This window comes from Trachypithecus francoisi, unplaced genomic scaffold (genome assembly GCF_009764315.1).
Source record: "Trachypithecus francoisi isolate TF-2019V2 unplaced genomic scaffold, Tfra_2.0 Lachesis_group6, whole genome shotgun sequence".
In the NCBI taxonomy this organism is placed as follows: domain Eukaryota; kingdom Metazoa; phylum Chordata; class Mammalia; order Primates; family Cercopithecidae; genus Trachypithecus; species Trachypithecus francoisi.
Genome location: NW_022681471.1, coordinates 120,062,499 through 120,134,587, shown reverse-complemented (window position 1 = coordinate 120,134,587; position 72,089 = coordinate 120,062,499). Strand labels below are relative to the sequence as shown.

The 72,089-nt window shown below is 41.6% G+C and overlaps 1 protein-coding gene across 1 annotated transcript; it reads right to left on the bottom strand.

Moving 5' to 3' along the window:
* Positions 1-42,949: 42,949 nt before the first annotated feature.
* ASB9 (ankyrin repeat and SOCS box containing 9) lies at positions 42,950-71,877 on the bottom strand. The gene is given in 8 exon segments (XM_033201513.1): positions 42,950-43,595; positions 47,704-47,895; positions 49,863-49,997; positions 51,997-52,107; positions 52,110-52,146; positions 54,437-54,544; positions 58,683-58,762; positions 71,489-71,877. Coding segments are annotated over 8 exon segments (882 nt in total). The 5' UTR covers positions 71,583-71,877; the 3' UTR covers positions 42,950-43,470.
* Between the last annotated feature and the right edge of the window lie 212 nt (positions 71,878-72,089).

The following is a 72,089-nucleotide window of genomic DNA, read 5'->3' as shown; positions in this document are numbered from 1 at the left end:
TGTAGAATTAATTAAAACTAGTATTTTCTAAATAGAAAAAAAGTTTTAACTGATTTGCATTTTAACTTATTTAATCCACACAACAACCCTGTAAGGTAGATACTGTTATTATTCTTCCAATTTTATAAATGGGGACACTGAAGCAGAGAAATTAAATAGTGTGCTGAAGCTTACACAGCTAATAAGTGATGGATCTGGGATCCTACCATAAGCAGTCTGTTTCAAGAGCTCATGCCCTTAACCACTATGCATCCCTTCTAGATATAGGAAGATTATTTGCAGATAGATGTTTCATTTTTGTTTAAACAATGGATTATTTATATTCTCCATTTTCATCTTTAGCTCTCTTTGGTAATTTGTTAACATTTAGATTTATCTCATTAATTTCCTTGGAATAATCTTCCCATCAGTATTTCAGGCTAGGCAAACTCTACGAAGACATGCTATGAGTCATCCCTCACTATTTCAAATTACTTGACACTTGGTGACTTCAGCTATTTCTCCAGGAAGCCAAGTTTCTCATTTCATATCCCAGTAATTCTCTGAATGAAAGTAATTTCTAAATCCACCCTCTCAATTTCCTTTACCACTTGTTTGTGGTCATCAGTTTTATTTGGCCCTTTCTGCATGTTCTTAAACATAATCACACATGACCTCATCCAGCAGTCTTTCATCCTGGTAAGCTACAGCATTTCTCATTCCCTGCTCTGATATCTAAAGGTAAATAGAGAAGACAAACTCAACTTTAATGAGGATATTTTTTCAATGGATATTTAGTTTTTTATACTCTGTCACATGCATAAAATGTATATAATACATCAAATTTAGAGTTTTTCTCACGCTTTTCTAAAAATAGATCTTGAGTCTCTCTCTCTCTCTCTCTCTCTCTCACACACACACACACACACACACACGCACACACAACACATACACCTTTTAAATTCTTTCACCCTCATCAAGGACCAGTAAAATATTTTCTAAAACTCAACAAATACTTTTGACATTTCACCCGTATGTTCACTCATAGCTTCAGCAATGATGAAAACCATAGGATAACATATTCAGAAGTCTTCCTCTTGTGTGGAGCTCTGTACCTATGTATAAACAGCCTATCTTCTACTTGGGCATAGTCAAGAAAAGTGATAACTGATTAAAACCTGCCCAACAGTCGTTTCACAAACGGTTTCTATAGTATTTAGTCCAATAGTTCACAATGGGGGGTAATTTGGCACCCCAGGGGGCATTCACATTATCTGGAGACATTTTTGACTGTTACTGTTGTTTATATGTGGAGGGTGTTATTGGCATGTAGTGGGTATAGGCCCAAGTTGCTGCTAAACATCTAACAATGCACAAGACAAGCCCTCACAGAACAAAGAATTATCCAGCCCAAAATGTCAACAGGTCTCTACTTGAGGAGCTCTTAAAACCTCTGTCAACCTTTAACACAGTTTACACTTTTGCACAGCTCAATGTCCTAAAATGTGCTCTCCTAACAATTATGTAACATTTTAGTCTGCAGACAACTTTAGTGCAACTAAAGTTCCCATCGTAAGTTATTCATTCTGGAAATGAAGACACGGATACTATCAGGTTATAAAGGCAAATCAGGCCCCAAACCTAAAGTAACCAACAAAATCAGCAATCCACACCCCTTTTCTGACTGTTTCTAAAGTTCTTTATTTTAAAAAACAAACAAGTCAACCTAAATAAACAAGCCAGTTTTCTTCTTGTAATTTAATTTCCTGTTCTCAGAATTTCAAGTTTCCAAGACTTAGTGTCATCTAATCTCACTTTCTGCTTGATTTTGTTTTCCTATGAAAGGACATGCCATATCAGCCCTCTTGAGTTTCTAAATGAGAGAATCTAATATTCTGACATATGACATAGCAAAAACTATGCCTCGAGATGAGATCTAAATCTGAATAATCAGAAAGAGGCTACACTGGAAAGGGTTATGTCTTTTCAGTTCTCATACAGAAAGATATTCTTTATTCTTATCCACCTCATTTCCAGAGTGAGTTGCACTTGGAAGAAAATGGCATCCTCTTAGTTGCCGACGACAGCCATAGCTTTCTAAACCCAGTCTAATGGCCCTTCTTTGCTTGGCCTGGTGTCACCAAGGACTGTTGGCTCACTCCAAAATCAATCCTCTTGGCTACTCTCTTATTTTCATTTAGTAAATTTAGAATATTATGAAGAACCCTTCAATCCCTCTCTGAGATGATATCCAGGAGCCACTTTGCCTAAACAAAGTCATTGATTTTAATGGAACAAATGAGACAGCCAATTTGTATTGTATGGCACCCTGACAAAGATGGAAAAATGCTAGGACTCATTTGTCCCAAATTCTATCCCTAATTATAATAACAACTCTGCAACCAAAGAGATCTTTCAAAAAAGTAAATTAGATCATGCCACTCCCAAGCTAAACTCTCTTCTATAGCTTTCCATTACTATTAGGATACATTTTCAAATCTGCTATACAGTCTATAAGACTGTCTTCTAATCCCTGCCTTTCTCACCAATCTTAATGCACTCCCTCTCCATTGAATCCTGTTCTATCCTCTCTCAGATTTCATTAAGTCCTCTTGCCTCTTCCTAGAAAGCTCATCCTCCTCACACATGACATCTTCCTTTGCTTAGCTAACTTCTTCTCATCTTTCAGATCTTGACTTTAATTCATTCCTCAAAAGAGTCTTTTCTGCTTTGCATCACATCTGCTAAAATTTTACTGATACATGGCCAAGCCTAAAATCAAAAGGTGAGAATATGTACTATGATAAGGTCAGTGCAAGAATATGGATATAGGGAGGGAGGAGGAATTGGGACCACATTTCTCCTCCATGTGTGTACAGGTGATAGGCACCTAACAGTGCTCATCTGGACATTGTCAACTTATGTATAGAGTTGGATGGTTGTCACTTTCAGGTTCCCCCTGTAAGCATGTCTTTTTTTTTTTTTTTTTTTTTTTTTAAACGGAGTCTTGCTCTGTCGCCAGGCTGAAGTGCACGGCGCCACCTTGGCTCACTGCAACCTCCACCTCACCTCCTGGGTTCAAGCAATTCTCCTGCCTCAGCCTCCCAAGTAGCTGGGACTATAGGCACACACCACCACGCCCAGCTAATTTTTTTTTTTTTTTTTTTGCATTTTTAGTAGAGACGGGGTTTCACCACGTTGGCCAGGGTGGTCTCAATCTCTTCACCTGGTGATCCACCCACCTCGGCCTCCCAAAGTGCTGGATTTACAGGTGTCAGCCACCGCGCCTGGCCTTGTAAGCATGTATTTTACTGGAAGCCCATCGCACTCCCACAACACCTTAGAAATATCTGGTGAGATTTTTCTTTCCTCCGAAAACCTCAACAGCTTAGTCTTTCTCCGAAATTCCAATGAAAGTCAATCTAATAGAGTAATTAAATACAGGAGGCTGGAGACAGGTCCAAAAGGCCTTCTGAACAAGAAAGTAGCTGTGTGCCTGAGAAAGTTAAAAACAGTCCTATTGAAGTCAATCTTGATATTCTAAACTGACCATAAGCAAAGCTTACAAAAAAGAACTATGTTTACATAAGGCCACCTATGACCATGTCTTGGAGAAGACTAATTCCATAACCACAAAAAGGATTAAAAACCCCTCTCTTCTCATCACCATAAGTGATTGCCACTTCTTTGCCAATGACCATTCAAGCCTTGCTTTAATCTTCCTGCCTTCTAGATTAATGTTACCAAGATATTCAGTCACCAAATTGTCTTGTTCTATCTTCTTGTTAACAGAGAATCTAGAAGAAGCCTTGATTCCTTAAGTTGTTCTTGGAGGATTTAGCACAAGTCTAAACCCTCTAAGGAGGGCCTTCCAGATCTGGGGTTCTTCTGGGGAATAGTATCCCTTAAGGCACCAAGCTCAATAAACCTAATTTTGCTTGAGTAAAGATGTCTTCTTGGGGGTGTTTGGTCAGCGGGCTTCAACTTATTCCTTTTAGTACTCATTCCTATTCAGAGTTAACTGCTCTGACAGACCTGGTTTAAGACACACTGAATTTCAAGCACAGCTCAATAGCATAAAGGAGCCTTAAATGATATCACCAAGTGAATGTAGGATTTAGCCAGACTAGGCAATGTGCTAGCTACTAGACAGGTGCAGGAAGCAGTCACTGATAAAGCACCATGTTTCTCTTCTATAAATTCTGAATTGAATAGTCAGTAATGTATTCAGAGTGACTGAATTTATTCTCCCATTAGTGCCTAGACTTCCAACAAGATAAAGTAAGGTTCTGTAGAATAAAATGTTTTCCCCCTGTATTAGCTTCTTATCAGACTCAAACTTGCACAGAGTAAGCAAAATCAGTTCTCACAGGGACTTAGAGACCCATTCTTCAGAGTTAGTGTGGCCTGAATTCCTGGTTGATTTACCTTCACATTTTTTTTTCAATGAGTATTTTATTCTCTTTTTATGTAACATTGCTTTCATTTGCATTCATTGAAGAGTGGAAATGAATAGTGAATTCTCTCTTCCACCAATTTTTTCCAGATGCCACCAAAACCATACACTATCATATTACTAGAGGACAAATCAAATGCACACAGTTGCAGAAACATCATTAATCATAGTAGTATCAGTAATTTCATATGTTTTCTTGAAATAAATTATTATTTGAAAACAATAGATGTGTATTCAGTATCAACCTGAATACAAGATTAAAAATGTTAAATCCTATTGAAATATTTCCCCAGGTATTCAACCATATTAGCTGTAGAAACAGTAATCTACTTTTTCAGCATATTCTGAGTTCTCCAGTTCTATAAATGAAGATAATTTTTTATTCAAATGAGGAAGAAAATGGGTGAGTAATTTGTGAATATTGATTACACTTTTATGAATGTTACCATAGAGGTCTGAGCTCCTGTCTGCTCACTTGGTTTTTCTTTCTTCTTTACTTAATTAAAAACAAAATTATACAAAGGTAAACATTAGGGCTGTTTATAAATTCTCCTCCTTCTGGGCATTGAGTCTGTTTGTATTTCTCCACCCTCTTGAACTCAAGGTGGCCATGTCTCTCGCAAATGCAAAAAGGGACGTGTATTAATTACTTCCAAAAGAAAGATTTAAATTGCCACTGAGACCTCCTATCATTTCATTCCTCTCACCACGATGACTAGTGAGACTCCTGATAGTATAGGCTTTGTCAACCTGGGTCCTAGGATGATGAGACATAGAGCAGAACCTCCCCCACGCCCTAACCAACTTGTGATGAATATGTGTAATGTGAGAAGGAAATAAACCTTCGTTAAGTCACAGATATTTTTCACGGAAGTTGGTTATCACAACATAACCTAAGCCATAACAAAGGTGGGCATTTTTATTATTAAAAATGTTTTACAAGCAGAAGCATATAGAACTGCACTGGCCAACAGAGTAGCCACTAGTTTTCTGTAGCTATTTAAATTTTTTTTAGAAAGCAAAATTAAAGATTCATCCTCTTAGTCACACTAGCCACGTTTCAGGTGCTCAACATCCACATGTCACTAGTGGCTACTGAACTGAACAGCACGGATATAGAACACTTCCTTCCTGGTTCATCACAGAAAGTTCTATTGGACAGCCCTGACGAGTTAAACATTAAAGTACCCAAATCACTATCCATTCCTCTCCACGAACCCCTCCCTGAAGGTCATCACTCCTTACAAATGGTTATGTACCATTCCAGTCCGTCATTTATCCTATATTACTTTTTCTGTGGTTTTGTGTTACAAATATAATTATAATCATGCATCACTTAGCAACAGGGATAATTCTGAGAAATGTGTCGTTAGGTGATTTTGTCCTTGTGTGAACATCACAGAGTTTACTTACACAAATGTAGATGGTACAGCCTACTATACAACTAGCGTATATGATAAAGCCTATTGCTTTTAGACTACAAGCCTGCACAGTATGTTCCTTTACTGAATCCTGTAGACAATTGTAACATAATATAAGTATTGATCTAATTCTTTGACCATGTTTCACTTTTTCTCTACTTTGACATGATCCATAATATGTATTGTGTTGTAATTTCTCTTTTCTATTTAAATAACAATAAAGTTTGGAGATTATTTTATGTCATTTATGATCTCCTAAATTCACTTTAGTGCTTACATAATTTCGATTTTACATATAGCTCTTAAACCAATTGAAATGTATTGTTTAGTAAATAAATAAATACATTTTTGCTTATTTGTTTATTTGTTTGAGACAAGGTCTCACTTTGTCACCCAGGCTGGAGTGCAGTGCCATGATCTCAGCTCACTGCAGCCTCCTTCTTCTGGGTTCAAGCAATCTTCCCACCTCAGTCCCCCAAGTAGCTGGCACCACAGGCACACACCACCACGCCTGGCTGATTTTTGTATTTTTAGTAGAGACAGGGTTTCGCCATGTTGGCCAAGCTGGTCTCAAACTCTTGAGCTCAAGCAATCCGCTTGCCTCGGCCTCCCAAAGTGCTAGGATTACAGGCAGGAGCCACTGTGCCTGGCCCATAAATAATTTAAATAAATATATAAAAATAACATTATGTGAGCTAGGAATTTAACATATTGATTTCTCCATGTAGATGGCAAATTTTGTTAATTTTGTTTTCTGACTAGTTCATCTTCACCGAGTAAATTTAGTTATCTACCAGTTATAAATAAACACGCCTCAGTTCCTGAATTCCCTTTTCTGTTCTATTAATCCATCTCTGTTTAAGTACTATCGATTTTGTTTGAAGTCTTGTAGCTTTACATAGTATAAAATATTTTGTTTTTAATATGGCAAGTTATCTTCAATATTTCTTTTAAAAACTCTCTTGGCTCTTTTTTTATACATTTTCTATTCTATATGAATTATGGGGTTCGATTGTCAACTTCCTTTTAAAAGTTCCTGTTGGAATTTTGAGTTGGAAATTGCTGAACTTATAAATGAATTTGGCAAAGCTTACATCTTTACAACATTGAGTTTTATCGTCCAGAAACATGATATAACTTCATTCAGATATTATTTAATATCCTTCAAGAAAGATTTCTCTTTAAATTTTCTTCATCTAAGACTTATAAATTGTATTAGGGTTAGTCCTGGTTTTATTTTTTTAAGTGTTTTTTTTTGTTTGTTTTTTTTTCTGAGCCAGAGTCTTCCTCTGTACCCCAGGCTGGAGTGCAATGGCGCCTTCTCAACTCACTGCAACCTCTGCCTCCCAGGTTCAAGCGATTCTCCTGCCTCAGCCTCCTGAGTAGCTGGGATTACAGGCAGACGCCACCATGCTTGGCTAATTTTTGTATTTTTAGCAGAGACGGGGTTTCACCATGTTGGTCAGGCTGGTCTCGAACTCCTGATCTCGTGATCCGCCCACCTTGGCCTCCCAAAGTGCTGGGATTACAGGCGTGAGCCATCGCCCCGGCCTTAAGTGTATTCTTTATTGTTGCTTGTATTATGAGCACAATCTTTTAAAAATTTCCTTTTCAAGTTGTTGATAGTACAAGAAGACTGTTAATGTTTGTGTTTTCATAGCTTCTAATTATATGAGTATTCTTTATAATCTTAATCATTTCCAGAGAAATCTATTGGATTTTCAAAGCAGCTAATCAGTATTATCTTCAGGCAAAGATATTTTTCTCCCTTCTTTCTGTATTTACCCCTCTTGTGTCTTTTCCCTATCTTCCTGCTTTGGCAATTTTGACATTTTGTATCCTCCCTGGATTTGATAAAAATGCTTCTTACATTTCTCTAAAAAGTACAGGATAAATCAGTTTTACGTTTAATTATCAAGTGATTTTGTTTAGTATGCATGAGATGATTAAGTTTGACTCCTTTAATGTGTTGCTATCATAAGTAACATTTATCAGGCCGGGCGCGGTGGTTCACGCCTGTAATCCCAGCACTTTGGGAGGCCGAGGTGGGCGGATCACAAGGTCAGGAGATCGAGACCATCCTGACTAACACGGTGAAACCCCATCTCTACTAAAACTACAAAAAACTAGCCGGGTGAGGTGGCGGGCACCTGTAGTCCCAGCTACTCGGGAGACTGAGACGGGAGAACGGCGTGAACCCGGGAGGCGGAGCTTGCAGTGAGCAGAGATCTTGCCACAGGACTCCAGCCTGGGCGAAAGAGTGAGACTCCGTCTAAAACAAAGCAAAACAAGACAAAAGAAAACATTTATCCATGTCCGAATTCTAAACACCCTTGCATTACTTGGATAAGCCCTACTTAATAATTTTGCAGTGCTGATGTAATACACTTCTGGATTTCAAATGTCAAATTTACTTAGGACTTCTGCATACAAGCTTATATGTTAGGTTGGCCAAGTGTGTGTGTGTGTGTGTGCGCGCGCGCGCGCGCTCGTGCGAGGGGTGATAGTTTTCTGATTTTTCTATCAGTATAATATTAGCCTCAAAAAGTGAGTCTGGTAGCTTTTCATACTTTTATATGCTCTGCAATAGTTCACAAAGCATGGTAGCTAACTGAACCTAAAGTTTTGGAAAAAATGCTCAAACATGGCACCTGAGTGTGGACTATTTCTGGGTATAGACCTTTGAATATCATTTTAATTTATTCTGTTGATTATTATTGCATTTATTTTATTTATTTATTTACTTTTTTTTTTTTTTTTTTTTTGAGATGGAGTCTTGCTCTCTAACCAGGCTGGAGTGCAGTGGTGCGATCTCGGCTCACTGCAAGCTCCGCCTCCCAGGTTCAAGCGATTCTCCTGCCTCCACCTCCTGAGTCGCTGGACTACAGGCACGTGCCACCATGCCCAGCTAATTTTAGTATTTTTTTTTTAGTAGAGATGGGGTTTCACCATGTTGGCCAGAATGGTCTCGATCTCTTGACTTCGTGATCCGCCACCTCAGCCTCCCAAAGCGCTGGAATTACAGACATGAGCCACCGCGCCCAACCTATTTTATTTCATTTTGACACATCTTCTTGAGTCAATTTTGGGAATTCATATATTCTAAAAACTCTTTAATTTCATCTAAATTTTAAAATGTGTGAATACAAAGTTGCATATTGAATCTTCTCTTGATGGAAATTTCCTTTGTGTCTCATATTATATCCTGTTTTTAAATCTTTAAGATTATCTATTTATGTCTTCTTAATTTTTCTTAACATCAGACTTGTCAAAGGATAGACAATTGGGGGGTATTTTAAAATACTGAGGATTATGCTCTATTGATCAACTCTATATTTTATAGAACAATACCATTAATATCTACTTTATCTTTGTAATTTATTATTTCTACTTCATTTAGGTTTTTCCCATTGTTCTTTTATTGAGCTTTGGATTTCAATGCTAATTTCATCCTCGCTGCTTCTCTAAGAAGTGTATTTATAACTGTATATTTTTCTTCAAGCCTTTCTATGGCCACATCCTGCATGCTTTGTGTTTTTTGTAGGGCCTTCACTGACCTTGAGTGACCCTATAATTTGCTTTGTTTTCTTCTTCATCACAAGAATAATTTTGGTTACTTTAGCTTTTATTTTATCGTTAATTTCTAATTTTGTTGCATTGTGATCAGATAATATGGCCTGTTATTTCTGTTTTGGAGAATTTGTTGTCATGCATGTTTGGAAAGAATATTATCTTCGGTTTGTTGATTATGAAAATATATACAGTTAAGCTTCATAAATGTGTAATTAGAAACTCTACATACCAATGCTTTTGTATTTTTGATATCAGTTTCTGGGAAATTATATTAAATTTTCTCAATATGTTTTGGGATTTGTCTATTACTCTGTATTTCCATTAGTTTTGCCTTTGTACATTTCAAAGATCTGTTGTTCACAGCTGTCATATCATCTTAAAGAAGTGTATCTACTGTCTATATGAACTATTTTTCTCTTTCACAACTATTGACCTTCACTTTTATTTTAATAATATTAATATTCCTTCCCTTTCTTTCTTTTGTCCTTTTTCTTTCATTTTAGCATTTTATTAGACATCTTTTCAATCCTTTCCTTTTTCACTATTCCGTTATTTTATTTTACGGTTATTTCTTGTAAACAGCAAACAGCTGGAGTTTTAATTTTTTAACCATCTGAGATTTTTCTTTTTTTAAAGGTGTACTTAAAGCACTGACATTTAATATGATTATTAATATTCTTAAATTTATTCATACCTTCTTAGTTCATTCTTTCTATTTACAAGGACTTCTTTTGGTTTTCTCTTTTTACTTCCTTGACTACTGTTCTGTTGATTGACTATTTTTTGTTCAATTTAACTTTCCTATAGTAATCTAAAGCTAATCATCATTTTCTATTGTACTAGTTGATACGATTATATTTTTAACAAAATTATATTTTAAGTTATAATATTTTACTTGCATTCAAAGTTAATCAGTATCTAAATCCTCTTACTGAACAAGACAGAGCTCTCACTTCTCTCCTTTTCTCTTTTTTATCTTCCATGTAACACTTAGGATTTTAGAACCAAAACTGTACTGTTATTATTATTTCTCTTTTGCTTCTATAATCATGTACAACAATGAATAACTTAATAACTTTTTCTGGAGTTTTGTTTACTACTGCTATTCTTAATCCACCTCCCTCTCTCTCTCTCTCTTTACATTTTTATTCTCTTGGCACTCTTCTTTAGATAGTCATTTCAAAGAGACTCTAGGAGTCTCTGCATATCCAAGAATACCTTTATTTTTCTTCGCACTTCAGTGATAGTTTGCTAGATTTGCTAGCTTATAGAAACCAAAATTCAAAGTCACTTCCCTCCCGTTTTTGAAAATATGTGGCAAGAGAGCAAGTAAGAAAAAAAATTAATGTTTATCCAGTGCAGGCTATGCTGCCAGCAGCTTTCCATATGCTCGTTCCTTTACCATCATAACCCTGAAGTGTAGGTATTGGTTTGCCCATTTTACATAAATGGAAACAAGCTCAGAAAGTGTTTTTCTGCCAGAATTATACAGTAAGTGAATGGCATAGATACTTTCAAGCCAATATTGTTGTACCTCAAAGCTCATGCTCAGATTCTAGAGCAAGAGCACTGTCTTCCAACAGAAATAGAATGTGAGCCACATAGGTAATTTCAAATTTTCTAGTAGTCACATTTCAAAAAGCAAAAGTAAACAGGTAAAATTAATTTTCATGACACATTTTATTTAGCCATATATATTCAAAATATTATCATGTTGCTATGTAATCAGTATTGAAAAATTACCAAAAAGATATTTGGCTTTTTCTTCCTAGTAAGTCTTTGAAATCAGTATGTCTTTTTATTCTTACAGCACATCTCAATTTGAACTGGCCACATTTCAAGTGCCCCATAGCCATGTGGGGCTAGTAGCCACTGTACTGGGTGGCCCAGCTCTATGCCATACTACTTTTGAAAGCAAACACTTTCCAACAATGTTAGGAAAGGTCTATGTGGCTGATTTTTTCAATTCCTGTTTGACACGAGGAAGTCTGGCTCTTCCTGGAAATACTTTCATGGCTGTTTTGTACTAATTGCAGATACACAATTAATTCCCCCTTGGTCCTAATCCTCATTATGTAGCACAGCCTCTCCTCCTGGTCTATGCAGCCAAAAGTCAGAAGCACCTTCTTGAAGCCAACTGTTAATCTGTTCAAAAGGCAGATTAAACATTTCCCCCATTTGATGCCAATTGCATATGTATTTCTATACACGCCTGAGTTTCTTTTTCAGGAAAATACCTGGCCTCAGTTCAGATAGGGCTTTTTATCGCTCCTGGGACAGCACTGGGGCTGGGGCCAGCATCTGATAGTTTTTCTTTATTCAACCCCCAGGAGTGTTATGAGAAGGAAATACATACAAACAGCAATTTATTTTAGCTCTCTGAAGCATCCACCACTTCACTTTCTCTTTTGCCAGCATTTCCACCAAATTAATCTCCCAGGCCCTTCACAGAAGCTCCCTAGAGCCTTACAACTCCAGAAGTATCAACAACTTTCTGACTAGAGTTTTAAATAATAAAGGATGCCCTCCCTCAAATGGCGCATCTAACAGGTTGACAGGTGGGGACAGTGAAGACTGAAGGAAGCTCCAATTTGCAGCTTGACTTACAAGACAAACAGCAGAGAATAGCTGTTAAAAGGCCAGCCGGAAACTCGTGAGATCAACATATCACGGCTCTGTCTTACTTAAGAGTCGTATGATCTTGGGCAACGCATCTAATCTCTCTGCCCCTATTTCCTCCATCAAAAAAAGGTGGGGGATAATAATACTACCCCCGGGTCTGTTGGAAAGATTAAAGGATGTTATCTGTATAAAGGTTCATTATAGCCCCTCCAAAAAAAGTTAGCTGAAAAAAAATATTTTTAAAAAATTGTTGATACTGAAGCTCTTCAGGCTTAGGTTCAGACACCAGCTCTGCTGTTTACTAGGTTTGAGACCTTGGAAATGTTTCTTGCTTCTTTAAGATTCAGTTTCCTTGACTCTAACCTGGTTGAGTCAAGGTCTTGGTCTCACAAAGTTGTTGTTAGAATTGAATAAGGCAACATATGTAAAGTACTTTGTATGGCATGAACTACACATTGAGTGTTCCACAAATCATAGTCTTTGTTATAATGACTTGATATGATATCACAATGACAATATTTCTATTATAATGTTTTAAAAAATGAAGATTTATTGTAGCTGACATTCCTGGAGAACTACTCACCCAAAACACTGGCACAACGCAGACTCTTAAAGATACAATGTCAATAACTAACAGTCCAATAAACTTTATTGGACATTTGGACATATGGGCATTTTATTTTGAAGGGAACTTATTAGAACATTGACAGAGGACATGTAAAATCTTTAAGACAAACTGATCAAGAAGGTGCAGATAGTGCAACACCAGCAGGCAGTCAAGTAGCAGCAGTCAAGTAGCCTGCTAGAGTTGTTAGTCCACCTGATATGTTATCTTCATGTTCTCCATCCTCATGCCCCGATATTTATCTCTTTATCACTTCTAGTCTCTAAGTGGCATCTACTCTTTTTTTTTTCTTTTTTTTTGAGACGGAGTCTCGCTCTGTTGCCCAGGCTGGAGTGCAGTGGCCGGATCTCAGCTCACTGCAAGCTCCGCCTCCCGGGTTTACACCATTCTCCTGCCTCAGCCTCCCAAGTAGCTGGGACTACAGGCGCCCGCCACCTCGCCCGGCTAATTTTTTGTATTTTTTTTTTTTTAGTAGAGACGGGGTTTCACCGTGTTAGCCAGGATGGTCTCGATCTCCTGACCTCGTGATCCACCTGTCTCGGCCTCCCAAAGTGCTGGGATTACAGGCTTGAGCCACCGCGCCCGGCCAACTCTTATTACTCAAGGTGCTTTTCATCCTGACCCCTTAGCTATCAGTGTTAACTCCTTCTCTGCTCTTTGCCTGACCTTGGTTGGTCATTGGCACCATCAGGGCCCTGGGTGGATTACAAAATGATACTCATTGTAGCAAAGCAAAGGGGGTGGCCTTATTACCTGGGCATAAGGAAAGCAAGATAAAGAGGTTGTAGGACCAGATAAATCTCATCTCTTTGGCTTAAATTAAATTTTGTGCAGCAAATGAGAAAAAGCTGAAATGTGGCAACTAATTTAAAATTTGTCTACATGGTGTTCTCTGTTTTCTGTTGCCCCGAGAATCTCAAATAAAGTCAATGCCATTAGCCACGAAAATGCCTCTAGCAGAGGAGCAGCTTGTAAGCGGCTGGTGACAGCAGGATGTACATAAAATGCCTGATGAAAGGCAAGCTCCTCAAAACAGAGGACTTCCCATGGGAAATTAGGGCTGGCAAGCTCAGGAGCACACTCCATATGCCTCATCTACCATCATCAGCCCCAGCCACCTGTGACAAAATGTCCCCACCTTCTAATGTGTCTCAGAGCCAGGATTTGCTCTGCTATTTGCTTTTTCTCTGATGTCTCCCCATTTGTAATTTCATTTTTGCTTTCTCTTCCCCTGTTCCTTGCTTGCTTATTTATTTATTTATTTATTTTTTGAGACGGAGTCTCGCTCTGTCGCCCAGGCTGGAGTTCAGTGGCTGGATCTCAGCTCACTGCAAGCTCTGCCTCCCGGGTTTACGCCATTCTCCTGCCTCAGCCTCCCAAGTAGCTGGGACTACAGGCACCCGCCACCTCGCCCGGCTAGTTTTTTGTATTTTTTAGTAGAGGCAGGGTTTCACCGGGTTAGCCAGGATGGTCTCAATCTCCTAACCTTGTGATCTGCCCGTCTCGGCCTCCCAAAGTGCTGGGATTACAGGCTTGAGCCACTGCGCCCGGCCCCTTGCTCATTTAATTATTCATTTGATAAACATATCCTAACCATTGTGCAAGATCATGTTCTCTCCATTTCTCAAAATACACTGCCTGGTCCAGTTGAATCAAATCATGTAGGCTAATGTTTAAAATGCATATTCCTGTGTTTCTTCCCAACTCTACTATCTCATGGGCAGATCTCAGGGACTTGAATTTGTGACACATCCTCTGGTAGTATTGTGGTACACTGGGGGGTGTGTAAACCATTCACATGGAACTCCCTAGTCATGGAATTCCCTTTTGCTTTGTCTACCTTTCTCCTATAGCAGAATTCCCTCAAAGCATCAATTCCTACAAAACATCCAGTCCCTCATACCATCTGCTACTTTAACAGATACACCTCCAAATTTTGTGGCCTAACATAGCAATGGTTTATTTCTTACACAAAGTTTCAGTGCAGTGTAATCAGCATGCAACTTTTCTCAAAGTGGTAATTCAGGGCCCAGATTTCTTTAATCTTGTGGCTGCACTGTCTTCAGTGTGTAGTTCCCAAAGTGTCCTCCACAGGGTGTGCTCCTTTCTAAACTTCCAGATGAAAAAGAATATGGAGGAACACAGTGGCGGTTTTCATGAGCCAGGGCTAGATGTGGCCTTTCCTACTTCTGTGTGCATTCCACTGGTCACACACAGTCATGTGACCACAACGAACCTCAAGGAATGCTTGGAAGTAGTGTAGCCATGTTCCCAGAGAGCAGAGGTTTTCAAGGGAAGTTGTTCAGTCTATAACACATACAGCTCGTTCAAAAAATGTCTTTTCATTACCAGCTGATCATGACCATAAGCCTGCAAACTGGAAGGAGCTATCCAAAGACTTAAAAACTTCACTAAAATGGGTTGCAACTGCTGATGTTGGCATGATCCTTGCCACAGAACAGAAATGAATCAATCTATTCTCTCTCTACCACAATCCCCTGCAGGCCACTGGTACCATGTTGAGCCTTAATGATGAGCTATAGGCTCAGGACTAGGAATCTCAGGTGTCCTCCAGGTGACTTAAAAGATTGTGCTAGTTGAAAATCCAACCATAGTTAATCCATATGCTAGGACACAATATTCTCAACAGAGAGGAGCATTCAGGTGAGGTCTTGTCACCAACAGAGTGTACATAGAAGAGTCTGTTACAATGATATGGATCTTGTAGCAAATCTAAAGCCCAGAGCTTTGAAGGCTGTGATAAATGGCCAGGTAGAGTAACCCAGAAGAGTCAAAACTCATTATCTCAATCCCTTCACTCTGGGGCTGTAAAAAGACTAGCAGAGAAGTAAAATCTTGCAACTCAATGGTATAAAAAGGGAAGGAGACTTGCCCTAGGTGACTCTGTTGTGAGATGGGCAGTTGGTAACAAGGAGAAAGGCACCAGGGGGCTGTTGTTTGATGACGTGACAAACTGGAGCCTTCTGGGAGGAGTCTGTTTATATTTTCACTGGACTCAAAAAGATGCTACAGCTCCATTTTGGCAAGGAACAAGGAATAAATGGGTTTTATTTAAACTGCAGCTGCAGACCACATGTGTACAGATTAACAAACCAGGCTCCACAGCTATACTTTTACCAGAAATGCAGAAACAGCAAAATATAATCAAATACCCAGCCACACTCAAATCACCCTTGCCAGCTACTTAATTTTTTAGTCAATCTCTGGTTCAAGACCTAATAGTACTTAGTCTTAGAGATGTATAAGACAAAGGAAGTGTCCCTGCACCCCCCTCTATAATAATACCTTACATTTGAAAAGACTCTACTGCTTATATAGCACTTTCATTTTATTTAACAGGGTAGTTGTAAGAACAAAATAAGAAAAAGTATGAAGTTTTATCTTATTAATCATCTTTATCATTACCAGCATCAGAGTAATCCACAACAATGTCTTCATTTCACACATATATTGATCCTTGATCATCTTTGCTGGAAATGTTCCCTTTATTCTTCACTTGACCCTGGATTTTCAAAATCATACTATATTTCAAGTTTTACAACAGATTTCCTGATCCCTTCAACCAAAATATCTTTCATGGGGCTTTGGATATCATATGGTTACCTACTTATTTCTTCATGAACATCTTTAATTCTTCTTTTGGAATAAAATAGTGATGGTCAAATAGATGGATGGATGTCTGAATGGGTAAGTAGGTGTATGGATGAGTAGATTAATGGATAGTAGATGGATGGATGAATGAATGGATGGGATGTATGGGTAGAAGAGATAGAGCTATAGAAAGGTAGAAAGATCAGTAGTATAAAATTACAGTTAAATATTTGGGCTATGGAGCAACGCTGAGTTCAAATTTCAGTTCTGCCACTTATTTGCTATGTGACCTTGGTCAACTTACTCAACTAGTCCTTAGTTTCTACATCTGTGTAATGGGACAATATCCTCTTTTAGGGTTATGATTTAGATTGGATGAATTAATTCATGTAAAGTACTTAAAACAGTGTTTGGCATGGTAAGCACTCAATAGACATTAGCTTATTTTATTTTATTTTATTTTATTTTATTTTTGAGAAGGAGTCTCGCTCTGTCACCCAGGCTGGAGTGCAGTGTCGTGATCTCAGCTCACTGCAACCTCCACCTCCCAGGTTCAAGCAATTCTCCTGCCTCAGCCACCCAAGTAGCTGGGATTACAGGCCTGTGCCACCATGCCCAGCTAATTTATTATTATTATCATTATTATTATTATTTTGAGATGGAATTTCACTCTTGTTGCCCAGGCTGGAGGGCAATGGCACCTTCTCAACTCACTGCAACCTCTGCCTCCCCAGTTCAAGTGATTCTCCTGCCTCAACTTCCTGAGTAGCTGGGATAACAGGCTCGCGCCACCATGCCCGGCTACTTTTGTATTTTTAGTAGAAACGGGGTTTCACCATGTTGGCCAGGATGGTCTCGAACTCCTGACCTCAGGTGATCCACCCACCCCAGCCTCCCAAAGTGCTGGGATTACAGACGTGAGCCACTGCGCCCAGCTGCTTCTTTTATTTTAATAAATAAATAGTGAGTTTAAAAGAAAACCCACATACTGTTTTTTCCTATCCACCACTTCGTAAGCATTGTGAGGATTCACTCATGCTTTGTGTGAACTTTCAAACACACCCACTAGGCTATGAGTCCCTTGAAACAGGGGCTATATTCTGTTCATCTTTGTATAGCCAACATGTTGTCTTATAAAAAGAAGGAACTTAATCAATGTTTGTTGAAAATTCGACTGAATGAATGAATAAATGACTACTTGTTAGATTTAACTTATAGCTGACAAAGAGTGCTAAAAATAAATTAAAATTTCCACCATTATCACTTTCCTTCCTTAAGAATAATACTAAAAATTAAATACTCTAGGGAATATGAACTATTAGGATTGGTTAATATTAACCAGGAATTAATAATCTTATTCTACTTTGGGGAAGTAGACTTTCTCTGAAAGATTAGATGCAGCACCCTGGGTGGGGCATTTTAGGAGTAGGGACACTTGGAACTGGTGCTGTTTCCCATGAAGTGTCATTACAGGGTCAGGGTTTGCAGAATGAAGAATTCTGAAGCCAAGACCTAGTACCAACTACTCCTGTCTCTTGCCTTCTGGAAAAGCATGAGCTCCTTTACTGGGCAGTGGGCAGATGCTCAAATGTCCTCTGAAGTTACTCACTACACCCTTCCATTTGGACAATGAACCATGTTGCTAAAAGATGAAACCTGGACGTCTGGCCTAATTAGGATGAAGTTCAGGTGAAGCTATCAGGAGTCAGAATGAGATGTCTCAATTGGATTGCCCCAAAGTAAGAGCCTGAGACAGCTTGAGAGGTGATACCAGAAAACAATGAAAGAGTGAGTATAAAAAGTAGGAAAGTAGGAAAGGGAAGGAGGAAAAGCCCATCTCAGGATGCATTATTAAAGTCACTACTGTACGAAATGGGAGCTTCATTCCACCAGAGAAGCAGAAAAAAAAAAAATGACCACCCTCAAGATGGGAGGTTGAAATATTTCCACATTAGCTCCCTTCCCTCATTGGGGGGTAGTTTACTGGGGGTACCTCCTTCATATTTTTGGTCTGTGTTCCTATGAAGGCCTAGTGAGCTTCTAGGGTGTCAGAAGAAACCTTGAAGCAGCATGCAGAAAGGTGTGTGCTTGAGTTGGGGCCTTGTAAGTGCAAGCTGGCTCTAAATTTGCAAGGAACAGTCCACCTCAGCAGCAGCTGAAATCTGAGGTAGGCCAAGCGGGTATTAGGGGTGTGATGCAGGCACTTAGGGGCATCTTCCTTAAGGATCAGGCAAGAACTTCCCTTCCTCTGAACTTCATCACTGGTTTCTTCTTGAGATAATGGCCATCTCCACTTCCTCACCTACCATTTTTTTCTCAATACACCATGATCAAATTTCAAACTCAATGAAGCTGAGTTGCTTTTTGATTATCATATTTATGATAGCCAAATCAGATGATCACTTCTCAGTTCTTACGTTTTAGAGTCGTTGGTATACAGGCGGCATTTACATCACAGGGCTGGATAAGACTACACGGAGGAGAGAGAGACAGAAAGAATGAGAGAGAACTGAGCCCTTCAAAATTATAAAATCAGGGACATGAATAAAATCATCAAAAGATCCTTCAGTTTGTTGTTCCCTTCTCATGCTGCACATACTCTCTGGAATTCTCAAACTCATGACTTTTCCTATCATCTACTGCCAGGCCTTCTTGACGTTCAGTGCCAAATCACCATCTGACTGCTAATATCTCAGAAACTTTCTATTCTACATATCCAAAGGACTACTAATTATCCCTCCCCAACCCACCAATGCAAAAGAAACTCCTTCTCCCATAAGTCCATTCTGATTTATAGAATCAGCATCTAGACAGGAACTTAAGTCAGAAACTTGGGTGTCGTCCTAGTCTACTTCATCTCCTTCTTACTCAATGTCCAGTTTCCACCAGCATGCTTATTCTACCTCTTTAACATTTCCTCCTTCACATCCATCCCCTCTGCTCCACCCCAGTGTTACAGGCTTGTATCAGGACCTCATCATTTTTCAGTAGAATTCATGCCATCATCTCCTAACTAGACTTTCTCCCTCCAGTTTTATTCATTCCTTCTTATCTACCAACTATCCCACTGCTGAAATAATGTTTATGCAACACAATCAGATCATTGTACACTTCTTTCCGTTATTCTCTAGAAGTCAGGTGCAAATTTCTAGGCATGCCTTGGCCACTCAAGTGATCACTATCCTACTGTGTCATTCAACAGCATCATAAAAAACAGCCTGAGTTGGACTTCATTCAACACACAGTAAGTTTCTGAATAAAGAAGATGAGAAGGAAAAGTGAAAGTTAAATTAGGCGTCTGATAGATTATCAAGAGGTTGTTACGAATAGCTTTATCACCTTACTGAGCTACAAAGAATTCATTACTTTCTTACAATGATGCATTTTTTAAAATGCAATGTTTGTGAAGCAGACATAGCACCCACTGTAACAGTCCAGTGTGTGAAAATCAAAGCTAAGGTATTAACCCAGTTTACAGTTTAAGGAGAATATCACTTGTGGGTGCACATACACATTTGTTTATGCATCTTTCTCCCCTACTAGACTGAGAATTGTTTGCTTGGGGAGGGGTCTTATTTATTCCTACATTCCTATTGCCAGCATAGTATCATAGGCATTTTAATAATGCTGCTTGGTGAATAGGAAGTTTTGCCATATTTTTCTTAGGTTGTGGTATCACATAAAAGCCATCCAAGTGAGTCCAAACATGGTAGCTATTCAGTAAAGGTTTTGATGAAGAGATCAGAAAGATCTTGTTTACAATTAGAGTCAACCCAGTTCTGATGACCATTTGACAGCCCAAAATTTCAGAGACAACTGTGCTAAGATGCTTCATAAATGGATCATGTCAGTACTAATATAAACAATTGGTGCTCTTAAATGAGGAGAAATTGTTTGAATTACAGTGATTGCCTCATTCCTGTGAATTCCCTCAGCAGCAACACAATCTGTTCACCCGAAAGAGGCATTTGAAAAGCATCCCACATTGCAAGGCAATGCTTGATATGATGAATATAAATTCATTCTGTACAAAAAACTAGCCGGGCGACGAGGCGGGCGCCTGTAGTCCCAGCTACTTGGGAGGCGGAGGCAGGAGAATGGCGTGAACCTGGGAGGCGGAGCTTGCAGTGAGCTGAGATCCGGCCACCGCACTCCAGCCCAGGTGACAGAGCCAGACTCCGTCTCAAAAAAAAAAAAAATAAATAAATAAATAAATAAATTCATTCTGAAACATCTGTTAAGGTACAGCTTCTACAAGGCAGAAATGATTTCTTTAAGAGTAGTGAATTACATGGAAGTACTTCTCTGTTATCCACATATTGTCTGACATTGAAAACCTCCTGGTCTCCTCAAACAATATGCAGCAACAATAAAGGAAAGGGGAGAGATAGACCAGGGTTAGCATTTACTGAATGCCAGATATTGGTGTGTGAAGCTGTTATTTCACTAGTGCTTAAATGCATTATGCCTTTTAATCCTCGTGATAACTAATTGTAATTTCTTGAATGTGCTCTTCTCTTTCTTGCCTCTGTCATTTGACATACCTTTTGTATTCTCTTCTCCTTCTAGTAAAATGTTGCTGGTTCTTTAAGACACAGATCAGGTGTGCTTATATATACACCTACTATGTACCCACAAATATTAAAAAATAAAATAATATAAATTTTAAAAAGACACAGATTGGGTGTCATCGATTCCAACAAGCCATCTCCACTTCCCTCCAACACCTTGTCTGTGCTCCCTCTGCATCCTGTCTATATCTCTTGTATTGCAATGCACACTGTCTTAAATGTCTGTTTCTCTTTGAAGAATAGGAAATTCTTGAAAATAGGGTCAATATACCTCTGGCAACTAAAACAGGAACTCTTCCTGAGTTAGGGCTTGCTCACTGCAGATCTTGAAACTTTTCAGCCTCTACAATCATATGAGCCAATTTCTTATGAAAAATCTGTCAATTCATCTATCATCAATCTATCTACCTATCAATCTTTTATCTATCAGTCTGTACAGCCATCCTATTAGTTCTGTTTCCCAGGAGAACCCTGATTAATACACTTGCCTGCGGAGTAAGATGGCCGAATAGGAACAGCTCCAGTCTCCAACTCCCAGCGCGAGCGTCACAGAAGACCGGTGATTTCTGCATTTTCAACTGAGGTACTGGGGTCATCTCACTAGGGAGTGCCGGACAATCGGTGCTGGTCAGCTGCTGCAGCCTGACCAGCGTGAGCTGAAGCAGGGCGAGGCATCGCCTCACCTGGAAGCGCAAGGGGGAAGGAAATCCGTTTTCCTAGCCAGGGGAACTGAGACACATAACACCTGGAAAATCGGGTAACTCCCACCCCAGTACTGCGCTTTAAGGAAACAGGCACACCAGGAGAATATATCCCACACCTGGCCGGGAGGGTCCCACGCCCACGGAGCCTCCCTCACTGCTAACACAGCAGTCTGCCGTGATCTATCCGCAAGGCAGCAGCGAGGCTGGAGGAGGGGCGCCCGCCATTGCTGAGGCTTAAGTAGGTAAACAAAGCCGCTGGGAAGCTCGAACTGGGTGGAGCTCACAGCAGCTCAAGGAAGCCTGCCTGTCTCTGTAGACTCCACCTCTGGGGACAGCCCACAACTGAAGTCCAACAGGGGAAGCAGCGGGGGCGGTGCAGACGCGAATGACTCTCTCTGACAGCTTTGGGGAGAGCCGCGGATCTCCCAACGCGGAGGTTGAGATCTGAGAACGGACAGACTGCCAGCTCAGGTGGGTCCCTGACCCCTGAGTAGCCTAGCTGGGAGACATCCCCCACTAGGGGCAGTCTGACACCCCACACCTCACAGGGTGGAGTCACCCCTGAGAGGAAACCTCCAAAGGAAGAATCAGACAGGTACACTCGCTGTTCAGCAATATTCTATCTTCTGCAGCCTCTGCTGCTGATACCCAGGCAAACAGGGTCGGGAGTGGACCTCAAGCAATCTCCAACAGACCACAGACAGTCCTTCTGACTGTCAGAAGGAAAACTATCAAACAGGAAGGACACCTATACCAAAACCCCATCAGTACGTCACCATCATCAAAGACCAGAGACAGATAAAACCACAAAGATGGGGAAGAAGCAGGGCAGAAAAGCTGGAATTCAAAAAATAAGAGCGCATCTCCCCCTGCAAAGGAGCGCAGCCCATCGCCAGCAACGGATCAAAGCTGGTCAGAGAATGACTTTGACGAGATGAGAGAAGAAGGCTTCAGTCCATCAAACTTCTCAGAGCTAAAGGAGGAATTACGTACCCAGCGCAAAGAAACTAAAAATCTTGAAAAAAGAGTGGAAGAATTGACAGCTAGACTAATTAATGCAGAGAATGTCATAAACGAAATGACAGAGATGAAAACCATGACACGAGAAATACGTGACAAATGCACAACCTTCAGTAACCGACTCGATCAACTGGAAGAAAGAGTATCAGTGATTGAGGATCAAATGAATGAAATGAAGCGAGAAGAGAAACCAAAAGAAAAAAGAAGAAAAAGAAATGAACAAAGCCTGCAAAAGTATGGGATTATGTAAAATACCAAATCTACGTCTGATTGGGGTGCCTGAAAGTGAGGGGGAAAATGGAACCAAGTTGGAAAACACTCTTCAGGATATCATCCAGGATAACTTCCCCACCTAGTAGGGCAGGCCAACATTCAAATTCAGGAATACAGAGAACGCCACAAAGATACTCCCCAGAGAGCAACTCCAAGACACATAATTGCCAGATTCACCAAAGTTGAAATGAAGGAAAAATCTTAAGGGCAGCCAGAGAGAGGTCGGGTTACTGACAAAGGGAAGCCCATCAGACTACAGCAGATCTCTCGGCAGAAACTCTACAAGCCAGAAGAGAGTGGGGCCAATATTCAACGTTCTTAAGAAAAGAATTTTAAACCAGAATTTCATATCCAGCCAAACTAAGTTTCATCAGTGAAGGAGAAATAAAATCCTTTACAGATAAGCAAATGCTTAGAGATTTTGTCACCACCAGGCCTGCCTTACAAGAGACCCTGAAGGAAGCCCTAAACATGGAAAGGAACAACCGGTACCAGCCATTGCAAAAACATGCCAAAATGTAAAGACCATCGAGGCTAGGAAGACACTGCATCAACTAACGAGCAAAATAACCAGTTAATATCATAATGGCAGGATCAAGTTCACACATAACAATATTAACCTTAAATGTAATGGACTAAATGCTCCAATTAAAAGACACAGACTGGCAAACTGGATAAAGAGTCAAGACTCATCAGTCTGCTGTATTCAGCAGACCCATCACATGCAGAGACATACATAGGCTCAAAATAAAGGGATGGAGAAGATCTACCAAGCAAATGGAGAACAAAAAAAAGCAGGGGTTGCAACCCTAGTCTCTGATAAAACAGACTTTAAACCATCAAAGATCAAAAGAGACAAAGAAGGCCATTACATATGGTAAAGGATCAATTCAACAGGAAGCTAACTCTCCTAAATATATATACACCCATACAGGAGCACCCAGATTCATAAAGCAAGTCCTTAGAGACCTACAAAGAGACTTAGACTCCCATACAATAATAATGGGAGACTTCAACACTCCACTGTCAACATTAGACAGATCAACGAGACAGAAAGTTAACAAGGATATCCAGGAAGTGAACTCATCTCTGCACCAAGCGGACCTAATACATCTATAGAACTCTCCACCCCAATCAACAGAATATACATTCTTCTCAGCACCACATCACACTTATTCCAAAATTGACCACATAACTGGAAGTAAAGCACTCCTCAGCAAATGCAAAGAGAAAAGAAATTATAACAAACTGTCTCTCAGACCACAGTGCAATCAAACTTGAACTCAGGACTAAGAAACTCAATCAAAACCGCTCAACTACATGGAAACTGAACAACCTGCTCCTGAATGACTACTGGGTACATTACGAAATGAAAGCAGAAATAAAGATGTTCTTTGAAACCAATGAGAACAAAGATACAACATACCAGAATCTCTGGGACACATTTAAAGCAGTGTGTAGAGGGAAATTTATAGCACTAAATGCCCACAAGAGAAAGCTGGAAAGATCTAAAATTGACACTCTAACATCACAATTGAAAGAACTAGAGAGGCAAGAGCAAACACATTCAAAAGCTAGCAGAAGGCAAGAAATAACTAAGATCAGAGCAGAACTGAAGGAGATAGAGTCACAAAACCCTCCAAAAAATCAATGACCAGGAGTTGGTTTTGAAAAGATCAACAAAATTGACAGACCGCTAGCAAGACTAATAAAGAAAAAGAGAGGAATCAAATAGACGCAATAAAAAATGATAAGGGGATATCACCACGGACCCCACAGAAATACAAACAACCATCAGAGAATACTATAAACGCCTCTATGCAAATCAACTAGAAAATCTAGAAGAATGGATAATTTCCTGGACACTTACACTCTCCCAAGACTAAACCAGGAAGAAGTTGAATCCCTGAATAGACCAATAGCAGGCTCTGAAATTGAGGCAACAATTAATAGCCTACCCACCAAAAAAGTCCAGGACCAGATGGATTCACAGCTGAATTCTACCAGAGGTACAAGGAGGAGCTGGAATCATTCCTTCTGAAACTATTCCAATCAATAGAAAAAGGGAATCCTCCCTAACTCATTTTATGAGGCCAACATCATCCTGATACCAAAGCCTGGCAGAGACACAACACAAAAAGAGAATTTTAGACCATATCCCTGATGAACATCGATGCAAATTCTCAATAAAATACTGGCAAACCGGATTCAGCAGCACATCAAAAAGCTTATCCACCATGATCAAGTGGGCTTCATCCCTGGGATGCAAGCTGGTTCAACATACACAAATCAATAAACGTAATCCAGCATATAAACAGAACCAAAGACAAGAACCCATGATTCTCTCAATAGATGCAGAAAAGGCTTTTGACAAAATTCAACAGCCCTTCATGCTAAAAACGCTCAATAAATTCGGTATTGATGGAACGTACCTCAAAATAATAAGCTATTTATGACAAACCACAGCTAACATCATACTGAATGGGCAAAAACTGGAAAAATTCCCTTTGAAAACTGGCACAAGACAGGGATGCCCTCTCTCACCACTCCTATTCAACATAGTGTTGGAAGTTCTGGCTAGGGCAATCAGGCAAGAGAAAGAAATCAAGGGTATCCAGTTAGGAAAAGAAGAAGTCAAATTGTCCCTGTTTGCAGATGACATGATTGTATATTTAGAAAACCCCATCGTCTCAGCCCAAAATCCCTTAAGCTGATAAGCAACTTCAGCAAAGTCTCAGGATACAAAATTAATGTGCAAAAATCACAAGCATTCTTATACACCGTAACAGACAAGCAGAGAGCCAAATCGTGAATGAACTTCCATTCACAATTGCTTCAAAGAGAATAAAATACCTAGGAATCCACTTACAAGGGATGTCAAGGACCTCTTCAAGGAGAACTACAAACCACTGCTCAGTGAAATCAAAGGGACACAACAAATGGAAGAACATACCATGCTCATGGATAGGAAGAATCAATATCGTGAAAATGGCCATACTGCCCAAGGTTATTTATAGATTCAATGCCATCCCCATCAAGCTACCAATGACTTTCTTCACAGAATTGGAAAAGACTGCTTTAAAGTTCATATGGAACAAAAAAGAGCCCGCATTGCCAAGACAATCCTAAGTCAAAAGGACAAGCTGGAGGCATCACACTACCTGACTTCAAACTATACTACAAGGCTACAGTAACCAAAACAGCATGGTACTGGTACCAAAACAGAGATATAGACCAATGGAACAGACAGAGTCCTCAGAAAGAATACCACACATCTACAGCCATCTGATCTTTGACAAACCTGAGAGACACAAGAAATGGGAAAGGATTCCCTATTCATAAATGGTGCTGGGAAAATTGGCTAGCCATCAGTAGAAAGCTGAAACTGGATCCTTTCCTTACCCCTTATACGAAGATTAATTCAAGATGGATTAGAGACTTAAATGTTAGACCTAATACCATAAAAACCCTAGAAGAAAATCTAGGTAGTACCATTCAGGACATAGGCATGGGCAAGGACTTCATGTCTAAAACACCAAAAGCAACGGCAGCAAAAGCCAAAATGGACAAATGGGATCTAATTAAACTAAAGAGCTTTTGCACAGCAAAAGAAACTACCATCAGAGTGAACAGGCAACCTACAGAATGGGAGAAATTTTTGCAACCTACTCATCCGACAAAGGGCTAATATCCAGAATCTACAAAGAACTCAAACAAATATACAAGAAAAAAACAAACAACCCCATCAAAAAGTGGGGAAAGGATATGAACAGACATTTCTCAAAAGAAGACATTCATACAGCCAACAGACACATGAAAAAATGCTCATCATCACTCGCCATCAGAGAAATGCAAATCAAAACCACAATGAGATACCATCTCACACCAGTTAGAATGGCAATCATTAAGAAGTCAGGAAACAACAGGTGTTGGAGAGGATGTGGAGAAATAGGAACACTTTTACACTGTTGGTGGGATTGTAAACTAGTTCAACCATTATGGAAAACAGTATGGCGATTCCTCAAGGATCTAGAACTAGATGTACCATATGACCCCGCCATCCCACTACTGGGTATATACCGAAAGGATTATAATTATTCTACTACAAAGACACATGCACACGTACGTTTACTGCGGCACTATTCACAATAGCAAAGACTTGGAATCAACCCAAATGTCCATCTGTGACAGACTGGATTAAGAAAATGTGGCACATATACACCATGGAATACTATGCAGCCATAAAAAGGATGAGTTTGCATCCTTTGTAGGGACATGGATGCAGCTGGAAACCATCATTCTTAGCAAACTATCACAAGAACAGAAAACCAAACACCGCATGTTCTCACTCATAGGTGGGAACTGAACAATGAGATCACTTGGACTTGGGAAGGGGAACATCACACACTGGGGCCTATCATGGGGAGGGGGGAGGGGGAGGATTGCATTGGGAGTTATACATGATATAAATGATGAATTGATGGTGCTGACGAGTTGATGGTGCAGCACCAACATGGCACAAGTATACATATGTAACAAACCTGCACGTTATGCACATGTACCCTAGAACTTAAAGTATAATAAAATAAAAATAAAAATAAAAATAAATAAAAAAATTTTAAAAATACACTTGCCTTTTATTGAAGTGCAGTATGTAAGTTTGCCCTCTACATTTTACCAAAATAATAGATTTTAAATAAGATCATTAGCTTAAGAATTCTGCCTCAAATCTGGGTGAATAATGCAGTTTAAAAAGCTTATATAGAAATGTCAAACAATTGGCTACCATGGAAACATACTCTATATGACTCAAACATTTGGACTCATATAGCATTTTACTCCAACAAACGGAAAAACAGAAGCTTTCACCCCTTTCTCCAGTTAACCTGAAGAGCTTTAAAACTACTAGATTTTAAGCTGCTACCTTCCCAATCTGTCAAGGAAGCATTATATGATAGATTTATGAACTGCTGTATAACCTAGAATTCTTAATTTGCGTAGTAAATTGTACTTTTCACTTCACAGCACCACACAGTACACAAATTCCTAGTTTCACTGCATCAGTGCCCATGAGAAGTCGGATAACACAGTCACTACGTGCATGTTAATGAGGTTTCCACAGTTGATTCTTCTTTCCTCCTTCTTTCACCTGCAAGGACTTATGGAGGGCTCCAATTCCTTGACTTTTAAACCTTCACTGTTTTATATCCATCAGCTTGATACAGGCTGGCACCTCTTGGGAGACAACAGAATATTCATCATCAAGATCCCCCTTCTCTTGAAATGATTTTCATCTTGACATTCAATGTAATTTGTTTCCTTCATTTTCCTAACATCTCTCAAAATACCTCTGCTTTGTTACCTGAACTGGATCTTGTTATCTTCCCCTCAACTGTTAAGCATCAACATTTGCAAGTCAAATTTAATTCTTAGACTTTTTCTCTCAATAAAATCAGATAACATATGTCTATTAATCAGGATTTGGCCATAAAAACAGAAACCACTCTAGGTATTTTGAGCAGGAAGAAATTTGTCGTAGGGAATTAGAAACTTACACAACTCCTAGGAGGGTTGGAGGAGAGAAAATCAGGGAAATTCATCAAAAAGTACAGGAGTCACAGGAATTGCCACCAATGGCCTCAGAAGCACGCAGTGCTGAAATAGGCAAATTTCAGGGGTCCATCTGCAGCCCCTGTCACCTGCCTCCGACTACCACTGGAAAATAATAGCCTTTTAAATTGTACCCTCATCAACAGAATCAAACTGGAACCCTGATGACAAGGCATTTGGGAGATGTATTATAGTTTCTACTCTTTCAGTACCCGTAGTACAGGGGAGATCTTAAAAGAGCTGGAATATTACTCAGTGTCCACAGAGAGCCTGTGGCACAGTATGTGAACATGCTCAGTAAAACTCTAATATGCCAAAATTGCAGAGCCAGCACTGGTTATGACAAGATCCAAACAAAAGCATTTGGCAGTAGTAATGAGGCATGAAAGAGTGAGTGGAAAGAGTAGGACAGGGAAGGAGGGAAAGCCCATCTCAGGATGCATTGTACTGAATGGGAGCTCTATTCCACCAGAGAAGCAGAAAAAATGGCCACCCTCAAGATGGGAAGTTGAAGTATTTCTACATTGGTTCCTTTCCCCTATTGCAGGGGTATTTCTAGGGGTACTTCCCTCATATTTTTGTTCTGTGCTCATACAAGGGCCTAGCAAGCTTCTGAGATGTCAGAAGAGACCTTGAAGCAGCATGCAGAAAGGTGTGTGCTTGAGGTGGGGCCTTGTAAGTGCAAACTGAGTCTAGATTTGCAAGGAACTGTCCATCTCAGCAGCAGCTGAAATCAGAGGTAGGCCGAGCCGGTGTGATGCAGGTATTATGGGCATCTTCCTTAAGAGTCAGCCAAGAGCTTCCCTTCCCCTGAACTTCACCACTGTTTCTTCTTGAGATAATGGCCATCTTCACTTCCTCACCTACCTTTTTTTCTCAACCAAAAATGATCAAATTTCAAACTCAAACCGAGTTGCTGTTTGATTATGATATTGATGATAGCTAAATCAGATTGTCACTTCTCTGTTCTTATGTTTGAGAGTCATTGATATACAGGTAGCATTTACATCATGGGGCTGGATAAGACTACCTAGGGATTTCTGGATTATAAAATATGTGGTGCAAGAGTGAACCATATTGCATAAGCGAACAGAGGCAGGGAACAGCCTAGGCAGTGATTAAGAGATCCTTTAAATGTCCATCTGAATCCCAATATCTGTTCTTCCAACCTGCAAAAATATGACATTTGGAAGCCATTCCTCTGTGTCTTGAGAATTTTCTATTTTCTAGAACCTGCAATTTGCTAGGAAATATCCTGGGCTTTCATTAACAAATGTCAAAGCAGAAGTAATTAGCAGCCAATAGACCACAAGATAGTTAGACAAATGGGCCATGGATTCTATGTAGGTAAAAGGCACCACCAGAGGTGATAAGGATGGCCACTCATTACAAGTTTGTCCTACTTCTCCATCCACTGTAGGTCCTGTCTGAATACTATTCCCATATCCCACAACTCTGTGAGTCATGCTTCTTTATTTCTCTCGCACTCATTTTCATTGTCCCTCCATGGCTTTTCCTTTCCATAGGGAAAGACAGAGCAACTCTAATCTTGACTAGGTCAGGGTTAGAATGTTGTTTGAAAACTCTTATCACCCAGTCAGTCCACGACATGAGTTAGGACTCATTCAAGTTCCTTATTTGAACAGGAGCTAAAAATAATACTAATTAGGAGGAGGAGGACATATATTAGTGCATACAATATACTACGATTGAAATGTAATACATGAATATTAATTGATAACATATTGACATTTTAGTGTAAGATTATTCGAACACAGACGCTCCAAATGTGGGTGGATGCTTTTCCAGGTGTTGCAGAGCCTTGCTGTAAACCTTCGCTGATCTTGGCTGCTCCTTTTGTATCCACAAGGAAGACGAAATCAGGAAAGAAACGAGTCATTTCCATGAAACAATCTGAAATGCAGAGCAGAGTTGTGTTTGAAAAGGTGTCAGAGGAGACAAAACGGCATGCCTTTTCCTCTGTTCTCTACCTGGCCACTTCGGCTCCTCCGTAAAGACCCTCATCTCTGCGAGCCTGACACTCCTATGCAGTTATGTGCACCATCCTTTACAGTGGAGCTTCTCATTCTTAGCACTACTCTTAGCTTCTCATTTCTGGACCAGATAGATCATTCTTTGTCATGGGCTATCCTGTACATTGTAAGATGTTTAGCAGCATCCCCGGCCTCTATGCAGTAGACGCCAGAAGAACCCACCAGTTGTAACAACTGAAAGTATCCCCAGATATTGTCAAATATCCCCTGGGAAGGGGCCGAGTAGCCCTCAGATAAAGACCACTGCAGACTCAAGGACTGAGTGAGCCCAAGAGAACCCTAGACGATTCCACTGTAGTGTACAGAGTGGAAAAAAGGCTGCTTGGTTAAATGTTGGTTATAAGCATTGAATTTAGACCATTGTCAGATGTGGTTAGAGTCCAAATTAACAACTAAAACAGAACTATGGGTCTCATATTTCTCAGCATAGGGGGCATGATCAAGCAGGCCCTTTTCTTTTATTTGAATAAGGCCTTTGGGCAAATGCATTTCTGAATAGCCAATCACTAAACACATTTCTCTGGGTACCTGAGAGGAGAAAATCAGCATTGGTATGGGTTCTGTGCTGTGTTCCCACATCTCCTCCAGCTTTCATTTTACTCTCAGCAATGACAAGCCAATTCCAGTCCATTTGTGACCTGCTAATGGGGTGCATTTTCCTATTTATCTGCTTTCACGTTGTTCAGGGCCTCTTTGAGAACACTCCGTGATTGCTCTCCAATCATTTCCTACTCCTTTGGAGAACATTGGGTATTAATTCAAGCTTGTCAAATCTTATATGATATATTCCATCCAGGAGCTAATACTTCATCAACCTTACCTGGCACTGGAAAATTCAATTTCTCAAGATACCAGCTGTTATCCTGGAGACCTTGCATATATGTTTGTAACAGCTAATAGAAACTCAGGTGTTTTTTTTTTACTGATCTCCCTGCCTGGAAAAAAAAAAAAAAAGCTTCGTTTAACTTTCTATGTAGCTGTCTTTGTCACCACCTTGAGATTTTGACCTGCTATTTAGAATTGCAATTTAGAATTTAGAATTGCTACTCGGAATTGCAATCTGTGCTGTGAGAGTTAATTGCAACACTTATAGAATTGGCCTAAGTTATTCCGTTGAAGTAAGAAATGCACCTGTATCTATATGGCACTGATCCCTGGCCAAGGCATGAAACCCATTGGTTAATAGTGCTGCTGTGTAATCATGGGTATGAGGAGTTTGGGGAGGTTTGTACCAGCTTGTCAGCATTGTTTATTGATAACGAGATTGGTGATCTGCACCTGGTCAGGGTGAGGCCCCCCTCCCCGGCCCCACCCCACAGAGGTCTCTGCTGCTAAGGCTGGTTACATAGCAGAGTATGTATAGGTAGCCAGCAAAATAAATATATTCTTTAAAAAATTTCCAGTCAGTAATCCCAGCACTTTGGGAGGCCGAGGCAGGCAGATCACAAGGTCAGGAGTTCAAGAGCAGCCTGGCCAACATAGTGAAACCCCGTCTCTACTAAAAATACAAAAATTAGCCAGACATGGTGGCGCATGCCTGTAGTCCCAGCTACTCGGGAGGCTGAGGCAGGAGAATCGCTTGAACCTGAGAGGTGGAGGTTGCAGTGAGCCGAGATTGTGCCACTGCACTCCAGCTTGGGTGACAGAGCGAGACATCGTCTCAAAAAAGAAAAAAATAAATCTTCAGTCAAAACTCCATTTTGGGTTTCCAGGTTCAAGGAGATACTGGCTGCTGATCAGAAAGCAAGAGTGCATCCTACCAGGGCCCTTATGGAGGGAAGACAGTCCTACTCTTGATCTCTCCAATCCCTTGTTACCAGGTAGCCCTTGGCTGTGATGTATAGCCTTATATTAAGGCTCTTTCTCAATTGTATCCCTTTCCTGTAATAAACTCCAGATATTTAAGCATTGTCATTTAGGGTCCTGTGAGTATTTTTTTAGCAATCAAGTGCTGTTTCACTGCCACCATCATTAGTGCACAATCCCTACCCCCAACTCTTCCTCCTCCTTGTCTCTAGGTTACTTGTCTCCGTGGTACCTATAACCATCTGACATATTATATTTTTTACTTACTTATTTTGTTCATCATAGTACATATGTATTTGTTACTTTGCTTATTATTTCTATTATTGCCTCACTGGGAGACTCCATGACAGCAGGGTTTCTGGCTTAATTTTTTTTTTTAACTGCAGTATCTTCATTGTCTGTACCATAGCAAATATTTGATGGATAAATGAATGAATTCAAAAAAAAATGCAGAGTCAAAAAATCGCTTTGAGTTCAAGGCTGTTTTGGCCCAGCTCTGAGACTGAAAATCAATACACAGAAGCTTAGAAAGGTGGACAATGATAGAGCGTTTGTTCACCTGCTGATTATACTCAAGTCAGTTATCATAAGGAACAGAGATGTTAACTGATGGTCAGCTGCAGTAGGAATTGATGCACCTAATCTACATTGACTCAAGACCAAAAACTGATGTCCATGAAGGGTGGCAAGTGGCTAAGAGCTTCTCTTTCTGACAGTTATTTCAGCCTCTGAAGGTAATCAGAGTCACCTAGGTATGGTATCTCTTTCAGGTTCTCTAATACTTTCAGAAGCATTTGTTTTTTCAGGGACTTTGCTTCAGGGCTGGGAGAACAGAATGACTGGCAATTGGCAAGCACCACAGGGATTTTCAGTCAGGGACACTAGCAGTGAGTTTGGGGGATCTCAAATTTTGATGGTAAGCTGCTTCGATGGACCACTGATACAGAGATTTGGCTTCTTATCACTGAAAACACAACTCTGTCGAAGCCTCCATTTGGACTGATAGTCTGGCAAATACAGTTTAACTTTGAGTGCTACCCTGTTGAATAATAGCCAAGTCCTTCTTTGCTCTAGAGTAATGATTTCTTAAGATTTATCTGTATCAGGGAAATCTGAGGAATTTTTTTAAAATATAGAGTCTGCCCTTCCTCTCTACTCCTCACCCTGATTGGGATTCTAAATCATCAAGTCTGTGGCCTGGGGAATCAGTATTTTTCCAATTTCTGTGTGTGATTTTACAGTTTGGGAGCAACTGCTTTGAATTGTATTTAAAAGCTTAGCAAATTCAAAAGTGATTAGTGATTCCAATGATCAAATATATTCATTTTTTGAAATGGGAAAATCCCATTTCCAGTGTCAAAGCAGTGAAATCCTTTCAGAGGCGACTGTTTGCTCCAGGTTTCCTGAGTTTGCTAACATCTTGTTTCTGTCTTCCAATTAGTGTCCTATTGTTTAAACTCCCAGAAGGAGAGTAGAGAAGATGAAAAGCAAAATACACAATGCTCTAGGTCTTGAACTCCTGGACTCAAACAAACCTCTTGCCTCAGCCTCCAAAAGTACTGGGATTACAGGTGTGAGTCATGGCACCTGGCCACACAATGCTACAAGTTTGCTGTTGAGTTCGTTGGGAAGAAGCTGCTGGCCGGTTGTTTTCATAAGCTGTTGGGAAGGAAGGGAAGGGGACAGGTGGTAAATAATTTTCTCAAGAGTAAAATAATCAGTAATTTGAAGAGTTGGGTATAGAAGCAAGATCTTTTCACTAACATGCCACACTCCCACCCGAATACCAGCTTCTTTCTACAATTCTGTACTGTCACAATAAAAAACTGAACCAGTAGTCAGTCACACACAATTTACCTAGAGTGGCCAAATGAAGCCTCATCAAATTAAACAGCTTGGAGTTTGTGACCAGCCTGGCCAACATGGTGAAACACCATCTCTACTAAAAATACAAAAATTAACTGGGTCTGGTGGTGCGTGCCTGTAATCCCAGTTACTCGGGTGGCTGAGGCAGGAGAATAGCTTGAACCTGGGAGGCAAAGGTTGCAGTGAGCCAAGATCACGCCATTGCACTCCAGCCTGGGGACAGCATGAGACTCCGTCTGAATAAATAAATAAATAAATAAGAAACTTTATCCTTAGCTTGTGTTTAAGCCATAAAAGTGAGGCACACTTTTGTGTGAGGGACATGATCAAAACATCTCCCTTAACTCTCCCCACAAGCTGGTATTCTTCTGAAGCAATTAACAAAATCCAGCTTCATTGTACATAGTCTAACTGTCCCCAGAAGGCAGTCATGACTGGAGTCCGTGGTATTGGCTCTTAAAAGCTGGTTGTGCAAATTTGTTCCCAAATTTTGCGTTCGATTATGTCATGTTGGTAGCTTGAAATTGGCCATTGTAGGCATTTCTACACCACAGAAATTGGCAAACACTACAAACCAAGTGCTTGTCATTTTTTACTGGAGATTTGGATGTTAAACATTTTACCAGCACACCACTACTCAACGACTAGTGTCCATGACAAAATGTCATTATGTTGCCTCTGGTGGTCAGGTAAAGTATGTGATGAAGTGCTTTCTATCTTGAAAGCAGCCATATATCATATATTGTTCTGTTATTCTCATTGGGGGAAACAAGCATCCTCACGGATTTCTGAGTCATTCTTCTTGTGACTAACAAACTAATTCAGAGAAGCTCATTATTGCCTGACTCTCCACTTAAAAAGGGACCTTTGCCCTCTATGACAAGCCTAAGAAGATGAAAGTTTACAGAAAAAGCTGTTTGTTTTAATGACTTCTTTCAGCACAGTACAGTTGGAAGTCTCACATCAAGCCCAAGTTTTTCTCTCAAAGTAGCTGTCTCCAGTCCTGACCCAGAGTGGAAATCACATGAGACACAGAAATTCACAGCTCAAGGAAAATTATCTGCCAGCATCACTGAACAACCAATTTAGCATCACTGCCACTGGTGGGGAGCCACAGTAGAGCAGCTGCCTTCAATCCACAGATTATTGAGCTAAAGACAGAGAACTGCTTATTCATTAATCAGAGTGAACAATGGCACCATTGACCAGGCAAGGGAAAGAGTATATTTAAAGCCTTGGAAACGGACAAACCAAGATTCCCACTGGTCAAAGTCTTTCCAAATCCCTGGTGTAGTGTCTTCCCTGTAGCTGGTACTGGCACACGTTTGGTTCTTCCTCTTGTCTGCTGCTAAATCCCCGGAGTACAGAGCACATTTTCACTAAACCCAACTAACAAAGGCAGCGATTGGATCAGAAGAGCTTATTAATGAACCAAAAGGCACAACAGGGACTGCTTACATCACTAACTGTTGGTAGCTAGGGGCTGTGCAGGAAACGTTTTTCTAATTTTTTTAAATCACCAGCAGTTAGGTCCAGAATATAACTGATAACAGCCACATTTGAATTACATTTCTACAAACACCACAGTTAATGTCAGTTCTGGAAAATGCAGGGAGGAAAACCGCCAAGGTGATGCTCTAGCTAATAAAAATATTCAAAGGAAACCATTTTCATCTCAAATGATTACTCTTAGCTTTGTCTGAGAGAATATCTAGACTATCCTTGGGTGGCAAATGACTCCAGCTACCCTTACTATTTGGGTGTTAGTCCTTTCCATTAAAACTAGAAAAGTGTATCTGTTGCAGACGGTATAGCGTCGGCCCTCCATATTCATGGGTTCTGCATCCAGAGATTTCAAAAATATTGAAAAAAAACAGTTAATATGTAACAATTAAAAATACAGTATAACTATTTATGTAGTATTTATATTCTATTAAGTATTTTAAGTAATCTAGAGATGATTTAAAGTACATGGGAGGATGTGCCTAGGTTATATGAAAATCCTGTATCATTTTATGTCAGGGACTTGAGCATCTGTGGATTTTAGTATCCAACAGTGATCCTGGAACCAATTCCCCGAGGATACTGGAAGAGGACTGTACCTGTTGGCTCTGTTTCATTTAGGTTCCTACCAGTAATGATCTTCCAATGAGTAAACGCTGATTTGCATCTATGCTGCTCTCTCCATATTCTTTTCTCCTTATGACAAGTGGCATGAAGGACTGCTGACCTGGGGAACACATCTTACCTGAAATCCTGGAAGATACAGGCCAATAGACCCACTTATGACCAAGAACTGGACACTCACATGCTCTTAGTAATCATTAGATTCTAACGAATAGAATCTACTCAAGTTAGGTTAAGTAAAAGGATAAAGATCTCATGGAAGAGTAAGCTGTACAGGTTCCAGGAAAAGCAGGAATGAAGAAGATAGTTTCAGGAAGCTTAACAATACACATACCTGCATACTTACTCTGGTGTCCTACTACTTATCCGACTCAGCTGTCCATTCTCTGAGTCTTTGTATTGCTTGATTGAAATTTTCCAAAGAAAAAACATCAATGACCACTGATAAGCATACCGATTGACTACCCTGGGAGTGCTGTCTATGCCTGCCTCATTAGACAGTGGGCAAAGCAATGTAGGACGGTTTCATATTCTCAAGACTAACAACGGGTAACAAGGTAAGACTGAATAGGAAATCAGTCATGGAAGACAGATCCACTAGCATCTTTACTCAGTACCATAACAAACCAAAGAATAGTGCCATCGTCTGCAGTTTACTTTTTAAATGAATGGTTCTCTGGATCTGCACATTATGAAATTTACCTCTAAATCAATCATGTAAGTTGGCTTAGGCTCAAAAGAAAATATATATATATATATGTGTGTGTGTGTGTGTGTGTGTGTGTAAAACAAGCAGCCATTCTGTCATTTCAGTCATCCAATGAATAGATTGACTGTGAAAAAAATCAATTGAGCCAAAATGTTTGATCTGATTATCTAGAGCAGACCCAGACTAAAAGGAGCAGAAGCATTTGACATTCATGTGGCAATAAAAATTAATGTTATATTAATTGTGCTTACTTCTCACTGTGAGGGTAATGTTTTGCTCTTCATTGCTAACTATAGATTGGGGTCCAGATAGTAAATAATTTAAGTTATTCAGGCCACCTGCTCTCTGTGACAACCTCTCAACTCTTCTGACATGCTGAAGCAGCCATAGACAATATGTAAATTAGTAGGTGTAGCCAATTGCCAATAAAGTTTTATTTACGAAAACAGGTGTCAAGATGGATTCCGTCTGCTAACCATTGTTTGCCAACCTCTGTTTTAGATCATTTCTTGTTCTTCTCTGTCAAACATCTAGGTTTTAAATACATACCATCTAGGTTTTAAATACATACCATCAGAGGATACAACCCCCCACCCCTTCATCAAGAAATGTCTGGTTATTACCAGGAGGTGGAGGTTACAGTGAGCCAAGATCGCGCCACTGCACTCCAGCCTGGGCGACGGAGTGAGACTCTGTCTCAAAAAAAAAAGAAAACAAATGTCTGGTTATTAGATCCAACCATATTGTTGCAAATGACAGGATCTCGGTTTTTTATGGCTGAATAGTACTCCACTGTGCGTATGTACCACATTTTCTTTATTCATTCATCTGTTGATGGACACTTAAGTTGCTTCCAAATATTGGCTATTATGAATGGTGCTGCAATATATATGGGAGTGCAGATATCTCTTTTATATCCTGATTTCTTTTCTTTTGGTTATATACCTAGGAATGGGATTGTTGGATCATATAGTAGCTCTATTTTTAGTTTTCTGGGAAACCTCCAAACTGTTCTCCATAGTGGTTACACTAATTTACATTCCTACCAGCAGCGTATGAGGGTTCCCTTTTCTCCACATCCTTGCCAGAAATAGTTATTGTCCGTCTTTTGGATCAAAGTCATTTCTATCTTCCTTTTAATCGTTGATGCTTGTCATTGCTCTTGACAACTTTTCCACTCAGAGCGAAGACAATTCACCCTGTATCCTGGCATCTCTGTCCCTTGAAGTCTTCACTTCCAATGATCTTTTCATCCACTTCACTTAATCCACCCACTTTCTCTTAGAGTCTGCTGTCTCCCAATAACCAAACTACCTCTAAAATCTTGATTTCGAGCCTCTCACTAACCATCAAGCCCTCTCTCTAATTCACTCACTCTAGTACCCCAGACATCAATAGTTCTTTGACTCACTGAGACCACTAGAACCTCCAGTCCATTGGCCCTATCACTTTTCCACCATCCACCAGCCCTGCCCTTGCAAGTCCTCCTATCTCTCCTTGCACAGTTTAGACAGCAGTCATACTCTTGGATACTCCCCTTGACTCCACTGTTCCTCTTTCCCAGTTATTTACCCATGCTACAGCTGTACCTGAGCACTAAATATGGCTGGAGGAAAACAAGCATGACCACAGTGCTCAAGTGGGCACTCAACATACCTAACAAGCCTACCATGTTTATCTAGTAAAGTTAACTTTCCCTCTCTTGGAGTCAATTACTTTACATCTTTCTTATCCTCCAACCTCCAAAGTCACCTCCCTATAATCACTTTTTCTGTTTTGTTGGCGAATAGAAATTATTCAAGCTTGTATTTCCCTGAGCTCAGGAACATTTGTGCTGCAGAGTTGAAGGTTATGGTTCCCCAGAGGCAAGTGCCTTCTGTGATGAGTGCCCACTTTCTTGGCTTGCATTTCTGAAACTCACCGAGGGAATCATGCTAGATTTTCCCAGGACTGGAAGATGGAGAGCACTTGAAGACCTAGGGTGGAATTTGCTAACATGGAGAGACTTTAATTCTCCAAGACTAAAGGGATCTGGAGTTTGGGAATGGGTCCCAGAAGCTGGTGCTCATGTCCTCTTCCCACATGACAGCGTGCGTTGGAGAGGTGGCACAGCATTAAGAGGGAATGGCTACAGGGTGTCTGTAGGAAGGCTGGGTCTCAGGCACTAGGGCTCCCAGCCCCAGCCTGAGCATTGCTACGTGGTTGCCTCGGAGCCTCCTGCCTCCAAAGAACCACATGGGTCTAGACTACAAACATCATTAGTGGCCACCTGGACCTAAGATGAGAGGGCCCTTTTTATATGTTCTGGGCAACACAACCCATGATATCTCTGCTTAACCCTTCAGTGGAGTCCATATTGTGATTAACATTGAATTTCCAGCCCAGGTTGATGGTGGTTAAGGATCAATTAAATTCTCTTTAGAGAACTAAAAAGAACATTCTTTAAACCTTATGTTGCAAAGTAAAATACAGACCCGCTACATTTGATTCTGTGCAATGCAACTCAGAGGAATAAATTTCTACCACTGACTTTCTGAAGCATATTCTTAATCAAAATGCACAAAATGTGAATTGAATGAAAATCAGGGTGATACTATACTATCCCCAGTTTTCATGGCCATAGCTCAACATTTACAATATAAATACTTAGGCTGCCAAGTATGATACAACAGAGGTGTCTTCTTGAATGAATGACACATCAACACTTAGAATATCACATTACAATTCCCACACAGACCTGTAGAACCATCTGATTTTTACGGTATTAAAAAAAACCCAAGCTTTTCAAAAGGGCATTGAAAGTTAGAAAATCTCATTTCTTTAGGAATGAGTAAAGAGGCCTTGGGTGGGAAAGGAAGTGAGCAGAAATCAATTTTACTTGCTTCGGTCTCACAATGGATTTTGCAAAGTAAAGGGTAGAAAATCAATCTTGTCAAATCAGTGAGAATTTATACACTTGAAGGAGTCAAAGGTCTTGGAGGGTATATCAGGTAGTAGCACATTCTTCTCCTTTATCACACATAGAGGCGATAGCACGAAGATTGAACCCTTTTCTATACTGAGAGGACCCTGCCAAGGATTTTGGCCATGTTTCTCATCCAGAAGAGCCCAAGGCAGAACCAATCCTGAGACTGACTTCCTTAGTCTCCCAGTCCAAACACCCTGAAGGGCAGGATGGAAGCAAGACATAGGAAGCCCTGGCTGTTCCTGTTCTTTACTCCAAAAAAAAAAAAAAAAAAAAAAAAAAACCTTCAGGCTACATCTAACAGAAAAAAAGGGTCACATGACAAAAAACTGTGGGTGGTCTCTAGATGATGAGAGCAATCTCGGCTGACGACTAGCAGGAAAAGAGAGACCTCAGTCCTACAACTGCAAGGAACTGAATTCTGCCAACAACCAGTGAGCTCAGAAGACCTCTGAGCCCCAACACCTTGATTGCAGCCATGTGAGACCCCCGCAAAGCCGGGAATGCGGCCACCCCATCCCTGAAATTCTGACCTACAGAAATTATGAGATAATCAATTGGCATTATTTCACCACCTACTGACTATGTTAAGTTCCTTAACCCCTCTGTACCCCCATCTATAAAATCAGGATGAGAACTGTAAGGGTTTGAGGGAAGGTTTATAAATCATGAATGCATCATGCCTGGCTTTCAGCAAGCCCTCTAGAATGGGAGCTATTATTAGTTGGTTTTGATGCTGGCCTGGTCTGAGGCTGAAGCCCTAATGCTGGGCTTTTATCATATTATGAAGGCGGAAACCTCATGCTCCAGAGTAGACAGCTGAGCACATCTTAGACCTCATTTCTGAGCCCCTAATGTCTACTTAATGGCTGGCCACTGCGACCTGGTACATAAGAGTATCAGCACATGTCAATTAGCCCCATTACAAACCCTGAAGAAATAAGCCATCCTTTCCTGGTCCCTTCCTCTTGCCTTCCTCTTACATTCTAACAGGAATTGTGCTAGCGATGGGCACCAAGTAGCCAGCATGTGTACTGAATAAAAGCAAGTAATATGTAGTACAATGACAATGAGATTAGTTGACAATAAATGTGTTGTTTGCAATCTAAAAACAGACAAAATGATCATTTAAAAAACGGGTTCATGAGTTTATGTCCCTCATTCATAAAGGTAGGGTCTATTCAATGCCACTTAACCAGCTTTGATGACAGAATGTGTGAGGTTTTGCCAGGTTGGAATGATAAAGCATTCAAAGGTATATGCCACTTATAAATATAACCACATCTAGACTCATAACAGATTCTGTATTTAAATATTCTTTTTGAGCATGGCTAAGTGAAGTCATTTGAAATTTTCCTAAATTGCCATGAGTGAAGTGGTAATGGTATTATTCCCATATATAGGGATGACCATCTATTATATGGACTTGCAAATTGATTGTCTGGACTATCTAAGAAGAAAAAAAATACTGTTCTAGTAATTGTTACAGTTCTGGGTTAAACTAAGTGGATCTGACTGAGGGAAGATTAACATAAGCAAGCGTCTGATACATTTTATGAGAAACCATGTTATTTTCTAAACTGGTGCTTTCAAAAAGAAAACCATAGCAAAATGTCTACAGCTCCTCATCCCTTAGCAAATGACTCTGACCAGAGTGTAACGTCCAAGAAATCAAATATCTTTACCTGTCTTGTTCCTTACCACCCTGGTGCCTAGAATGTGCCTGGTACAGACATGGGAGTTCATCACATATTTTCTAAGTAAGTGAACTAAAAGATTTTCCTCGTGGCAGGACGTTGATGTTAATTAATGGCATAAATCCTAAGCAATACATGTAAACATGATCAGATGAATTTTTTTTAAAAGTAGGAGGTGAAGTTCTGTAAAAAAGTAGGAGGTAAAGTTCTGTAGTCACATTTGAATTGTGTACATAGGAAGAGAAGGAAACTCGGTGTCAGTGGAATCTATCACTATAGAGTTTTCATTCTTGAATGGAAATTTCCAGAGCTTATGTTGTAAACCATTTTATGATGGGTCATTTATGAGGAGCAAACCTTTCGCTTAAGTGACTGTGTCACAACAGTGCCATCTGCTGGGAAATTAGCTGTGCATTTTAGACTAATATTCTGGAGTCTTTCATACAGTAAATTAAATTTAAAATTACAGAAAAACTATATTGGAAATAGATTTAGAGATCATCTAGACCATATGTAATCTTACAGGTAAGGATTTGACATAAGGAGTTACAATACTTTCTTCCGATTGATGCAATGGAGCCCCAAATTCATCTCTCAGAGAAGTAACTGAAACTACAGCCATCATTACTAAATTATATCACAGTGTTCCCGTAAATCTGAAACTGAAAGGCAGTAAAAAAAATCCATTCATAGTGCCTCCAAAGAACACTGTTCAATAGAAATCTGTTCAATGATGGAGCAATGGAACTTTCTTCCGCAATCTGTACCTGCACTGTTCAATACAGGAGCCACTAGCCATCTGTGCATATTTTGCACCTGAAATGTGGCTAATGACACCGAGAAACTGGATTTTAAATTTTATCTAATTTTAATTAATTTACGTTTTTAAATAGGCACATGGCTACAGCAGTGTTTCTCAACACTACAGTATTAACATTTTGGACTGGAAAGTTCTTTGTGGTGGGGCTGTCCTGTGCATTCTAAGAGGCTTAGCAGCATTCCAGACCTCTACTCACTAGATGCCTGTGACACCCCCTTCCTCAGTTGTGACAAACAAAATGTCTCCAGGTATTGAACATCCCTGGGTAACAAAATTAACCTCAGTGGAGAACCACCAAACTAGTGGCTACTGTATTAAGCAGCAAGATTCGAGAATATGCTTAATATGTATAGTGTTTTGGTTGAATAAAAGAACTGGCCCCCATACTATGCTAGGACAGTAGTGGTTTTGTCCTAAAAACAGGGAAGGTTAAAACAAATTAGACAAACAAGAAATACATTTCTTTATTTTCATTCCCATATAGCAGAGATGGAACAAGGATAGTGATGCTGGAAAATCCTGCCTCAATCAAATCATCACCTAAGTTAACATCAGAAAACCTGTATTCCAATCTGACTCCTCTATCCTTGCTCTGGGAAATTGAACATCTTGACCCAGTTGCTGTGAGGGCTAAATTAGATGATGCAGAAAGTGCTTGGCATGCAGTAGATATGCAAAACAATAACTTACGACACTCTCCAAGCAGGGAAAAGGCCTTCACGCCTTCTAACTAATAGTACAAACGTATGCAGTGTGTTTCAACTCTGGCTTCAGAGTTTAACAAATACAAACTGAATCAAAAAAAATCAGTCAAACTCTATAAACAAGTTTATAACCAATACAAATCGAACCGAAGAAAACTAATCAAGCTCTATAAACCCAACTTGATTTTAAAATTCTAGTGGCTACAACACTCAATCATGTTTTCACATCGTTTGTGAATCCATTCCCTTGATGCATTTAAAGATGTAGGAGAAACTGTTTCAGATCCTCTGGGAGGACGAGTTTGGTTATCTTATGATGCTGCTGGATTCCAAAGCACTTCCGAATTCTAAGGCGGCATAACTGCATCAAAGACGGGGGCCCTGGAGAAAGATCATAAGACAAGTCACACAGTGGTGTTATTGATCTAAGACTTCTCCTTTAAAAAAAAAAAAAAAGCATACAAGATAGAACATTGTTATAAGGAACTAATACTGAACTACTTAAGATCATTTTCTGGGATTTTTTTTGTAGAAGGCATTTTTAGTCTATGTTCTTTCTTTTCTGGTAGCTAACTGAAATAAGCTTGTTACGTTTTAATTTAGAGCAGAGTGAAAGAAATTTAAAGCTTAGCCTCACTAATGGAGGCTTAAGTAAGCTAACTTGGGAATTACACAGCTACACAAAAATTCCAATAATAAAAATAAAGTTACGTTTAATGGTATTGTTATCTTTTACCTTTAAAACTAAGCGCATATTTCTAGATGCAAACATTTTTATAACTTGAGCAATTTAAGGTATTCAAATATAATGAGCTCACAGTGAATCCTAAGAGTACGTTAAGTCGTGTTTGTTTTTATATTCTGTATTCAGAGCTATTCCAATGCTTCAATTCACAGGTGAAAAGTCAACCAGCTAGCACAAACCTTGCTTAGGGAACACTCAACAGTTTACATTTTAGGACAGTGGTTCACAACTGGGAGGAGGCTCAGGGAAGGAAAGGAGGAGATCATTTTGCTCCTCAGGGCACATTTGTCAGTATCTGGAGACATTTTTGGTTGCCAAAACTTGAGGAAGGGTGCTACTGGCATCTAATGGGAGAGGCCAAGGATGCTTCTAAACATCCCCAAGTACACAGGACAGCCCCCAACTGATCCAAAATGTCAATAGTGTCAAGGCTGAGAAACTCTGTTATAGGGCAAAAGGATGGGGAATGATTTTCCATGCCCACTTCCCCCCACCCCCACTCCGTTCCTGCATCAAATTGTAATGGGAATCTTCTTTTGGTTATTTTTTAAAAAGCAAAACTATATACCCTCAACTCCATAAAGCCATAGCCCTCAATCCACATAGCACTTCAGACTCACCTGGGGTGGGGGCACATTCAACCACATGGACTCAGCTGAGTCCCCCCAACCAGAGATGTTGCTTCGACTATTGTTGGATGAAGCCCAAGCATCCGGATTTTCTAAAGGCAGTTGCCCAAGGTCATCTGAGTGTGCGGTCAGGGTTGAGAATACAGCCAAAAGGATACTGTGGTGTCTATTTTCCTATAGCATCACCACCAACTACAGGATCAACTGAGTTAACTTATCTCTCAAGGTGATGGAGAACAAGGAAAGATGGAACTCGACACATATACAATCAAAAAAATACTTGCAGTATTTTAAACCAGGCCCTAACAGAAGGGTCCTGTTGGAGTAAGGCACCTATGAGATGATGCCCAGTATACTCAAAGCATATAATGAATGGCTTCCCAGTGTTCTCAAGGCATATATATTAACGAGCAGCAAAAACCACACTGTGGGGAAACTGAACCTAATCTAACCTCAATAAGGAATGTTGAAAGATGTGACTCATCATCTGTGCTAGAAACGCTGTCAGAGGCAACCGTAGGAGATACTGATAAAGCATTACAAATAACAAGATCTCAGAGCAGACCTGATAGAGAATTAAGAAAAGTGGGATGTCACAGGAAACTCAGTGTATTAGTAACTACTGATGCCAACTGAATGCTGCTGTTTACTACAAGTAAGACAATGTAAAACAACTGTAGCTTCAAGTCCATAGACACAGAGCTGAAAACCCACTACAGATTTGCACTCAACTCGCTGGCACCTGCAAACATTCAAGGGGTTTGCTTTGCTCGATAATAAAACCAGCTAATTGTATATTTATGAATCAGCATATTCCTTTGGGCCTTGATTTCTTTTTCCCCCAGCAACAACCATTGATGTTTTTTGTTTTTGTTTTTGAGACGGAGTCTCGCTCTGTCGCCCAGGCTGGAGTGCAGTGGTGTGATCTTGGCTCACTGCAAGCTCCACCTCCCAGGTTCACACCTTTCTCCTGCCTCAGTCTCCTGAGTACCTGGGACTACAGGCGCCCACCACCACACCCGGCTAATTTTTTTGTATTTTTAGTAGAAACGGAGTTTCACTGTGTTAGCCAGGATGGTCTCGATCTCCTGACCTCGTGATCCACCCACCTCGGCCTCCCAAAGTGCGGAGATGACAGGTGTGAGCCACCACGCCCAGCCAGCAACAACCATTGATGTTTTAAAGCCAAAGTGTACTGGGTGAGGGGGATGGGGGCTGTGGTCGTGCTGGGCTGACAGCCATTTCTAGGTTTTAATTGAGCAAACACTGCCTTAGATGCTTATCAAGGGTGAGGTGGTAATAGTCTTGAAATCTTTTCCCTTTTCTCAGAAAAAGGGAAAATCTTACCTTTCCTAACACCCACGCAAAGCCCAAATTCAGAACATGGTTGGGTTTTACCAACATTCTCATGTTGCCATACTACTGAAAGAGGACAGTAATCGAATAAATTCCCTTCCCCAGGAAACAGAAACAGGCAGACGGAAGCAAATGAATTTAGAGGCACCCAGAGACAGACACTGCAGTGAGCAATCCACAGGTCTAGTTTTCTGCACTTGCCTGGCCCCATTTCCTGTGGGCTCCAAGCCCTCTGAGAGGTGACTATACCAAAACCCCAAAAAGTGACTCATGGAGGCAAAACAAGTGGTGATTCTCTCCAGCAGCAAATGACATCTCATAAACTAGTGGGATCAGTGGCCACACTGTCACCATGCAAAACAAATTCAAAATGAAAGTAATTACTATCTCTAGGAATGGCTTTGGGAAACGAAGCAGAAGGGAAAAGCCAGGGGAGGCAATGTGAGAATGCTATGAGGTTGTTTGATGGAGGAGGGGACATATACCTCCTACATTAACATATGCCCTACATTATGACTGAGGGGGACCTGAGGCACTTTTGTCTTTGTGAATCCCTTTCTCAATTAAAACAATTAAAAATTCTATTTCACAACTGTGTTGGTATAAAGATGATTACAATCCACATTGTTCTATTCATTTCTTATTCTGATTTTTTAAAAATTAAGGTATTTTTATGGGCCTTGTAGACACACAACTTTTTCAAAACAAGTAATTATTAAAATGCAGATAGAACTGTTTCGTGATCATCCCACTGCTTAACTGAAAGGGGCCTCTACTGGACAATTCCTTGTGCCTGGAGTCAGTCTTTTCTGCCTGACGAGCACTGCTCAGGAGCATAGGCCTTGTTTGGCATGTCCCTAGGCAGGGACTTGACTGCAAGCACCCTGGGGCAGTGAGAGTAGGAGGAAGGATTCCTTAGCCCACTTTACAGTTCTGCCCAAGGCCAACCCTACTGCTCATCATGTGGGGAGAAAATAACTAGATTGTGTAACATCAGAATCCTTCTGGTAGGAAGGCCTGCTTCAAAGTCCCAGAATCCCTAAGAGTTCAGAGTCCACACTCCAGTAAAAGAAGTACTGAGCTGATTGCTCAACTGCCTCTGAGCCCATGAAGATTGCAACAGGGTGGCTCCCCAACTTGAGGTGTCTTTGCTCCCCAGCCCAGCCCAGGCCTCAAAGCCCTACTTCCATATATACTGCTCAACCACAATATTTCATTGTTTGAGTTGGGAGTCTCAGTTCTTACTTGTAGAGAAATGTGGACTTATCATTGGTCAATTTATAGTAGTAAATGTCTATGGATTGGTGTGAACCCTAAACTCTTAAAGAGCTGCATTTTAAGCTCAGAAACCAAGTGTCCACTAGTCTGGCCCATCTGTGGTGCAGCAAGATATCCTGGGGCCTCATGCAACCCCAAAGAGTCCTCTGCTGCCTCATTCTAAAGCATGTTTTAAATAAATGTAATACGAAAATTTTAAAACAGTATCTTAATTTTTTAAAAAACTGGCCTACCCCATAATGAATATTAGATCATCCCCAAAACCTGTATCCAATATGCTAAATAGCAGGAGTTATTTACTGTACTGTGACCAGTACTGTATCTCATTGAATATTGAATTATCTCAACTTCCCCAGACTTGGTGATGGCAGAGAATGATCTTTGTATACGATTGGGAGCCAGAAATTGCCAAATACCTGCCTTTCACTACAGCCTCAAGGGGTGTCAACAGATTAGGGCTTAGGTTTTGACAAAGAAGCACCTTCTCTCTCCAAGAAGAGCCGGGCCAAAGGGCTGTCTGGAGGCACCAGCTCCACAGGACGTTTGCCTTCAGCATTCTTGGCCTGGGTGTCTGCTCCAAAATCCATGAGCAGGCAGGCCAGCTCTTCACTGGCGGTCCTGGCCGCTGCATGAAGTGGGGAATCCTGACCTTTCCCTTGGTTCACGTCCGCTCCTAAACAGTCACAAGAACAAAAAAGAGTCAGCAAGGAGCAGAATCCAACCATCCCCCTTTTCAAAGCCCTGAGCCCCAAAATTTCCTAACAAGAGGGGATCCACATTGAGCATAGCAATCCTGGAAAAATGGGAGATGATTTGATTCTATTTTATAATGTGGGGAAAATCCCATCTGATAATGTTACTGAATGTACAGCATGAGCAATATAGCATAGAAAGTTAAAAATCTGCCTTTCAGCACTGTACATAGGCATCATGCATATAAAAAAAATCCTAGTGACATAAAAGCTCCACATTATTATTAATGGAACCCAAGTATTAGCCAGTACAGCCTGAGGGAGAGGCTAGATGGTAAAATCCAGCCTACACCAAGCAGCCAAACTCACCTGGTTGCAGCTGCCACAGGGTGTAAAACCGGGCACTTGGGACTGGTGATTTGGACTCTGAAAAGCAACCAACTCATGGGGGTATCCCCTGGATTGGACTGGCCAGTCCCAAGATCACAGGGGAGGTGGCAAAGTTCTCCCCTTCAGGAGTAAGGTGGATTTCTAGGACTGTCCCCACCCAGTTCCACTCCTACACTCTTAACAAATCCCCACTCCAGCCCAGATCCTGGCTTTCACTGTGACATGTGGGAACATGTGGCTTTGCCTGAGCTGCCATCCCTCTGGTAAAATGAAAATCTATGTCCACTCAACAAATGTTAACTGATCTGGTCTTGTATTGTTCTTGACTTTGTGAGGGATACCAAACATGGCCCTTTCCAGGCTAGAGGCTTAAAATCTGCCCAGAGGCCGGGCGCGGTGGCTCAAACCTGTAATCTCAGCACTTTGGGAGGCCGAGACGGACGGATCACGAGGTCAGGAGATCGAGACCATCCTGGCGAACATGGTGAAACCTCGTCTCTACTAAAAAATACAAAAAAACTAGCCCGGCGAGGTGGCGGGCGCCTGTAGTCCCAGCTACTCGGGAGGCTGAGGCGGGAGAATGGCGTAACCCGGGAGGCGGAGCTTGCAGTGAGCTGAGATCCGGCCACTGCACTCCAGCCTGGGCGACAGAGTGAGACTCCGTCTCAAAAAAAAAAAAAAAAGTGAAACCCCGTCTCTACTAAAAAATACAAAAAAACTAGCCGGGCGAGGTGGCGGGCGCCTGTAGTCCCAGCTACTCCGGAGGCTGAGGCAGGAGAATGGCGTAAACCCGGGAGGCGGAGCTTGCAGTGAGCTGAGATCCGGCCACTGCACTCCAGCCCGGGCTAGAGCGAGACTCCGTCTCAAAAAAAAAAAATCTGCCCAGAGTGGCAGAGGAAGGGTGGGCGGTGGGGGAGAGACAGAGGTTGCATCTCTTAATTCATAGCAATGCCTGCCAGATGAGTAGGAGGCAATAAGGACTATAACAACATTCATTGGAAAACAGATTACTGAAGCCTTAAAGAATAAACAGGACTCAGATAATTAAAGAGGTGATGAAATGGTGTTCCAGGTGTTGAGAAGGGGGCTGGACAACAGCAGGGAGGTGAAAAGAAATAAGGGTACATAGGCCTTTTCAAGGAAAATATAGTATTTGCAATGGGGCAAGTTCAGTATTTAAACCAAAGAGAACTGGTGAAGGTCCCAAATAGGAAGATTCAACACTAATCCAACAGCTTTGCAAGTTATGCAGGGCTTAATAATGTGACTGGCCAAATGGAGGGAGACAGAGGAAAGGGAGGAGAAACCAATAATCATTGAGGACCACCCTGAGAAGAGGCATCATCATCATCATCATCATCCTCATCCTCGTTAGGAGTGAGCGAACTGAAGTTCAAACAGTGTGAAATAATTCCCCAAGGGAACAGTCAATATGAACCCTGACCTTGTCCAACTCCATTGCCCACACTAATTTCTCTCCTACAGCAGTAAGACGTTTAAAATACATTTCATTTACTTTCCATTTCCTTTTCTTGTTTTGGTTTGCTTTTTGCTTTACCTGACTCCAGAAGCTTCTTGACACAGGCTCTCTGTTGGTTTTCACAAGCCAAATAGAGTGGAGTGCCCAGGTGGCTGATCATATGGTCAATGTTGCCCCCATGCGCTATGAGAGAGTCGACACACTCCGCGTGGCCTGCAGCCCAAAGCAGGAGAAAAACAGTTACAAGTTCCCTTAGCTAGAAAGACAATGTCATCCCCATTTTGCATTAAATTTGGCAGCAGTTTATCCAGAGGACCAAAAGCAATTTCCTTTAATTAGAATCAGGAGTGATTTTATTTTATTTTGTTTTAGAGACGGAGTCTCGCTCTGTCGCCCAGGCTGGAGCGCAGTGGCGCAATCTCGGCTCACTGCAAGCTCCGCCTCCTGGGTTCATGCCATTCTCCTGCCTCAGCCTCCCAAGTAGCTGGCACTACAGGCGCCCGCCACCACGCCCGGCTAATTTTTCTGTGTTTTTAGTAAAGACAGGGTTTCACCATGTTGCCCAGGCTGGTCTCAAACTCCTGAGCTCAGGCAATCCGCCCACCTCGGCCTCCCAAAGTGCTGGGATTACAGGCGTAACCCACCAGGCCCGGCCAAATCAGGAGTGATTTTTAAATTTTATTTATTTATCTATTTTGAGACGGAGTCTGGCTCTGTCGCCCATGCTGGAGTGCAGTGGCGTGATCTCCGCTCACTGCAAGCTCCGCCTTCCGGGTTCATGCCGTTCTCCTGTCTCAGACTTCTGAGTAGGTGGGATTACAGGTGCCCGCCACCGTGCCAGGCTAATTTTTTTCTATTTTTAGTAGAGACGGGGTTTCACCGTGTTAGCCAGGATGGTCTCGATCTCCTGACCTTGTGATCCGCCCGCCTCGGCCTCCCGAAGTGCTGGGATTACAGGCGTGAGCCACCGCGCCCGGCCAGGAGTGATTTTAAACACTGCTATCAGTTAATGGTTTGACCATAGGATGCAATCTGCAACTACGGGTGAAACTCCATTTGAGTTTACTACCCACGGTAACCAATCAGCAACCATCCACCTTTTTCAATTGTTTCTGGCTTTGTAGTTGGTCTAAGCAGAGAAATTGAAGTGAGAGTTGGGGAGAGATATGGAGCAACAGGACCTGGAGGTGGACCTGAAGAATAAAGGTCACAGTGTGGGCCACGGGACAGGGAAGGAAACTTACAACCTCTCCAAAGGCAGGCCCGGGAGAAACAGGCCACAGCGGGTATAGGCAAGGCTTAGATTAGAAGAAGCTGCCAAATCCAACAGGAGCAGGGCCCAACCTGAAAAACTAGGCGAAAGCTGAATCACACTTCCTTGGTCCAGAATGTCATATTTTGGACACTGCTCCTCTACGTTTCTCTTGCTGTATTTTAGTTCTATGTATGCAGCGAATATGATGAGTTAGGATGTTCTCAATAAATAAATATCAACGCTTTGGGAGATCATTAGAAGTGGGTTGGTCCAGTCAAATGGGAAGCCATTCTGTGAAAGCCACTGGAGAAACAGAAAGCCCTCTGGCAAGGTATGGTCATTATGATGATGACAAATTTGAGAAAAGAAAAACTTGTGATTTTATGAGCTAAGACTATCAGAAAAGTATGGCTTTAATGAAAAGAGTTATCCCAAACTGTATACAACATCTTATAGTTTCAAAAATTGAAAGCTTATTTCATTTGGCAAACTTAAGTGTCACTGAGACAATGTTCTTTAAGGCCCTGAAATAGAAGAATATAATTTGTTTCATGAAATAACTTGATTTATGTAAGGTCATGGGTATAACAACGGATTCCACAAATATTAATGGATAGTCTACTGTGTGCCAAGCCCTGTTCTAGTAATATAGCAGTGAAAAACATTCAAGATGCTCTAAAAGGGAGGCACTCAAACTTACTGTGCACCACAAAGCAGCCCGAGGGCTTATTAAACAAAACACAGGTACTGAGCCCCATGCCCAGAGTTGCTGATTCACGGGGCTGGAGTGGGGCTCAAGAATCTGTATTTGCAGGCCAGGTCATGCTGATGCTTCCAGTCCTGGGACTCCATTTTGAGAACTACTGCTCTAAAATATACCTCCTTTTCTTTCCTTCTTTCAGCAGTAAGATGTCCCTTGAAGGAGTGGGTTTAAAAAAAAATTCTCAACAGATTTACCTCTCCTGGCAGCTTCATGGATGGGGGATGCCAGATCACTCTCAGGTTGAACGCTGGCTCCGTGCTGCAGAAGCAAATTCACACAATCCTGGCTGCCGCTGACACAAGCATGAACAGTGGAGTGTGCCAGTCTGTTGTCACACCATTCACCTGGAAAAGGAAGCTCCAGGATGAAGACTGGAAGGGGGATGTTTTGGGTTCAAAAGTAGGGTCCACAACTCTGAAGATGTTATTTAACTTCTCTGAGCCTTAAATTCCTCAGCTATAAAATGGAGAAAAAAGTACCAAATTCCACAGGTTTTTGTGAAAAATGGAATTAGGGAGTGGCTATAAAGCATCAAAAATGTTACTCAATGTTTTATCTCTTCCATGCCCTCCCCAGGAACATGAACTTTGAAACTAGTTAGGATAATTTCAGTCGCTTACAAACTAATCCCTATTTTAAACTTCTTTCCTAGACCCATCCCACACCAGTTCAATTTCTTAATGGGTGCAAGAGGATTACTCTTGCTGCTGTGAGGAAATTGTTGAAACTGTTAACTGTAATTCTCAAAGTATAATTTAGAAAACTTTAAAAAACTTGACTTTCATATAAATATAGAATTAACACACGTACCAAAGATTTTATTCAACTCATTCATTAATGAGGGAACCAGTAAAATGGTAAGACTGGCTCAAAAAAATATTTGGCCAGTCACAGTGGCTCACGCCTGTAATCTCAGCACTTTGGAAGGCCGAGGCAGGCGGATTGCCTGAGCTCAGGAGTTCAAGACCAGCCTGGGCAACACGGTGAAACTCGGTCTCCATTAAAATACAAACAATTAGCCGAGCATGGCAGCGTGCGCCTGTAGTCCCAGCTACTCGGGAGGATTGCTTGAACCCGGGAGGTGGAGGTTGCAGTGAGCTGACATCATACCACTGTACTCCAGCCTGGGCGACAGAGCGAGACTCCGTCTCAAAAAAAAAAAAAAAAAGAAAAAGAAAAACTTATAAAACTTAAATAGTCAACAGACTGCTGAAATATATTTGCTAATAGATACAAAACTCAGCCGGGCACTGTGGCTCACATCTGTAATCCCAGCACTTTGGGAGGCCAAGGTGGGTGGGTCACCTGAGGTCAGAAGTTCGAGACCAACCTGAGCAACATGATGAAACCCCGTCTCTACTAAAAATACAAAAATGAGCCAAGTGTGGTGGCGTGTGCCTGTAATCCCAGCTACTCAGGAGGCTGAGGCAGGAGAATCACTTGAACCCGGGAGGCAGAGGTTGCAGGGAGCTGAGATCATGCCACTGTACTCCAGCCTGGGTGACAGAGCGAGACTCCGTCTCAAAAATAAAAAAAATATATATAAAAACTGGTTAATGTCCTATAGGGTCATAAAACTATAATCTTTGAGGCTATCTTTTCTAATGTTGGAAATCAGACAGAAATTTAGAAGTTAATGTCCAACTTCACAGTGTTTGGGCTATAATTAAACAGTGAATAGAAAAGCCAAGCACAGATATATTCTTGTGTATCATTAAATGATTATTTGGTGAATCTTTTAAGCAATGATATTGTGAAGACAATGAATTCATTCTCAAAGTCTACTTCCAAGCTGGGCCAGGACTAGAGTGAGGCACAAAAGTTGCCCAGGGTAAAAAATTTAAGGACATATTCATTTTTGGAGTCACACAAATAGTGCAGGAGCCTGAGAACGAGCACCTCTTTCAAGTTTGTACCCTAGGTGTCTCTTGCTTCACCTTGCCACTTTCCCTGTTTCCAAGTTTTGAATGTTTTCTTAACCCAAATATAAATCTGGCAATGCACTCACCTCTGGCTCTTTCCTAATCTTGGGACAAAGCCCGTTCTTTTTTTGGCATGGACAGGGTTGCTTCTGGTTCTGAATCCTCTCACCTACTCTACTCTCCTGCCGTAAGGAATGACTTCAAGATACAAAAATTGCTCACGATCATTTCTGGGACTTTGCATTTGCTGTTGCCAGAAGATAGCAAGCCCATAATATCCCCCACCCCACCATTCAGTTGCCTAACACCAAACAGGTCCATTTTTGCTGCTCTTGCAATCCCTGCTACCATGTGAACAAGTCCAAGTTGCCAGTCAAAGGGTGAATGACCACATAGATTTTCTGTCTCCTCTATGTGCTTTCCACAATAGTTCATTACCTTCCAGCCATAACAATGAAGACAGAAGTCTAACAACTATTTATTAGTAGTATGTGATAAAGAAAATGATATAGACTGTAAGCACGACTAAAAATTTAGTATTTCATCCACCTATCACTAAAGCAAACAAGTCTGATGAACATAATTTCCTTAAAAAACAACTGTCTTCATATTTCAAATCAGCCTAATCAAAAAGCGCTGGAAGTTATTCAGGAGGGATATACATAGTCATTTTTCATTCTTGGTTTCTAAGATATGTTTCAGCTGTCCTTACCTGAGCTCCATGCTTTAATAAAATCTTTACACAAGCGGGGTGACCTCCGAGACACGCTTCATGGAGTGGGGAGACATTATCTGCCGTGATGATGTTCACAAGCCACCCCTGAAGGAGGGGAAAGAGTCAGAGTAAGGGGTGCAAAGCAACAGTGCCCCGGGGCTGTTTTTCAGCCACCATTCCAGTCCTATGACAAAGTTGACCTGGCTCAAAGTCAGACGGTACACTAAGATGTTTATACTGACTTACAAAAAAAACTGCCACACTACTGCTGGGAGTGTAATATGGTATAACCACTCAGGAAAACAGTTTGACTGTATCTATTAGAGCTGACAATGCATATGCCTATGACTCAGCAATTTGACTCTTAGGTATATATACATCTAGATACATATACAAGAATATTCACAACAGCATTGGTCATAATAGAAACTGCAAACAAACCAAATGTCCATCAACAATGAACTGAATTAATAAACTTTGGTATAATCTTTCAGCAGAAAGATTACACCCAACAAATTATAATGGCAAGCACTACAAGGGTGATGCTTGCAAAAATAATGTTGAGCAAAAGAAGCAAAATCCAAAAGCATACACACTGAATGATTACATCAATTTAAAGTTCAGAATTAGGCAAAACTACCCCATATTGTTTCAGAAGACATATAAAGTAAAACCATAAAGAAAACAAGGAAATCGGGATAATGGTTAATCCTGTGGAAGAGGGACAGGATTGTGTTCTAGAAAGCACAGTAAGGGGAGGGATGGGTGACTCTTTGGAGGAGCCAGAAATGTGCTATTTTTCCATTTCCTGACCTGGGGAGGCAGTCACATGGCAATATTCTCATCATCATCACTTTTTGTTCAACTGCACACGTGTTTAAGTTCTTTTATGTTTGTTTATGAAATTTCTCCATTTTTTTTAAAGTCAGCGTGGCCTGAATTGCTAAGTTTTAACAAGCAATTATTAAATTTTAACATATTCACAAGTGTCTCTATCTTGTGGGACAATTAAAAGGAAATTTTGAAACTGCAAGGGAAAAGAAATAGACGGCATGTACCTTTTGGGAAGCCTAAATGTACTTTATTTAGGAAATTGAAATGCACTTATTAACTAATATAATTGCTCTTAAATGTAAGTATTTAGTAGCACATAGGATTTAATAATATTTGTAATAAAAATACCAGTTTCACCCAATTTTTTTCCTCAAAAAAACCCTCGTTTTCCTGACACTTAATTTTTTTTCTTAGATTTCCTAGCTCTATCATAGTTTTGACAAGAGGGTCAGTAAACAACAGCCTACAGAGTCAAATCTAGACCACAACCTGCTTCTGTACAGCACAGCAGCTAGGAATAGTTTCTACATTTTTAATGGTTTAAAAGAAATCAAAGGAATATTTTGTGACACATGAAAATTTTATGAAATTCAAATTTCAGCATCCATAAGCAAAGTTTTCCCAGAACACAGCCATGCCCATTCATTTACATATTGTCTACAACTGCTTTTCTGCTAAACAGCAGAGTTAGGTACTTCCAACAGAGACTGCATGGTTCACAAAGCCTAAAATATTTACTATCTGGTCCTTTACTGAAAAAAATTTGCCAACTCTTGTCTTGATCAAAGAAAAGAATATGTCATTTCTTACTTTACTATTCATACCTAAGACTTAAATGTCTAATTGGCAGGAGAAAACACCTTATTTTCTCACAGTCATCACACTTACAAAAAGTAGTTTTGTCAATGCCACAAGAGGGGTATGATTGTCACATGAAGCAAAAATCATGCAAGTGTATCAGACACAAGTGGGGGGAAAGACAGGCTGAGGTACAGAACTTGGGCAAAAGGCAACCAACAGGAAACAACCAATAGAAAATGCGCATGCTCCTCCAGCACGACTGCCATTTTTTTTTTTTTTTTTTTTTGAGGCGGAGTCTCGCTCTGTCGCCCGGACTGGAGTGCAGTGGCCGGATCTCAGCTCACTGCAAGCTCCGCCTCCCGGGTTTACACCATTCTCCTGCCTCAGCCTCCTGAGTAGCTGGGACTACAGGCGCCCACCACCTCGCGGGGCTAGTTTTTGTATTTTTAGTAGAGACGGGGTTTCACTGTGTTAGCCAGGATGGTCTCGATCTCCTGACCTCGTGTCGCCCGTCTCGGCCTCCCAAAGTGCTGGGATTACAGGCTTGAGCCACCGCGCCCGGCCACGACTGCCATTTTTAAACCGGCATTTAGACCAGGCACGGTGGTTCATGCCTGTAATCCCAGCACTTTGGGAGGCTAAGGCTGATGGATCACCTGAGGTCAGCAGTTTGAGACCAACCTGACCAACATGGTGAAACCTCGTCTCTACTAAAAATACAAAATTAGCCGGGCGTGGTGGCGCATACCTGTAGGCCCAGCTACTCGGGAGGCTGAGGCAGAATTGCTTGAACCCGGGAGGCGGAGGTTGCAGTGAGCCGAGATCGCGCCACTGCACTCCAGACTGGGTAACAAGAGCGAAACCCTATCTCAATAATAATAATAATAATTATAATAAACAATGATAATAGTATTAAAACCAGCATTTAGGTGTTTATACATAAATCCAGGTAAATGAAATACAACAACACAGCTATTCGTAACACAAAACAAAAAGTTTCCACCACATACTCACATTACAGAAAGGTTCCTTCTAGAGGCCGAGACGGGTGGATCACGAGGTCAGGAGATCAAGACCATCCTGGTCTACACGGTGAAACCCCGTCTCTACTAAAAATACAAAAAACTAGCGGGCGAGGTGGCGGGCGCCTGTAGTCCCAGCTACTCGGGAGGCTGAGGCAGGAGAATGGCGTAAACCCGGGAGGCGGAGCTGCAGTGAGCTGAGATCAGAGCAAGACTCCACCTCAAAAAAAAAAAAAAAAAAAAAAAAAAAAAAAAAGGTTCCTTCTATAAAGTTAGAAACTCATTTATAGTTCATCATCAAGCTACAGTTTTACCTCAAATTAACTGTGGTTTGTCTAAATTATTAACAAGTCTGAGTCATATAATATCATAGGTAATTAAACCATTACTTCACAGTGTCCAGTCCACAGTCAGTTCTTAGTTTTGAAAAAAAAAAAAAAAAAAAAAAGATCGAATGGCTTAACTTTAATATATTTATTTTCAGTCATCAACTACTCTTAGTTGACAAAATGTACTTCTCTTGATCCTTGACTTGGATGTGGTCATGTGACTTGACCAGTGGGATGTTAGCAGATGTGACATGAACAGATTGGAAGTATTCTTGCATGGTTGGGCTTGCCCTGCTGTGCTCCAGCGTTTTGCCAAGAGAAAATAATTCCTCAGGTAGCCAGTGGTCCAAGAAGGATGAAAGAGATGTGCAGCAGGGCTACACCCAACCCACAGCTGGGAGCCCAGACCAGCCAAGCCCAGCCTAGATGAGCTGACACAAACACACATCAGCAAGAAATAATGGTTACTGTTATCATGTCACTGAGTTTTGGGGCGGTTTGTTATTGAGTTATGGGGTGGACTGACCTAGGTAGGTATCAGAATACTCACTTTATGAAAGCAGAAACTGGATCTCTAAAAAGACATCTTACACAAATAATGGGATACAACTTGGAGATGGTTCTGGCTGATGTTTCATAAACACATAAATACTGAATGCAAATGAGTATCTGTCCAATTTAACAAGTAAAACATAAAAGCTGCAGTGATCATTTTTCGTGCTATCAAAATAGGGTAAATTTCTAATTTTATCTGGGAAGTAGCCTAACTTCTTTTAGCTAGAATTAGTGTTATAATCTATTTATAATAGGCTGCTGCTACCAAAAATGGCTTAAGATAGTGGCTTAGAATAGTATGACATTTTTCTTTAGAAATTATTTTCTTATAGGAGGATTTCTTACTCTAGACAGGTCTATGAAATTGGATTTTTTTAAAGCACATTTATTCTCACTCAGCTCTATCTGAAATTTAGCATATCCTTCAGTTCAGAATGTAACAACAAACCACAGTAGTAATAGTAGTATGTAGGGTTATCTCCAATAGAAATTACAGATATTTTCTATTATATTACAATTGTCATAGACATCTAAAATATCTCAAAATATTTACTCATCCTATTTAGAAATTATGGTAGTTATTAGAATCGCCATGAGGTCTTCTATTTAATGAATTAATTTAAAAGTCCCCATGTTATTATGTCACACATTTGTTTTAATATTTTGATAGGTTTCTTCTATATTATATTTTCAAAAAGCTACCTGGCTGATGAGGTTCCTCAGAGACAGCTGACGTCCGTAGATTGCAGCTTCATGCATAGGAGACCAATCAGACACAGCATCTGTATGGAAAGGGAGGAATAGGTTACATCCTGCTAATGCACTTAGACCCAGAGGCTTATCCTTGCCCATCAATAAGAGCCTGATAGTCCCTGGATGTAGACATTGGATTCACTCAACCAAAATTCCCATTAGAAATTCAGCATTTCTCTTCTTTATTAATATTTTTTGTGCACAGTTTGTTTGAACAATGTCTGGAGAGCTTGGGAAAGAACTACAGCCAGTCCTCAAACTAAGGACAAAAGAGGTGGACTGGGATGACAGATTACTGTATTTCTATTTACACACTGGTTTCAAAGGCAAATGGCCCATTTAGTTAAGGGAGAGCTTTACTAATTACCAGCATTAGTGTGTTAAGCTGTAGCTGCCGGTCTAGTTTCCTGCATGAAATACAGACTTTGGCATCTCAGCAAACAGTGTCCTGTTTTAATAGTAGTAATCATGTAATTACATGCACCATTAGGTTTGGAATGAAATCTAAACAGAACCATATCTATTTATAGATTATCTCTGGTCGTAATATTAAGCACAAATCGGTGCTCAGTCTCACCTTGAAACAGGGACATTATTTACCCCCAAACATAGCATGCCAAGGTGGTTAAAGAAAGCTCTTAATTCAGACCCGCTTCACCTTTTCTGACCTGTGGGTCCCGGGAAAGGCCCAGTGCCCCAGTTTCCTTCTCTGTAAAGTTACAAGTTGAGCATCCCTAATATATAATATACAGGTTGAGCATCCTTAACCCAAAACTCCCAAATCCAAAATGCTCCAAAATCCAAAGCTTCCTGAGTGCTAACATGATGCCACGAGTGGAAAATTCCACACCTGACATGTGATGGGTTGCAATCAAAACTTTGTTTCATGCACAAACTTATTTAAAATACCATATAAAATTACCTTCAGGTTATGTGTGTAAGGTGTATATGAAACATAAATGAATTTCGTGTTTAGACTTGAGTACAATCCACAAGTTAAGTCATTATTGTATATGCAAGTATTCCAACATCTAAAAAAATTGGAAACGCTTCTGGTCCCAAGGATTTCAGAGAAGGGATGCTCAACCTGTACTTACCACGGCTCAATACATACGAGCTACTATTATTATCCTGCCCTAACACTAAACAGACAGTCTTGATTACACCCCATCATCACTGCTATTTAAAACAGCAAATTTATACCGGGTGCGGTGGCTCCACACCTGCAATCCCAGCACTTTTGGAGGCTGAGGTGGGCGGATCACCTGAGGTCAGGAGTTCGAGACCAGCTTGGCCAACGTGGTTAAACACCATCGCTACTAAAAATGTAAAAATCAGCTGGGTGTGGTGGCTCACGCCTATAATCCCAGCTACTCGGGAGGCTGAGGCAGGAGAATCGGTTGAACCTGGGAGGTGGAGGTTGCAGTGAGCCGAGGTCATGCCACTGCACTCCAGCCTGGGCAACACAGTGAGACTCTTGTCTCAAAAAAATAAAATAAAACAGCCAAATTTATTCTACGACCATATAGAAGGAAAACAATTCTTAGGAAAGAGGCCTGAAAACCCAATCCCAACCCATTAAATGCTTTCCTCTCTCTCTTTATAATTGAATATGAATATAACTGAATGAGGCATAGACCTGATTTTTTCTCATCTCAAGCTTCATCTGATTTCCAGTAGAAATGTGAGGGAGGCGTGCCTAAACCTGCTTCAGCTCCAGCTCCACCTGCTTCGGCAAACACACTACATACAAACAAGGTAGAAAGGTCTGATGCCAGTTAGGCCTTGCATGGAAGCTAATAGCTCCTAAAAGCTGAGAAGACCTGGAGAAGGAGGGTACTTATTATCCCTACCTTGCAAAATGAAAGGCTATGAAGTATCCTTTGTACTTAACACATGTTGGCTTAACACTCTGTACTTAATACATGAGGCCCGTCTGCCACCTGAAGCCATCAGTGCCCTGGAAAATCTGTATTAGTAAGCAAATTACCATTCTTCCAGATGGATTCATTAGGCATTTAGTACATAAAAGGAAGACAAATGAGCCCATCTACATACTGCCCATCCAATGCTTTCCTTCTGGGGTCACTAAGGTGCTTGAGACAAGGTACATCTTAAGTGAAATGGCTTTTCCTACTGGCAAAACCTTACGTTTAATAGATACTCAATGTCCTCACAGCATTCTCTGATGTTCCTAATTATTTCTGGAATAATACTGCTGATTCTAGGGCTTGGAAGCTAAAATTCGGACTGCAGATATGGAAAGATCGATCTCCAAATTAGAATTAAAAGGACAACTAATTCCACCCTGTTGGTGCCGAAAATGCCAAATACCATTCACACAAAATCTTGAATGAGAACAAAGAGCCACAAATTGAGAAAGGTTTTGAAAATCAGCTTTCAATAGATTTGCAAATGTATCCTGATGGATCACCACATGTATGATGATTAATCCACTTTTTTTCCAAGTGCTCAGCTGCTAAGAAATACAGCTGCCACATTTCCCAACCTCTCTTAAAGCTCCCTAAGATGGTTAGTGCCGACAGCCTCAACAGTCAGGCAGGTAAATTGGGTCCTAATTTGTAAGTGTTCAGATTTCATAAAAATGATGCACTTATCAAGTGTAGCCACAAATGGTCTTGCTTTCTACTCATTCATCATGGGACCATTACTCTTTCTATTTGGGGCAAATAAAGAACTACGTACTTCTCCAAGAGGATAACAAAGGCTCTCTGAGTTTGCACCTCTGCAGAATGTAGTGCTTACAGAGCAGAGGCAGCTTGTGTCTTTCAGAAGTACAGAGTGTTGTCCTGGTACACGTAGTGAGGGGCTGACAATGTGAATATCTCTAGCTCGCTAGCTAGCAAGCAGCTGTATTGAGATATAATTCGCATACCATACAATACACCCATTTAATGTGTACAATTCAGCAGTTTTCAGTATATTCAGAGCTATGCAACCAATGCCACAATCAATTTTAGAACATTTTCATCACCCCAAAAAGAAACTCTGTACCCATTAGCAGTCACTCCACAGTTCTACTTCCCCCAGCCCCTGGCAACCATGGATCTAGTTTCTGTCTCTACGCATTTGCCTATTCTGGACATTTCATATAAATGAAACCATACAGTATGTGGTGCTTTGCAACTGGCTTCTTTTATTTAGCATACTGTTTCAAAGTTTCATCCATGTTGTAGCATGCACCAGTACTTCATTCCCTTTTTTTTTTTTTTTTTTGGTCAAATAATTCCATTGTATGGATAAGCCACATTTTATTTATTCATTCATCAGTTTACAGAAATTTGTGTCATTTCTACTTCTTGGCTATTATTAATAATGCTGCTATAAACATTCATGTACAAGTTTTTGAGCAGATGTATGTTTTCAATTCTCCTGCATATAACGCCTAAAAGAACTGCTGTATGATATGGTAACACAATGTTTGCTTTGAGACTATTTTCCAAAGTGGCTGTACTACTTTATATTCCCATCAGCAGTATATGAGCCTTCCCCTTCTAACTTAAAGTCATTTCAGTTCAGGGTTTGTTAGGCCTGTCACGGTATACCTATGCTCCTGCCCAGAAGAAAAACACGAGTCCCTGTAAACCAAAATCCGTCTCAAATTTATACAAGGCCTTTGACCTCAGGTCTCAGAACAAATGAGTGATTATGTGAAAATTTACAATAGTGACAATGAATAATTTAACATTTTTCTTTGTGTGTAATGTTTTGTTTGTTTTTCGAGACAGAGTCTCACTTTGTCACCCAGGCTGGAGTACAATGGGGCAATCTTGGCTCACTGCAACCTCCGCCTCCCAGGTTCAAGTGGTTCTCCTGCCTCAGCCTCTCAAGTAACTGGGACTATAGGTGCACACCATCACACTCAGCTAATTTTTGTAATTTTAGTAGAGACAGGGTTTCACCATGTTGGTGAGACTGGTCTCCAACTCCTGATCTCAAGTGATCCATGCGCCTCAGCCTCCCAAAGTGCTGGGATTATAGGCATGAGCCACTGCGCCTGGCCTACTTTAACATTTTTCTAACATTCAGAGAGCATAGATTGTGTGTATGTGTGTGTGTATTAGCAAACACCACAATTTGCAACATGGATTAGTCCACACACACTCTTTCACTCTGGAAAACACTGAAAAGATAGCTGAGTGAGACATGTCTCTTTAGGGATCCAAATGAGGGTCTGTCTGGTGGACCTGGGAAATGCTTCTTTCTTCATGGTTTTCCAGAGCGCACATCCCAAGCAGGCAACGAGCTGTAGGCTCAACACATGCCCAGTTAAACCCCAAAGCACTTGCCCTTGCTTTCCTGCTAACTGGCAGCTGGAAAGGGCAGAAAACAAGCAGGAAAGGGGACCTATTTTCCTGCCAGAACATGGACAATTCTCAAAGTAGGAGACTATCCAATTCATGAAGGGGAGACTCAAGGTCACCACATCCTTTTCCACTGACCCCACCCAAGTCTTTGATACTCGAGGGCCATTAGGTGTACGTAACACATTATCCAAGTCCTTGGCATATATTAAACGCTCTTTCCCAACACTGGTTCAGCCAAGGTCTATTGGTTTTACTGCCAAAAAAATACATGTGAAATGAGGTCACTGACAATGCCATGGATCCGGTACTGTGGCTTATGGGTAAAATGGGGCAGGGAGCTCTTGTAATGAAACCACTCCACAAGTCCTCCAAGTAATGCCATTAAACTTACCTTCTAAATTGTACCCTCATCAAACGTGGAGCACATTAGGGAGGCTGCCATTTCATTTTTATTGTAATGTGTGCAACTTTTTTTCATTTCTGTTATTTCAAAAGAGATTTAAGATGCACTAATTGGTACATTCTGAAAATAGCTGTTACTGATGTTCTGAGAACCCCAGTGAATGCTGGGCAGTAGCATAAATCTACTCATCCTGAGAAACGTTTTGCCAAGTCAAGGAGAGAAAAAAGTTGTTGGGTTGCTCTGAGGGGACAGGAGTATTTGCCTTCAGTCTTCAGGACACAGTAAGGGTGGATTCAGTGGCATGAACCAACCTGCCAGAACCTGGAAAGGATCTGGGTGCTGTGTTCACAATTATTGTGGACCTTGGTTTGATCCCAGGACAAAGAGAAAAGAGGAGAAAAAGAAACAAGAGGCTTACAGTCAGAAACAAACAGAAAGGCCCACTGAGGCAACTCCTGGGCAAGTCAGGCCTGTCCACTGCAGTTCTTTCTCCAGTTCCATCATCCAGCCTCTCCTCTCCTCTTTCTTCTCTCTCTCCTCTTTCCTGTCTCCCTCTCTCTTCTCTCTCTCTCAGTATAAAGTTGCCTTCCCATTCTGTCTCAAAGGCAGGTTTTCCCCCAGAAAACTCACCCCTCCTGAGGTGCCCCAATATCTAAAAATTCACCATAAGACAATAAAATTGTTTTCTTTCAATACCTGTTCTAGCTTGTCTTCTGTTTAAATGTGAATACTCTCTACAGGGTGGGCTCAATTTGGCAAGGATAGAAATACCTCTACAGGTGTCAGTCTTCAGGCAAAATCCCAAAAGATAGACACTAACACTGGGAACAGCGGTTACCTGCTTGGTGGAATTATGGGTGGTTAGTTTATCTTTCAATGTATTTTCCCAAGTTGCCATGAGTAGGTGTCCGGAGCCATGAGGCCTGGAATTAGCCGACCTCTGTTGCTTGAGTTCCGCAAAGCGGAGACAAAACGGCACATTTCCGGGTTCTTTATTGCGGACCCTTCCCGCGCGCGCCCAAAGCTTTTCCCGCGCGCGCCTAAGTTTTTCCCGCGGGCGCCTAAACTGTTCCCGCGGGCGCCAACCTTTCCCGCGCGCGCGCAAACATTTTCCCGCCCAGGAAGATACGCAGCCTAGGGCTCAGGCACGATCCCGCGCCCGGGAAAATTACAACCCACGGCGCATGCGCAATTGTAATTTGAGAAGACCCGGTTCCCCGTCACCGCCCTGGCCCTACCTCTTCCCCTGCCAGCCTATATAAGGCATGACCCTACATTCAATAAAGGAGACTTGATTAGGCTATTTGTCTTGTGTCCATTTCTCGTGTTTTCTTGTCTCCTCCATTCCCACTCCCCCTTCCAGGGTCTGTTCGACTGTCCTGCAGGTCGGGACAAGTAGGTGTAAATTAGTTTCTTAGGGATACCATAACAAAACACCACAAACTGCGTGGCTTAAAACAACAGAAATGTGTTGTCACAGAGTCCTAGAGGCTAGCAGTGGGATAGAAGTCTGAAATCAAGGTGTGGACACTGCCATACTCTATCCAAAGGCTCTAGGGAAAAAATCCTTCCTTGCCTCTTCTAGCTTCTGGCAGTGGCCATCAGTCCTTGGTGTTCCTTGGTTTCTAGGTGCTTCACTCCTATCTCTGCCTCTGTTGTCACATAGCATTCTCCATGTGTCTCCTCTCCTTTTCTTACAGGGACTCTGGTCATGTTGGATTAAGGTCCGTCCTACCCTACTTAGGACCTCATCTTAACTCAACTAACGAGGTCGCATTCTGAGGCACAGAGGGTTGAGTATTTAACCATGTATCTTTTCAGGGGACACAATTCAACTCCTAACAAGCTACTTTCAGGAAAAAAGTAGACATTCTTTCCCTGCTCCTTGGACAGGAGAGTCTAACATTAAACAAATCTCTATAAAGAGTTGGCTGCCCCATCTTCATTCATAACCTTTCCTCCCTCCCTACCCCAGGGAAGTGGGCAGAAAAACACCTGCGGGTGGAGGTGGGAGCAGCAAGACAATCCACACCTGGGCCCTATTTTCCCTCTAACTTGGCCTTGTGCGAAGGGACATGCTTCACCTGAGCTGAGTTTCTTGGCACAGCTATTTGAAAACAGCATTCTGAGTGTTCTGCATTCCACACTTCACCAAGGTTAAGACCTCAGAAGCATAAACAAAAGCAACCAACTACAATTGAGGTTTTACCCAAGGGGCAGGACTGATGTAAAGCAGATGGAGAATGACTCCACTTGAGTAGGAGAGGCAGAAAGTGGTTTCATGGGGGCAATAGCTCAGCTGGGTGTAGAAGGTGAGTGGCAATTTGCCAGTCAGATTCGCAACAGAAAGTAAGAGACCAGAAGTATCCAGGCACCTACCCTTGTGACTTCTACTTCTTTGAAAACTTCTCTTCCCTTAGTACCTGTGCAATTACAACATCCAGAATCTCTTTCTGCTTCTCTGTCCAACTTACTGGTCCTACTTCATCAACTGGAGGCCTGTCCCAGGGTTCCATCCTTGGTTGACTCTCAGCTCTTGGCCATCAGACAATTTCTCCCTTCCTAGGTTTCAACCACAGCCCCTCTGTAGAACATTCTGAGGTCTCTGGCTTCTAACCTGTGATCATTCCTAAGTCTCGGTCGCATGTCATCATACTGTGCACTGGGCATCACTGCTGGCACTGTCATGTCCAAAACAGAACTCTGTATCCTCCCCTCCTCATCCTGCATCCAAGGCAACTTCCTTTCCAACTTCCCTCTTATCTAGCTTATCTGACATTACTTTGGGCTTGAGAACCTTATAATTTTGCCTGCCTTCTCTCTGTTAGTTCCAACATTTAATCAAGCAGCATACCCTGATTTCTCTTTCCTTTGAAATCATCACCCTTTCTCTGTCATTTCCAAAGTTCGATCCAAATGTAAGTTTCATGCTTGGATTAGTGCAGTGGTTCTCAAAGTATGGTCCCTGACCAGTACCATCCATGTCACCTGGGATTTTGTTATGAATGCAGATTCCTAGGCCCCCACCCCAGGCCTACCACTTCATCAAAAGCTGCATCATCTGCTTTTTTTTCAGTCTCGCTGTGTTGCCCAGGCTGAAGTACAGTGGCATGATCTCGGCTCACTGCAACCTCTGCCTCCCAGGTTGAAGCAATTCTCCTGCCTCGGCCTCCTAAGTAGCTGGGATTATAGGCATGTGCCAACACACCCAGCTTTTTTTTTTTTTTTTTTTTTTTTTTGAGACAGAGTTTCGCTCTTGTTGCCCAGGTTGGAGTGCAATGGTGTGATCTCGGCTCACCACAACCTCTGCCTCCCAGGTTCAAGCAACTCTCCTGCCTCAGCCTCCTGGATAGCTAGGATTACAGGCATGCAACACCATGCCCGGCTAATTTTGTATTTTTAGTAAAGACTGGGTTTCTGCATGTTGGATAGGCTGGTCTTGAACTCCTGACCTCAAGTGATCCGCCCACCTCAGCCTCCCAAAGTGCTGGGATTACAGGTGTGAGCCACCACACCCAGCCAGAAGCTACATTATCTGCATTTTAATAAGCTCTTCAGGTGATGTAGAGGCACATGAGAATTTGAGAACCACTGGATGAATGCAACAATCTCCCACGATTCCAACACAATCTATCCCAGCTGTGTCTACCAAGTTAATTCACCTATAGCCTTATTACCAGGTCTCTGTGCTAGAACCACCAATGGCTCTCAATTCCCTGCCTCATGAAGCCTAACCTCCTCCACTTAGCTCTTAAAAAGCTTTATCTGCCACTCCATCTCTTCAAACCTGTTCTCACTAGACTCCCTAAGACCTTCACATTTTGCACTCTAGCTGTAACAACGTGTTCACTTTACAAGCACCATGCCTTTGAGTATAACACCTGCCCACTCCCACTCACCCACCCTGACCCCACCAAGGTTGGATTAGGACCTTTAGAAACACTTAACAGTTGGCTCAGGCCTGTAATCCCAGCACTTTGGAAGGACGAGGCGGGAGGATCACGAGGTCAGGAGATCGAGACCATCCTGGCTAACACAGAAACCCCGACTCTACTAAAAATACAAAAAATTAGCCGGGCGTGGTGGTGGGAGCCTGTAGTCCCAGCTACTTGGGAGGCTGAGGCAGGAGAATGGCATGAACCCAGGAGGCAGAGCTTGCAGTGAGCCGAGATCACGCCACTGCACTCCAGCCTGGGTGACAGAGCGAGACTCCGTCTCAAAAAATTAAAAAAAAAAAAAAGAAGAAGAAAAAGAAACCCTCAACAGTGAAAAGTGGCTGGTGCCTCTCTCCCATGTGGAAACAAAAATAAATACGATACTTAGCTATAAAATAACAGTGCAGAAATCAACCAAATTACTGATTCTTTCCCATAATGATTGGTTTGCTACTTTAAAAATGTATTTATTGGCTGGGCACGGTGGCTCACACCTGTAATCCTAGCACTTTGGGAGGCTGAGGCGGGCAGACTGCTTGAGCTCAGGAATTGGAGACCAGCCTGGACAACATGGTGAAACCCCGTCTCTACTAAAATACCAAAAAAAAAAAATTAGCCAGGCGTGTGCCTGTAGTCCCACCTAGTCCCTGCTTCTCCCTCCTGAGGCAGGAGAATTGCTTGAATTGCTTGAACCCAGGAGGCCAAGGTTGCAGTGAGCCGAGATGGTGCCACTGCATTCCAGCCTGGTGACAGAGCGAGACTCTGTCAAAAAAAAAAAGTGTGTGTGTGTGTGTGTGTATATATATATATAATTCCTTATAAAAAGTGGCTGGGCATGGTGGCTCACACCTGTAATCCCAGCACTTTGGGAGGCCAAAGTAGGCGGATCACTTGAGGTCAGGAGTTCAAGACCAGCCTCGCCAACATGATGAAACCCCATCTCTACTAAAAATACAAAAATCAGCTGGGTGTGGTGGCAGACGCCTGTAATCCCAGCTACTCGGGAAGCTGAGGCAGGAGAGTCGCTTGAACACAGGAAGGTGGAGTTTGCAGTGAGCCGAGATTGCTCCACTGCATTCCAGCCTGGGTGACAGAGTGAAACTCCATTTCAAAAAAAGAAAAAAAGAAAAGAAAAGAAATTCTTTGTAAAAAGTGATTTTTGGTGCCACTCTTGCTTTCCTAGTTCTCCAAACTCATGCTGGATACATCTGCTGATTAATCCAGTTCTGCCTTTGTGGATCTAAATCCCACTCACCATTGAGTACTCTGCTCATTTTATAAGTGAAATTGGATAAATGAATGAATGAATGAGCAGGCTAGTCTGCTCAGTCAAAGGAAAGGCGTTTTGTGTTTTATTTCTTCCATTTTTACCCTTTCAGTACCTGTATACTAGATTAAATAAACCCTGACTGACGGCTGGGCACAGTGGCTCATGCCTGTAATCCTAGCACTTTGGGAGGCCCAGGAGGAGGTCAGGAGTTCGAGACCAGCCTGGCCAAAGTGGCGAAACTCCATCTCTACTAAAAATACAAAAATTAGCCGGGCATGGTGGCGGGCACCTATAATCCCAGCTACTCGGGAGGCTGAGGCAGGAGAATCGTTTGAACCCGGGAGGCGGCGGAGGTTACAGTGAACCGAGATCTCGCCATTGCACTCCAGCCCGTGCGACAGAGTGAGACTCCGTCTCAAAAAAAAAACAAAACAGGCTGGGCGCGGTGGCTCACGCCTGTAATCCCAGCACTTTGGGGGGCCGAGGCCAGTGGATCACGAGGTCAGGAGATCCAGACCATCCTGGCTAACACGGTAAAAACCCGTCTCTACTAAAAACACAAAAAAAAATTAGCCTGGCGTGGTGGTGGGCGCCTGTAGTCCCAGCTACTCGGGAGGCTGAGGCAGGAGAATGGCGTGAACCCGGGAGGTGGAGCTGGCAGTGAGCCGAGATCGCGCCACTGCACTCCAGCCTGGGAGACAGAGTGAGACTCCGTCTAAAAAAAAAAACAAAAAAAAAAAACAAAAACCCTGACTGACTTCAGGGTCTCTCCCTGTTTATTGCCCCTTTGATCAACAGGTGCTGTGGGCAGTATACCAGGGGTGTGTGTGTGTTTGTGTGTGTGTGTGTATGTATATATTTACAAACTTTTTTTTTTTTTTTTTGAGACGGAGTCTCGTTCTGTCGCCCAGGCTGGAGTGCAGTGGCGCGACCTCGGCTCACTGCAAGCTCCGCCTCAGCCTCCCGAGTAGCTGAGACTACAGGCGCCCACTACCACGCCCAGCTAATTTTTTTTTGTTTTTTTTTGTTTTTTTGTTTTTTTGTTTTTTTGTTTTTTTTTTTTTGAGACGGAGTCTTGCTCTGTCGCCCAGGCTGGAGTGCAATGGCCGGATCTCAGCTCACTGCAAGCTCCGCCTCCCGGGTTCACGCTATTCTCCTGCCTCAGCCTCCCGAGTAGCTGGGACTACAGGCGCCCGCCACCTCGCCCGGCTAGTTTTTTTGTATTTTTTAGTAGAGACGGGGTTTCACCGTGTTAGCCAGGATGGTCTCGATCTCCTGACCTCGTGATCCGCCCGTCTCGGCCTCCCAAAGTGCTAGGATTACAGGCTTGAGCCACCGCGCCCGGCCATTTTTTTGTTATTTTTTGGTAGAGACGGGGTTTCACCGTGTTAGCCAGGATGGTCTCGATCTCCTGACCTCGTGATCCGCCTGCCTCGGCCTCTCAAAGTGCTGGAATTACAGGCGTGAGCCATAGCGCCCAGCTTTTTGAGACAGTCTCGCTCTGTCACCATGCTGGAGTGCTGTGTCGAGATCTGGGTGCACTGCAACCTCCGCCTCCTGGGTTCAAGCGATTCTCTTGCCTCGGCCTCCCGAGTAGGTGGGATTACAGGTACGTGTAATCCCAGCTAATTTTTGTATTTTAGGTAGAGACGGGGTTTCACCATGTTGGCCGGGATGGTATCACGACCTCGTCATCCGCCCGCCTCGGCCTCCCAAAGTGCTGGGATTTCAGGTGTAAGCCACCGTGCTCCGCCTATATAAGCCTGAACCCAGGAGAGGGAGGTTGCAGTGAGTCAAGATTGCGCCACTGCACTCCAGCCCAGGCGACAGAGCAGGACTCCGTCTTAAAAAAAAAAAAAAAAAAAAAAAAAATTAATAAATAATAAATACATCAATTCAGCAACGCTGCGGCAACACCAGCTTTCCCAGCCCTGGGTGCTGGGGCTTGTCACCATAACAAGCCCCCAAGGATCTCAACAGGGTGAACAACAGTTGCAGAAAGTGAGCTGTTTCCTTCACACCCTCACCCTGCTCCCTTTGCTCTCCAAAAGTTACGAACTTTGAGTTTCCTTCCTGATAAACTCCAAGGCTTCCTCACTGATTGGTCTCAGTTTGGGAAAGGATGTGACATCAACTTTGCAGACTTGGAGCTGGAGAGTTAACCAGTATATTACTAACCAATATACTATATTTATAAAAACCTGTGTGCAAATGCCTAACAAATTTTTCAGAATCCTTTTAGCCAACAGGCACCTGCTGAATGCTCACCAAAGTGTGTATTTGTGGGATTCTGTACATTAGCACAGACACCACCTGACAGATGAGAATACCTGTAAGATGATTCTCCAATGTTTAAGTTTAACAAAGTCTCTTTTGTCTCTTTTGAAAGTGACTCGATCAGTGCTCAATGTTTGAACATCATTTATAAACCCTGCCCCACCTAAATACCAAACACCTAAGACTTGCAAATTAAGAAAAAAGTTTTAGCATTAAAAATTTTCCTGTTTATAAGTAACTTTCAAACCTCCAATTTAATAAATAATGCATCTGACCCACAAAGAATGATTCCTAGGAGCTGAAATTTTCACTGGAGAATAATTTGTGACAACTGAATTTGTGTTGTATGTAGGATTCTGCAGAAAGAAGTGTACACATTTTTTAACAGCTGTGTAAAGGATATATACCAGCGAACTGTGGGCATCTGCCCAGTAACAGACCCATGGACACCTCACACAGAGCCACTGAAACTGCCCAACCCTCCTCTCCTAAGCACATTAGCCAACCTCCCCAGGGCTGATTCCACTGCCCCTATGACTCACCACTCATCAATGGGTTTGAAAGAAGCCTGATGTCAGGAGAGTCTCTTGGCCCCGCGGGCTTGCTCCCATCCATGTCCCCTTGTTTGCCATCCATGATGCTCTCTCCTAAGCGAGCAAGCTCTGCGCTCCACTTCAGTTGCTCAGCAAAGTCCAAACTCCATGCTCCCCCTGCTCCTGAAAAATTCCAGTTCTGTGGCTGGCTGAGCTGCACACGTCCTGGTCAAATGGTCTGCAGCAAAGAACAGAGCAGGCAGGGTAATCTGAGTGCTACCTGTGGTCAGAGAGAGGCACACGCTGGTGTACACACACACACACGCGCGCACACACACGCTTTACCTAACTGGCTGGAGGCCCGCCAGAGGCCACAAGAACCCTCCAGCCCTAAGTCTGCGAAGTTGCTGATGTCACGTCCTTTTCCAAACTGAGACCAATCAGTGAGGAAGCCTTGGAGTTTATCAGGAAGGAAACTCACAGTTTGTAACTTTTGAGAGTGAAGGGAGCAGGGTGGGGATGAAGGAAACAGCTCACTTTTTGCAACTGTTGTTCACCCTGCTGAGATCTGTTTGTTACATGGTAGCTTGTTATGGAGACAAGCCCGAGC